This window comes from Cololabis saira, chromosome 12, assembly GCF_033807715.1.
Source record: "Cololabis saira isolate AMF1-May2022 chromosome 12, fColSai1.1, whole genome shotgun sequence".
Classification (NCBI taxonomy): Eukaryota; Metazoa; Chordata; class Actinopteri; order Beloniformes; family Belonidae; genus Cololabis; species Cololabis saira.
Genome location: NC_084598.1, coordinates 24,107,522 through 24,179,610, shown reverse-complemented (window position 1 = coordinate 24,179,610; position 72,089 = coordinate 24,107,522). Strand labels below are relative to the sequence as shown.

Here is a 72,089-nt window from a genome sequence, read left to right as displayed (position 1 = left end):
TTAATTCCACTATGCTCATCACCCCACCAAGCCACTTACTGAAAATACCGTCCTCTTATTACTGAGAACTCAAATGTGACATTTCCCACGTTGTGCACAATAAAGTTCCTTCAAACCTTTCATGATAACTGCATATCAAATATGTTTATCCATGCATTTATTTTGTGTACCCACTTTATCCTGTGTTGGGTCACCACCTTCTTCCAAAACTGCTTTAATGCCAAACTTTGACTCTACAAGTTACTCAAGCCGTTCGGGAGGGATGAAACTCAATTATTACGCAATGTATTCACTCCTTTCCTCCACCAAGGAGGTAATGCTTCTGTTTTGGTATGATCTTCATTGCAAATAGCAATAGAGAACTAAAATGGGAGGTGGGGTGTGGCTGATGCTCGATTTGAATCGGGATCCAGGATTTTCTTCATTCAGCCTTGACAGAGGAATTCAGGCTTGGGCAGTTGATCAGGGTTCTAGAGAGTTTACTGTTTACTGTGTCTGTCCAAAGTTTCCCCAAGATGTTATGCTGGGTCAAGATCTGTCGGCTGGGAAGACCAGTGAATATGATTAATTTCCATACTAATCAAACCATTCGGCGACCCATAGTGCCCTGGATGGAGGCTTTGTCAGCTTGGTAAAGGCTTTCCTGTCAGGACAGAATAATTTCATTGCAGGATAAACGTGGTCAGTCGGAACAGCTTTGTATTGATATGCAGTGACCCTGTCTTCTGATGGGAAGACTATATGGCCTATAGGCTATGCAGCATAGAGGAGCCACCAGATTTCCTCACTGTACAGGTCAAGCTCTTCAGTTGTTAGGTGGGCAGCATCATGACTCATCCGGGAGTCAGCATTCTGATTTCCTGATTAGTGAAATTCAATATTTTTGTTCTCTACCAACTCCTTTGGTCCCTGCTGTATGTCTAAACTAAACGCTCCACCAGGATTGCTGTTTAGACTGCTGTAATTCACTGTAAAGTTCTGTAAAGGGAGGGAGATTCCTCTCAGATCTTTTATGTTTCCAATGAAACCAGTTTTCACATTTCAATTTTATATCAACCACAGAGGAAAGCCGAGCAGAAAACTCCTGTGTGTTTTACTATAAAATGCACGGACACCGAGTTTGTCACACCTGAGTCAGTCATGAGCATGGAGATGACACCCAGCACTCATGATATCCATTATAGGAGTCGGTTATCCATTATGGAGAGGATGATACACACACCAGCTGGAAAGCTCTCCTAGTGCAATGATAAGGGGCAATAAATAAGACTTTTTCCCCCCATTTCTTTTTAAAATATTGAGTGGTGAAGGTATATAAATGGTGCATATAATGTCTTTGGACTGCAGTATAACCGTCCAGTGAGCGGTATGTGACAACGAATGTGTGATTGTATTTATAAGTGACAATATTTTCCCTTGAAAATAATAATAATAATAATAATAATAATAATAATAATAATAATAATAATAATAATAATAATAATAATAATAATAATAATAATGATGATGATGATGATGATGATACCTTTTTCTTGCCATTTTTTTCTTCTACTCTTCCTTCTCTATACCTTTTCCACTCAGCAACACTCATCTGAGCAACAGGACCCCAGGGTCATGTTTACAATCTGCTCAGCACAATAAGATACAGGCCTTATAATGCAACAGCCACTCATAATCCAAAATCCCTTCCGGAAAAACAACAGCCATAAAAATCTGGGATTATGTTGTTCCACGTTGCCAGTTTAGGGATAGGAATATCTTTCAGTCCTTCTACCAATCTCATTTTTTAATCCTCTCTCTTATTCTCAGTTTTTCTTTCCTTCTATTGTTGCTTTTCTAAATCTCATAAACAGCTTTAGTTCTTATCAGGATGGGATCAGATTTTTTTTTTCCTTTAAGTGGAGGAAAAAAGTTTTTTGGAGATGCATTTGTGCCATTTATGCTGAGCTGAAGTACAGTCAGGAGAGAGTTTGGAGTTCAGAGATACAGAGTGAGAGAGAGGAAGAGCCAAAATAACTATCATTTCCAAGGGCGTAGACACTGTTCTTAGACTTGCACTGAAAAGTATGATCAGATACTGTGTCCTTAGTCCATGCCTGAAGCCATCACCCCTTCTGCACTGTGGCTCAGTGTACAGTAAGCTGGATTAGAGCATCTGACACAAACACAAGCACAGATGCACGCCTTTGGCTTTGCATACTTGGGAAGCACAGCTGGATATCTTGCCCAAGTGAAATGGGATAAAACTTCTACTCCTCAATTCCTTGTTTGTATAAGTGTGTTTGGTTCTCTCATCCCCGGAAAGCCTTACAAGGGGGGAGACAATTGTTTTAGAAAACCCGTATGAGCGTGGTCTTCTAAACAACTGCCTGTCCATTCCATTCATACAGGTTTAAATTGCCTCATCGTCACACAACATCCCATCCATACAGATGTACGTCTATAGAGGCATCACTGTGCAGGGCATTGCAGCTGAAAGCGCAACGTCCGCTTGCATATGCTGCCTGTGGAACGACACTGCACCCATTCATCCCAGCTCTCCCTCACTCGTGCTCTCCCACCTGCTGCCTCTGTCCTCTAACCTCCTCATCTTTCCTGCATGACAACACCCACTAATGATTAATAATAATCTGTACTGACCATTGGCTGCAATTTAAAGGTAGTCTCCCTGAGCAGCAGTGAAGGGAATTTCCACTCACTCTTGTCTCTTTTCCCAGCAGAGTCTTTTACTCAACTGACTTCAGCTTACTAAGGAAAAAGACACCAGAGGGAGCCGAGATAAAAGACACTTTAGAGACGGGAGGAACAGTAAGCCCACATTCTCTGCTACTAATAGCACTATTTTGATGAAAAATCAAGCTTCAAGCGTGAGTAGGAGGAGGCAGATGAGGTCGGTGGTTATGTATTTCATATTGTAGAGACACAGGGTACTTTTTATTTGAATATGGCCTACTTTTAAAAAAAACATCCCAAACTTGTTTTTTGCTTTAAAAATAAATAAGTAAGTAAATACATAACTGAAGTAGATTTTAAATGACTATATGTGGGATTTGACCGCCCTCTAGTGGTCTGTTTTGTGCAAACATTTACAAAAGGTTGTTCAGAAGGGTTCTGGCGTTTTAATTAATGGCACCTTTTTTTTTATTCTATTCTCTTATTTTATTTAGTTAATTATTTTTATTTAAAACTTTATTTCACCAGGTAAAAGTTTGAGAACAAATTTTCATTTACAAACAGGACCTGGTCAAGAGGCACCATCAGTGGTACAAAGAACAGACAAAAAATCTAATACAAATCAATAACTTCACAAAAAAGTAACAGATCATTAAAAAGCATAATATAGTATATGAATGTGAGTACTATAAATGACAGAAACAACAGTCTGTAACAATCTGATGGATGTCTTGCTTAAAAGTGGAAAGAGCATCAGTAGTGTGAGTTTGAGAGTGAGTTTCAGTTTTTTCCTGCAGCAAAATGGAATGAGATTCATCCAAAAGTGGAGAAGGTCTCAGGGATGAGGAACTTCATGTAATTACTTCATCAGGTTTGATATGTTCTATTCGCCGGGTGAAGAAGAGATGACAAATGCGAGGGTGTTCTGCCCAGAATGGATTTATAGATAATGGCTGGCTGAGTGGTAGAGAGTCTCCATTTTTTTTCAAATATTACATTTTGTAAATTTTGTCACCATAATCCAGAATGGGGAGTGCAGTTGTTTTGACAAGAGTTTGTCTGGCAGCAAGTGTGAAGGAGGATTTATTGTGGAAGAGGAAGGTTAAACAAGCTTTTATTTTTGACTGTAAATTATTTCTATGCATGGAGAAAGATAAGGAGAAACCCAGCCAGATGCCGAGATATTTAAACGCGGAGACCAATTCCAGATTTGATCCATCTGCACGGATGATGTTGGGAGGGTTGGAGCCTTTGCTTCTACGAACAAAGACGGTGCATTTGGTTTTATTGGAGTTGAGGCGGTGGAGGTTATGAAAAGACTGTTTGACAGAGGTGAAGCTGAGCTGGAAAGTTGATGCTGTAGAGTGAGGAGAAGGGCAAAATGAATAAAGGATGGGTTCATAGGCACATACTGTAAGTGTATCTGAAAACCGCCTGCTGCTCTTGCCACGTCATTGATTTAAATAGAAAATAATGTTGGGCCAAGGATAAAACCTTGTGGCGCCCCTTTTGGAGATGGTAAGTGGGTCTGACAGGATGTTCTCCACTTTCACCTGCTGGACACGGTCAGAGAGATACAGGAGCTCACAAACCAACCGCAACAGGCGGCAGACAGACCCATGCTCTGAGACTCTGAGCTGTAAGCACAGAATTTAGAGCATTTACTTAAATAAATGTTCATGAACTCATTTATATGTATGAGACGAACACTATGAGAACACTGGCTTGTGAACCCTTGATGTGCTGGGGCAATGTGGGGTTCATTGTCCTGCCAGGGACAATGACCTGTTGAAGGGCAATTGAATCTACCCACTGTTACAGCACTTCATATCCAACAATATAAACACAAGATGTACTCATAAAAAAATCATTAAACCTGTTCTATCTATTCATTGCTTTTTCTATACACACGATGAAACAAATACGATTCAGCAGTGCTTAATGTTCATTGAGTTTCCTAAACATTCTTTTATAATTTCAAATTAGTTCAATTAATTCATTTCAATTTTATTAACATAAGGTCTATTATAATACAAATTGTCTATAGGCACTTTTTAGAGAGCCTGAACATGAGCCCTGAGTAAGTATTCAAGAAACAATGGCAGGTAAAAAACTCCCCTAGCAGGAGAAAACCCTTTAAGCCAAACAGTGGTAAGGAAAATCTTCCCTTTAGAGGGAAGACGTCTTGTCCTGCCTTATAAGGGGTCCCTCTCCTGCGGAAGACCAGACAGGTAGAGAACGAAAAGATGAAAGAATAAAACAACTGCTTTTAATCTTAGGTAATATGCGGGGCACCACTCGGTGGATCATGTGGGTGTCCCCCTGCAGCGCAGGTCTATAGCAGCACGTCTACAATGTTTAAAGGGGACCTATTATGAAAAATACCTTTTTTCTTGCTTTAACATATATAAAGTGGTCTCCCCTCAGCCTGCCAACTCAGAGAAGGAGGAAAGCAGCCAAATTCTGCAGTGTCTGTACAGCCGCCCGGATGATCCATCCAGTCTGATGTGGCTTCTACGAGCCGTTTAGATTCTGCTCACTTTCGTTACGTTACCAAATGCAAACCACGCCCACAACTATAAAACTGTGTCCTTCATAACTGCATGCGAGCGTCCGACTATCGCGTCACACTGCGTGACATCGGACACTCTCTGTCCATCTCCCTCCAGCCAGCTGCCACTTTATTGAGGTTTTTGTGGTGAAATGAGGAGGTGTCATACAGATAACTTGTCATTTCAACTAACTGGATCAGCCGTTCCTCATCTGTGACCATTTCCTACAGCGCTTTCAACCGGCTTTCAACGCGAGCGACAGGAAGAAAATAGAAGCAGGGCGTCCGACAAATGTTCAGCTCAAAACGGCGCGCGCATATTCAGGTTTTTGAAAACCCGAATATGACCCCTGGGTTACTCCTTTTAAAAACCGAATATTTGGTCATGTAAACGCCAAACTGGATATCCCCATCAAACGGAACATGAATTTGTTTTCTGCGCATGCTCTGTTCGCAAGGAATCTTGGTCTTTTGAGTCCAGGAAGTTCTTATCGATAGACTTTATTAATAGACTCAGGGTCCATTTAAAAAAGACAAACACACATACAAATTTAAAAAAGACAATCATGCCAGTGTTTCCACATTGCTGATTCATATCTCACAGCACTCAGTCCAGGATTGCTCAACAGCATTAAAACAGAGTTTTGTGTGTCATTCAGTCGACAAATGAATCTATACATTAGTTTTCTCAACAGAGCATGAAAAGTGTTTATATGCATTTGGCAGAATAACTCCCTCGCACTACACCACCTGGGTTTTCCCATCAAAATACGTAGGCAATCATTATAGGCAACCTGCAGTTTGCGGATGTTTGCCTTTTTTTAACTTAACCCACAAGGGGAAACACAGAGAAACGCAAGACCACGCCACACTTTTGGAGTGAGGAGGAGACTAATCACTTTATAAATTTAATGAAGGCTATGAACATTTTGGCATTTGTAGACAGTAGAAAGTACGGGGATAGCGAGATTTACAAGAAGGTGAGCGAAAAGTTGCGCAAAGCAGCATTTGTTTTGAATTTGGATACAGGAAGAAGAAGCGGAAATGACGGTTATTGCGTCATGATTTTCTCCGCGCGTCGCTGGTTTGATCGAGATATCCCGAATGATTAATTACCATGTAAACGGAATATCCCGAATGTTTCAGTAACCGGAATATTAGCAATAACCTGAATTTTGACTGCATGTAAACGTAGTCAGTGAGGACACGGTGTAACTCTGAACGCTGAATTTCCCATTTATTTAGCAAAAACAATCAAAAGCTTGTTTTTAAGAGATTCAAGGCCTGTTTAAAATAGGTATTAGATGCCATAATAGGTCCCCTTTAAGACGAGCAGCTGTAGTCTTGCCCTGCAGCTGCAGTTATGACTTTACACTAACTACAGGCTTTAATATAAAGAAATGTTCTAGGTTTGGTTTTAAAGATGGAGGTGGTGTCAGCCTCCTTAACCCAAACTGGAAGTTGGTTCCACAGTAATGGTGCCGGATAGCAGAAGGCCCGTTCTCCATGTCTACATTTGGATACTATAGGGACTACAAGTAAACTTGCAGTCTGAGAACGAAGAACTCTATTACAACTAAATCAGAGCTTGACTGTTCAGGACTTTATACACAAGTAAAAGAATTTTGAATTGGATTCTAAATTTAACGGGGAGCTGATGGAAGGAGGCGAACACTGAAGAGACGTGATTTTGCTTGCGGATTCCTGTCAGAACTCATGCAGCTGCATTTTGGATCAGCTGGAGGTTTTTCAGAGAATTACTTGAGCATCCTGCTAATAATACATTACAGCCATCTAGTCTAGAAGTCGCAAATGCGTGATAAATCTTTCAGCATCACCCTGGGAGAGGATGTTCCTAATCTAGGCAATATTACAAGGTTAAAAAAGGCTGTCTTACTAACCCGATTAATATGCTGTTTCAATGATAAATCCTGGTCGAATATAACTCCAAGCTTTTCACAGTTGCACTAGAGGCCAGTGTAAAATTGACTAATCAATTTCTAAGGATCAAAAACAATAACCTCCGTAAATCAATCTATAAGCAGCTCTCTTAAGGTTTTGGGGTGGTTTGCATTATGGCCAAACCTTTTAGACCCCGTCTCGTATCTAGCTATAAAGTGCTAGTGTTTCCCCATATTTGAGTTGAACGTTTTTGTTTTTTTGCTGAAATGAAAACATCTATTTCCTTAAAGATCATCTGAATACTTATTCAGACAAAGTTTTATTGTGTGAAGGTTTTTTAATTGAAGTTTAGTATATTTGTCTGTTGTGCTCTCACTGATGTGAAGCTCTTTAGGATTCTTTTTAATCTGTACAAATTACTTTTTGAATTATCTTTATTCATTCTTGCTTTTATTTTTATTTAACTGTCCCAAATTTAAAAATGAATCATGTAATCTGAGGCCTCTGTATTTTGGGATGCAGCTTGTGGGTTATTTTGCATTTTCACTGAGTGAAAAGCATTCGGAGCTTGGGTTGAACTTGCTGGACATCCACTCCTCTGAAGTTCAGTAACTGTCCTAAATGTTTTCTATTTGTGAATAATATTTCTCTTCATATAATTCAAATGTTTAGAAATGTCCCCAAAACTCTTTCCCGATTGGATACTGACAACTGCTTTTCTAAGCTGATGTCATTTCTCATTACCACTATGTTAACAAACACAAACTTTTGATTTTAACAAGGTGGCCAAACTTGATGGTGATTGAATAAATTCACATGATTACCAGTGCCTGCAACTAAATATGTAGTTGTTATCTCTTTTGCTGTTATCCTGTGTATATTGGCTGATAAACTCATCCAAAGATCTGACTTCTTCAGCTCTTCAAAGTCTGGCATCTGAAATAATTAACATACAATTATACTTTGTTTTGTTTGTTTTTTCTAATTATTTATTTATGAGCCTTTTAAAATAAATGAAAAATACATACTCTATATGATATTTTCAATGGATTATTATACTATTGAACAGGTCAGGTTTTCTCAGGTTTCATTCTCACAGTCTAAAGGTATATATACTGTATGTTTGGCTAACTGGTGCTTTTGGTTGACTCCAGGAGTGAATGTGAGCATGTGTGAGTCTTTGTCTATACAGTATGTGGCCCTGCAACAGACCGTCCCCGCTCCAGAGTACCCCTGCCTTTCAACTGGAGAGAGAAGACATAGGTTTGTACAGTATACTCCGTATTATGGCCTATGTTAACCTTTTGTCCCATAGCAAGGACCCCTGGAATCATTTATGGAGTGAAAATTCTTTAAATGTCATTAGCCAGGTTGCTTTTATGAATCCAATTATATTACACTGGACTACAATGGAATTGATGGATTATTAATAGATTGTCCCAAATTTGGATTTAATTGGAACATAATTTGATCGTAATTTGACTGATTATGACTATATGCATTTGTTTTTCACTTAACTTTTAAGCCTTCACTAGATAATTCCTTGAGAAAATTAGCTTTGAAGTTTTGCTTGTGTTGTTCTGTGAGTCGCTTTGGATAAAAGCATCTGCTAAATGACAGTAGTGGTATTAGTGGCATTATGTAAAAAATCTGACATGAACTCAACTGAAGACAAAAATTACAATGCTTTTCAAATGTAGATAATCTGAGAAAACCAGAAAAGTCCTCCATCATCATACATGTAATGCATGCTATATTTGTTTTTCATGTGAAACACTCCAAAGTGTAAACTTCCTCCCACTTTATTGGGTTTGGATGATGTTCAGTCAGAAATAATCCTGACAATAACTTCTTCTACCGGTCAGGGTTCTTTTAAGACCAGCTCCTATTTGCTATTTTAAAAATCAGTCTTGGATCATACAGATAACAAGCTGATATGATGCCGCTTTCTTCTTCATTTTTCTATCAAATATTTACTTGATATTTCTTGAAAGAGGGTTTCCCCTCTTTCAATTATTGATGTACTTAAATATTGAAAGCATATCATTCTGTCTCAACTTGCAATGATTGATTGACATTTTGTAGAATATTATACTATTTACTTCATGATTCATAAGTGATAAATTATTTGTGTGATTTATTTTTCTTAGAAGCTGTTAAGATCCTTCCTTCGAGTATGACTCAAACTTCTATGATCTGCCACCTCTTTTAACTTTAATTAATGACTAAGGCTTCACTAAACTTAAAATTAATAAGAAATTGCTTTTTCTCTTTTAATTCATTACACATATTTTGGTCAGTTTTTTAGATCGGTAATCTATTTTAAAAATTTGAGGTGTTTTCTGTTAGAGTGTGCAGCTTATATATAAAGACGTGTGGTTTCAGATCACCATGAGCTCATATTTGATGTGAAAACAGGCTCAAGTGTCGACAACATTATTTTAATGATAATTTGTCAGATGATTGTACAATGATATAATTTACTAATAAAGATGTTAATGTTAGCCGTTAGACTGTCACCAGTCTTGTTTTCCTCTCAGGTTCCTCGTCTAAACAGTCATACGTGACTCTAGCTTGTATGCAACACCACTAAGTGTCACTGTGTCTTCATGTTCCGGCAGTATTAAACTGTCAGGGTGAAATGAGCGCATTAAGTCCAACTCTACTCTGATAAGTAAACTTCCTCTGGGACGTAATGGGTGGCTCAGTGGTGCACAGCAGCCTCGAGCTTGTTCCCTTATGTTCTCTGTGTTCACTGATCCTTAGAAGGTCAATGTGGGGAAACAGATGAGAAATACTCAGTTTGGGTTTCACAAAGGTTTTATCAAAGGTTTTATTGATATTTTGTCCCAAAGGAGAATGCAGTCTAAGACCAAAAGTAAAGAGGAGCAAAGTGCGACGAAAACATAAATCTTTCTTTTTTCTCTCAAGTTGAATTCTTCTTGAACAAGCACCTTTTTTTTATTTTTCTTTTTTTTTCTTTTAGGAAAAGATTATCATTTTCTGAAATGGCAATGTTCACTCTATTTAGAAAACATAAAAAAACATAGAATTTGATGCCAGAGACACGCTTATAAAGAAATAAGAGAAAGACATGTTTACCGTTATGTTTCCTTTAATTACTCTTTTTAAGGCCACTAATTATTGCTAGGTTTATTTTTTAAGAGGAATTTGTGTCCGTTCTTGCTGAATACAAGAGTTTTGCTGTCATTGTGTGACTCTTCTCTTCATCATGGGCCATACATTTTCAACAGGAACCAGATCTGGGTTCTTGTCAAGTTTGCACAGTGTATCTACGGTAGCAGTTTGTTTCTCCAAATTTCCTTTATTTGTTTGCTATGTATCATCAGCTAGATTAAAAAACGAGATGTCAGGGTAAAAAAAACAAACCATTATGCATTAAATCATCTTGTTTTCATTTTTCAAGATCAAGCTTCCAGTTGAATTCAATAATGTACTTTTTTTTCTAACCCTTGCTGAAGTTCCGCTGCAGTTTAAAAATGTGTACATCAAATTAACTAGCAACAAACATAGCATGTCTCCTTTTTTTCTGGCATTGGGCAGTGCCAATGTTATAATGGAAGTATACAGTATTTGGGTATTAAAACAGAATCTGAAGAGGATTTATGCAACAAAAATTAACCTATACGGGTGAAACTTGTGATATCAACCTTACAATAACTAGTCTTTGTCTTGACATTATGACACTGAAAAAAAATCTCGTTTTGAATGAACCAAGCCTTGATATGTGAGGGTTTATGATGGACCACTGTGGTCTAATAATAGCTGTACTGTAAGTTAAATGTTCTTTTTACCCTGAAGCTGCTGCTGAGTTTCAACAGTGTACTGCAGTGTACTGCAGTGTACCGCGGGGACTGAACTTATGACCTCACTGAGAGAATGGCATGTTAAAAAGCTCAAATCCCTGTTGTTTATTTCCTGTTGCTCTGTGGGGATAAAACACAAACTCTTGGTACAAAGTCCATTGACGCACATAATGAGGCATGGAAAACAATAACAGTAATTAAAAATATAGAGAATAAAAGGAAGGTTTGTAAGATACAATATAACCACAAAACAACACATTTGAAACCAATGTAAAATAAATGATGTAATGCATCTTTAACTGCAGAGGGGGAGGAGCCTTTAAGCTGTTAAGTCTTTCGAGCCAATAGTGTGCAGGCGCGTGAATATGAAACTCTTAAAACGCTGTGCTGAGTTCAGGTACAGCTTGGAATTTGGACGGGGGTACAACCCATTACCTTTGAAATTTTAGTTTGTCAAATTTAATTGGTGGTGCAACAGTTGGAGTTGGATTAAGATCAGTATAATTGTAAAGCTGGAAAGACATACTTACTAACACCCAAGATATGTAGGAATATAAGAAAACATCGGGTATATGAAATAAAAACAGCTTAAATTCAGATAACACAGTAACATTAACAATATAATGAAGCTCCAATTTTTTTTTTTAAGTTTTCTGCTGTATTTGTGGATTTTGTGAAATGTATTGGTGTTTTTTTTATCTTGTGTTTACTGTGGTTTTCCACAGTTGATTTTAAAATTATTTTTGTGTAATGTTCCTTACGAGATGAATACTCCGAATAAGTTGGCAGGATCAAATCAGTAACATACAACTGCTGGAAAGAGCTGATATGAGACCACTCAGCAATGAGGTGAAGTTGCGAAGATGGAAGATGATTGGGCACATACTGCGGCAGGACCACAACAACGACTGCAACATAGCAATGACTTGGGCACCAGAAGGGAAGAGAAGACAGGAAAGACCAAAGACCACCTGGAGATGTACCGTCGAGAAGGAGAAAAGGGAAGGAGGATGGAAATCATGGCTGGAAGTGAGGACTGCAGCAGCCGACCGTCAGAAGTGGAGGAGCTCTGTTGAGGCCTTATGTGCCACAAGGCACGAAGTGGATAGGTTACAGGTAACAGGTTCCTTACGAGAGTGAGCTGAGTGAATCTGTTGGGGAACAAGGTCATCCATCGATGTTGATCTGCTGGCATCTCTGGCACTAATGCTGCTCCCCCAGGAGATCACAACACAGTAGGTTGCACTTGCTAAGACAGACTGCTTGAAGATCTTTGATCTGTGGGACGCCAGATCTGAAATAAGAAAAATTGCAGTTCCACCACTGACTGCTGGAGGCTTGCTCCAAAAGGGAGTCAGTTTCCATTGACTCCTCTGTTTTTCCAACTTTATAACAGAAATAAATGTTTATAGCCTGGTTCAAAATACCCTTTTGGTCTTTAATGTTCTTTAATGTCTAGCTCTGAGGTGGGTGATTGTTTTTGCACCATGTCAGATGAATTTATATAAATCAATTAAATGTATTTAAATGTATTTTAAGTTTTATTTATTTAAAAGGCATTGCCTTTTAATTGACAGTCAGCAACATCATGGTACAAATCTAAGTGAGGTAAGTATCACTTTGTGCAGCATTTTATTGTACTAAATAAAGTTTGATTTGATAATCAGCAGTTTGTATTAATCCAGCATCATCTAAACATAGCAGTAATTTTTTATTTCACCACCAAACAACATTTGAAATGGAATATTCTGCTGTGAATGATAGAGCTGAGTAGTTACTAGATGAAAAGCGTCACAAGCTACACGTAACATTTGAAAAATGCCATGAAAAAGCCATGAAATAAGTCAGACATTGTCAAAGGTGATTTTTAAACAGATGATGTCACATTTATGAAATCAGTTATTGCTGGTGAGCATGAAGTCTGAGGTGGTTTAAAATCTGTTTCTGACCCAAGATTAGACGAACTTGATTGGCTCTCCAAGATTTATGGACATATTAATGAGCTCCAACAGATGGCAACTAAACATACCTGCAAAGCAAATTTAAATTAGCCAGTGGTACATCTAGATTTCTTGGCTGGGGCAACACAGCGCAGTTGGCAGATAGATATTTTATTTCTGATGGTGATCCAATCTGGTGTGTTTGAGCAGGGGGACATCTAAAACATCTGTATTTCAGTATGCAGAGTAAACTATGGAACAGTATCAATGTGGAGATAAAACAATGCTCTAGTGTGACTACATTCAAGAAAAGATATAAAGAATACCTCTTTATGAGGTATAAGGATGATGAATTGCATCAACAATCTATATGGTCGGTATAGTATGTAGTAGTATGTATGTGTATGTGTGTACTATATGGTCGGTATAGTATGTAGCAGTATGTATGTGTATGTGTGTACTATATGGTCGGTATAGTATGTAGTATATGTATATGTATGTGTGTACTATATGGTCGGTATAGTATGTAGTATATGTATGTGTATGTGTGTACTATATGGTCGATATAGTATGTAGCAGTATGTATGTGTATGTGTGTACTATATGGTCGGTATAGTATGTAGTAGTATGTATATGTATGTGTGTACTATATGGTCGATATAGTATGTAGCAGTATGTATGTGTATGTGTGTACTATATGGTCGGTATAGTATGTAGTATATGTATGTGTATGTGTGTACTATATGGTCGGTATAGTATGTAGTAGTATGTATGTGTATGTGTGTACCGTTACGTAGGTATGCAGGTATGTGAGGATGTAAGTATGTTGTATATGTACAGTATATGTGTATGCATAGGTGTATGTATGCATGTGTATATGTGTGCATATTATGTACATGTGTATGTATGTGTGTACTTAGGTATGTATATATATGTATGTTATTGTGTATACAATACATATATGCACAGAAGGATGAGTGATATTATCAAATCAAATCAAATCAAATCAAACTTTATTTATAGAGCACTTTTCATACAAATAATGCAATACAAAGTGCTTAACATAAAACAAATAAACATAAAACGTATTAATGCCCCCCCTCCCCGCACACACACAGACAGACACAAGCACACCACAATTCACCCAAGTTACACACACAGACACACACGCAGACACACGGTGTAGACATGGCTAAGCACATGAGTGATATTATAGTAGATAGTAGATAATGTAGAATATATTTATTTACATAAGAATGAATACTGGAAGTACACCAATAGCAAAATATTTACATCAATGTTAAAATACAATATTTTCTCTTTTTGTTAAAGTTATTCCATATTTGGATAAGATTTTGTAAAAGTCAAGTGCTGACAATGATAATCTAAACAAGGGTTAGGATTACATAAATCTACGACTTCCTCCTAATCCTTTTGAACATGTTTTGGTTGCCTGTGAGGCTTGTTGATTTGCTTTTGTTTTTTATTTATAAATATTGCACTGTTTTCATTTGTTTTTATATATATAAGGAAAGAAAGAAAGAAAGAAAGAAAGAAAGAAAGAAAGAAAGAAAGAAAGAAAGAAAGAAAGAAAGAAAGAAAGAAAGAAAGAAAGAAAGAAAGAAAGAAAGAAAGAAAGAAAGAAAGAAAGAAAGAAAGAAAGACAAAAACAAAACAAACAGCCAGGGCAGTGTGCTCCGAGGAACAGTTTCCATGGGCAGGGGTGGAAAGTAACAAATTACATTTACTCACGTTACTGTAATTGAGTACTTTTTATGAGTAATTTGTGATTTTCTAAGTAGTTTTTGAAATATGTAATTTTTACTTTTAATCGAGTACATTTTGACCCAAGTATTTTACTTTGCTACATTTGAACCCCCTCACGTTACTGAGTACAAAATTTATGGTGAAAATCTTGTGGGCATTTTATTTTGGTTAATTGTGAATAGCAGGATCCTGCGGGCATTGGGCACTTTATTTTGTGTTTGAATACTTTGATTCTGGTTTTAGTGTTGTCGGTTGGACAATATGACTGAAAATAGTTTGCACTTTACAGTACAGGTTGTGACTGTCCTTTTTGTCCTGTTCTGCGGAAGTAAAAGGATAATGTTACTGAGCTCAGCTGAGCTTTTACAAGTGTTGATGTGTACTTTAATATGCCTCGAAGTTAATTAAAACAACTTGTGCTGGATTTGATTCGTGACTCATCCTTTTTTTGCATTAAATAACTGAAAGTAACTTTTACTCAAATTACATTTTAAATGAAGTACTTTTGTACTTTTACTTGAGTAAATTTTTAGATGAGTACCTTTACTTTACTTTGAGTAGGATTTAAGCAAAATAAAGATACTTTTACTCAATTACAATTTTTCAGTACTTTTTCCACCTCTGTCCATGGGAAACACTGGTGTAGGGATGGATGGATGTTTTCAGTAGGAGGAGGTGGTAGCTGTAGTTTCCGAGGGTCCCTGAAGGCAGCGCAGGGCGGCTCTTCAGTGACGGGTTGAGGCTGCTCGGCCATTCACGCTGATGAGCTTCACACCAGGACAACTTTGACAAGGAGACACGGTGTTTCCTCCTTCATTTATAACCACATTCTTCGGAGATAGAGGTAAGAACATGGAGTTCACGGTTCACGGAGTTATCTCAGCTACGTCTCCGGGTTCGTTTACGGAGTTATTAACGAGACTTTGCTGCTTCGACGTAAAAGTAGTCGGTCAAAGCCACTTCAGTGGACACATTAATGAGCCCACATTGTGGCAACAACAGCCCGTCGAGCTGAAAACTCTTACTTGTTTAGAAGTTTCCTAGCTTTTTTTTGTGTTTTCCAAGATATTTGGTTCAGGGAAAGACGGCGTTAAGTGGGGACACACCTGTTTGCCTCTTCAGCCTGGTGAAGACATGTACCGCATCAAGGCTGATTTATGGTACCGCGTTACACCGACGCAGAGCCTACGCCGTAAACTACGCCGTAGGCTACGGCGTACTCTACGGCGTAGGCTCTGCGTCGTTTGAACGCAGAACCATAAATCAGGCTTCAGTGTTCCCAGCACACGGACCTTAACCTTGTCTTTTTATCTACATAAAACTTTATTGCCTAATATAATTTACTCAGAGTCCATCTACTGAGACACAGAGCCAGAACTTTACTCTCCCGGAGAGGACTTCATCTTTGCTTTCTAGTTGGTAATCTGTTTGACCAGGATTCCTGTTTTTAACAGTATCAAATGTAATTATTTCACACGGGAATAACTGGAGGATGTACATATTTTTTCGCCAGCACCCGAGTGAGTGGTCGACCTTTTTTGTTTTTTTTTCTTCATTGAGTTATGGGGGTTAAATCAAAGGGTGTCGTCTTCGTCTTATGAAACATTTGCCTGTCCCGAGGAAATTCCTTTGACTTGGTTACCACACCCTTGTTGTGCTGCTCAGCTGCTGGAGTGAAGACCCTCGTATACTCATATACCTCACAACAAAACTACTGCACTCATCGTATTTGCTTTGAGCCAAAACTGTGAAGGCAAACTTCATCTGGACTGATCCCATGTTTTCGTCCAGGCTGGAGCACAGCAGATGAGCATAGTGTAGGACATGGATAAATATCCCTTATGATGCACATGGCTTGTCTTTAAAACCGCACATTGCACAGAATGAATGAATACTTTATTACAGACTCTAAAGGTTCCATATAAAATACATAAAAAATTACAGGTCACACATTAAAATACATGCAAACATCTGTTCCAATGTTTCCATAGTCCAGATGTGTACTTGTATCACTCCATTTGATGTTAGTGAGTGCAGTTATTAGACTATTTTCTGACTCATGGAGTCGACGCATAAAATTCCTCAGCAGAGCATGGAAGGTGGGGACATAATTAACAAATAAAGTGCTTGCACTTGTCCATCTTGGAAGCTTAAGGAGGATCCTGAACTAGAGCTGGGTATCGATTCAAATGTCAAGAATCGATTCGATTCCGATTCTTAAGATTCAGAATCGATTATCACCATTTGATTCGATCCGATTCAATATTGATTTGGGTTAGTGTTGCCTGGATTATATTACTGTAAAATAACTATTGAAATAATAATTTCACAATATTTATTGTGAAATAACTAAGAAATAAATAACTCAAATAGGCATTTCAATATCCATTTAAAGTGCAAAAAAAGAAAGAAATTGCAACAGCTCAAGCAGTAAACAAGTTATTTTAGCTTGTTTGATTTATTCTGTCACCAGACACAGCTGGACATGAAGCACCCAGCATTTTTCAGGTATTTCATGACAAACCGTGTCCGATAACAGAGAAACCAAACAAGCTATAGTAAATATAGATAATATGAACTTCATTGAACTAATATAACATTTTGAAATTTAAGCTGAAATGTTTAGCATTTTCTCTAAAGAAAAGTTAATTTAGTTCAAAACTACTGGGATTAAAGTTCACTAGGCAAAAATGTAATGATGAAAACATTTTTTTTTTTTTAAATGTAATAAAAAAAAATCGATCTTTAGACATAGAAATCGATTTTTAGGAATTAATATGAGAATCGATTTAGAATCAGAAAATCGATTTTTTCAACACAGGCCTATCCTGAACGCATCAATATGCTACCTGCAACTTGTTTAGCTCGGCGGTGGTGTAATTACACCAAAGGTGAGCTGTGTAAAGAGGTGTACAATAGGCTCTGACTAGATTTACGTTAACATCAGCTGTGCACATATGGAATCTACGGACAAGCATATTGGCCTGAGCATAGAGCTTACCGCACTGACGCTGGATGTCATCATCATCACATAGATCCTCATTTATGATGTACCGTACTCTCTTAACAACAGAGATATGCTTATTGGTGTAATTGCAATCAGTAATATTTATTAATAAAAAGTGCTAGATGACATAAGAAAAAAGAGTGAGATATAGATGCGATGGCACAGTGCGGCTTTGACTGCAAGTGACATAATCTAGATCTGCCCAGTGTGGAGTGGGCTGTGCTTGAGCAATTAAAGGTATTGGAATTAGCAGGATTAATAATATCTGGGACTGTTTATGCGTTGATAAGTAGAAAGGAAGCTCCCTGGACCCACAAAATCCCCCTTTGTTGCCTTTTTTACGAGTTGAACATTAGTTCCTTTTACATTTTTTGTTAGGTTTTTGTGAACATGTACACCACAATTAAAAGTCTACGTTAAATATATTTTTATTGTGGACAAGGTTTTAACTGAGCATTTTAACTGTAATGGGGAAAAAAAAGCAGTAATAACTTGAGCATAACTTTAGCAGTTCAGACACGTCCATACCAGACTGCACGCTCAATATGTTATGTTGAAATGCAGTTGGTTGGTTCCAAAAGTGACCTGAACTCCATTGTTAACTATTTGTAACTCTGTTTAACAGCAGTAATCAATATATTTATAGCCTGCTACAAAAAACTGTTTTGGTCTTCATAGCTAGATTTCACCTCCATGACAACTGTATGTGTGTGGATTTATTATGTCCCTCATCAAATAAAATTCTATCAAACCAGAAATGTATGCATAGTAAATACATTTTTCTATTTTTTTTTTTAAATTGACAGCTGAACTGCAGTCTTTGAACTTGACTTCTGAGCTTTAAATAAAGACCACATTTAAATGTTTTATTTTAAATGTGGCTTGCTGTAAGGGTTAACTGTACTAACAGATCACTGTGACTGGCTTTGGCTTGGTCTATGCACAAAGTTTAGGAATGCAACTGGCAGCAGCGAGCTACTGTAACCTGCTGGAAGCAGCTACTGTCAGCTGCTACCAAGGCTACCTGGAGGATGGTCTCTAACTTGCTGGCTACTCACTCTGGCAGCTGAGCCACTCTCCATTTTGGCCGGGACTCTTTCAGATCAATCACTCAGACCTTTAGCTGACGGTCAGCTTGCTACCTGTGCTGGGACAAAGCTCTGCCGGTGCTCGCAGGACCCCCGAGGTCTGGTTAGTTAGCTGAATGCAGCTTGTGGATGGTCCTGGTGGGGCTTAGTTGGAGCTTCAGCACTACTCGTTTCAAGTTTTGTTTCAGTAGTGACATTAGAGGGTTGAGTGGACGGGTTCATTACAAATTAGGGCTGGGCGATATATCGAGATTTTAATATATATCGATATATTTTCAAACACGATATGGTACGAGACAATATTGTTTATATCGATTTAAAAAAAATAATAATTTTTTTTACATTTTTTTTTTAAAAATGATTTTGATATAGCTTATTTTGTGACAAATTGACTTAAATGTTTTATTTGAGATTTGCACAAATGTTTTGTTATTTGCACAACTGTCAACCTCAGTGGAAAAGTCTGCCTGTTACTGTGTACATTGTATTAATTGCACAATGTATTTTAATTTAATTGTTATGCAGGAAAGGGATATTTGTTTTATTTTATTCAAGAAGCATTTTTATTCTATATATGCAGGCAGTTTATTTTTATTTCATTTGTTTTATACATTTTGATATTGTGCAGACCTCTGTTAATAAAGGAACCTGTGTGACATTTGGCACAAGACATTGTATTAAAACTGACTGTTTTTTTTTAAGGGTTTGCCTCAGAAAAAAATGAAGCAAACAGAGATGCTATGCTATAATGCTTTGGGGGAAACCCCACTTATGGCACAGAAAAAATATCGATATATATATATATCGAGTATCGCCATTGAGCTAGAAAATATCGAGATATCACTTTTGGTCCATATCGCCCAGCCCTATTACAAATGAAAGTTTTACACTTTTTATTTTGGAAGCTTAGCATGAGCTTAACCAAGCTAGATCAGCTTGTTTATTATTATTATTATTATTATTATTATTATTATTATTTTTTTTTGTTTAAAGTAACAAGCAATGGTGTTTCACTACAGGATAATTGTTTCCTGCCTTTTTACATGTGTTTCTTTTCTTCTTGCTGTGTTGAGCACAGACACCAGAGCTGCTTGGTAGGCTAGCGTGAAAGCCCCCAGAAAAGACTGTTCTGGGTCAGAAGTTGCATGTATGGTTTTATTTCATTTTGGCATTGCAATTCAGTTGTTCCTCTTTGCTTACCATATACCTTTTTTGAGCATTTTACTTTTCACAGAGTGTACATAGTATTAGTTGTAGTACAGATGAACTTGTGAAGTACTTAAGTATTTCATGTTAAAACCTACAAGCAAAGATGTACAAAGTTGTGCATGGACAGAACACTGATTGTACATAAGGTTTTTCTTATTTTTCTTTCCCTTTTTGTGCTCGACTTGGTCGATGGAGTGATGCAGGATTGTTCATTGTTAAGCTATTTATCTGCAAAGGTGTTCAGCAACAATGCTCCACGGTGTCCTGACTCATATTTGCGTGGGTTGCATTTCATCAGCAGTGATTTTCTAGGGAAGCCAGTGTTCTTTTGAGAGCTAATGTGACTGCAGCTTGTTTTAAAGTCGTACATGAAAAAATTACATTTGAGTTCCCAAAGGGATGCTACATATTAGAAAGCAGTAATCCTTCCAAGGAAGTTCAAACTCTCAAAACTGACTTGTATGTGTGTCTCTACAAAATATACAAACCAGTTTGTCCTTGTCTAAACATTTCCAAAGCCATTTGAAATAGTTGGTTCTGTAGTCATTTGTCTGAGACCGACACAAACATCCCCATGGAAAATTGTGTCAGCAGGCTGTGGGGTGTATCACACACAGCACAAGGGAGACAAGAAAATCCTCTGGATAGAAGAGTTTCCTGTTTGCATCTAAGGGCTTGCAGTTTCAGGAAGCTTTAAAATGATTATTTAAACTGTTTCTTCTGAGTTACATTAACAGTCTAACCCCATATGGATGTGCTACAGTAGTTTGTATCGCTGTGGATCTACTTCCCTATCCGAAAAGTGTCTGAACTCATTTAGTTCTTAATTTAAACTGTTTTATTATCATGCCTAGCATCTCTCCTCACTCATTTCATCAGCCAAGGAAATAGCAATAGAGGTTGTTTTTTCTTCCTCTTGAAGCTTTTTCTTTTTTGCTGCTGCAGTGGTTAAAATAAATGGCAAATCTCAACAGAAGATAAAATCACCTGTAGCTAAATGGGCATGGCGTAATGGTTACAACAAGATGTGTTTCTTCTTACTGGCTGTTCTTTATGGTTTCCCTTTCTTGGAAAAAATGGGTTGTAACCGTTATTTTAATGTGTCCTTAGAAATCTTTGGTTTCCACACATTTAGCAGACAGATATTCTTAACCATATTGTAGCTCGTTCAGATGTAGTACTTTATTTGAGAACATATTCAAAAGCTGTTTTTCTTTTTACTGTAAATGAAAGGGTTAGATTTAAAAACCTTGTTTTTGGAGGTATAGTGACTCCATCAAGGCTGGTCACAGGCATCAGCTTCTTGTGTTATTATGAGATCCGAAAAGAGGAATGCAACACCCCAAGGATATGCAACATTAGCTCCATCATGGTGACATCACACTGCAGAGCAAGAATGAGGAGACTGGGGGAGGATGGGTGGAAAACGGGAGCTCCCAGAGCAAGCGGTTGTGAACATATTGCTATCATTTCAGCTGCTTCCCCTGATGCAGTTGAGCCATATGTGAATGGGTCAGAAACAGATTTAAAGCCACCTCAGACTACATGCTCACCAGCAATTACTGATTTCACAAATGGTACGTCATATGCTTAAAAATCACCTTTGACGATGTCTATCCTTTATTTTATGGCTTTTTGAATGGAAAATGTTAGTTGACGTGCAGTTTATGGCGCTTTTCCACTAGTGTGCGGCTGTACTCATCTCAACTCAACCCAACTTGGCCTAGTTTCTTTTCCATTACAATCCAGTACTCGCAGCAGAAGTACATGTATGCAGGGTTGAAGCGAAGCTGCTGTGACATACTTGATTGTTTGACACAAACGAAGAAGAAGAAAACACTAAAGATGTTGAATGTGGAGTAGATGGTATATGTGGTGCTTGGTCTGTGGCTTGTATTTAATATCAAGTTTAAAAAATGAAAGTGAGAGAAGGCTTTAAGTGGTGAGGCCTTTTAGATTAGGTGCTGCTGGTAGCCGTGAGCCGCTTTGCACGGAGAAAGCTCCTGGTAGATCTTTTCATTCCTTATCGTTCCTTGTCGTCCCCCCCACCTCCGACCACCTCGGTGTCTGCTGTCTACATCTGTTTGTGTTGTCATCCCTGTAGTGCACCAGTTAGCCATTGTGTCTGAGTCTCTCCTTTTCTCTGTTTTTCAGTCTCTCTGTCTGTTTTCTCTGTTCCTGCTCATCCCAGCTGGCCTGTGGCAGTAGGGTCCCCCCTTTATGAGCCAGGTCCTGCTCAAGGTTTCTTCTCTCCAAAAGAGGATTTTTTTTTTCTTGCCATTGTTTGGCTTGACATTTTTCTCCCACTAGGGGAGTTTTTTTACCTGCCTTTGTTTGTTTATGTAATAACTGCTCGGGGGTGATGTTTTGGGTCTCTGTAAAGCACCTAGAGACAACTTCTGTTGTAATAGACGCTATATAAATAAAATTGAATTAAATTTGAAATCGCCCCATCTAGATCCCTTTGAATTCTCCTCAGCCAACAGGTTTTGAAAGTCTGCACCTTAGAGTTGGACCACAGTTGGAAGAGTTGGAACAGATTTCTGTGCTGCCGTTGCTTGTCAAATAAAATAAACGTCAAACTGAGTCAGGATGTGGAGATCAGTTGAAGAGCGACTCTGACGGCAGACATCTGACTAGCCCAACCCCCTGACCAATCGGTGCCATGTAGTGTGATGGATGTCGGATACAGCCCGACTCAGTCGCTTAGAACCTCGGTAGAGTAGTTACAGAAAGTATCTTCTCGCCACGGCTAGATGCCTGGTGGAAAAGCGCCAAATCGAGGTGAGTCGAACCGAGTAGGTACTAGTGGAAAAGCGCCATTAGTCTCTTCAGGGCAGACGAGTAGGAGATGGAAAACGGCTCTAATTCATGGGGCTGTTGTGGGGACGCCCTTCAATAAAAATTAGCTGTGGTTTGTCTAAAACATTGCAAAATTTTGTCTCTTGCTCTGAGAAGTACATAGACAAAGTGGCTAAATTGTCAGGAGTAAGAAATTGTGCCTGTGAACCTCACCAGTGCAGAAGGTTACAATTACCCCAGCTGTCACTCTGACCTTTTGCACCACTGTTCATTAGTATTTTTATTATTAGAGACATTTAAAAATGTTTTTGCTTGAATATACATATATGACATAATGGCAGTCAGAGCCTTGCTGCTTCTGTAAGCAACTTTGTTATTGGTGTATAAATAGAATTTCAGTCCAAAAAAAGGCATCATAAAATATCTTGCTCAACCTTTAAAGCATCATCACCCTGCTGAGTGTCACTTGTGCTGTGAAGCTAAGGAATGGGGCTTTTCTTCTAGTACCTATTCATCTCAGCCCCACTCGACTCTACTCTGTTTTTAAAGGTATTGTGACATCGTTTTTAACATGCTTTTAACACTATTAAAAGTCTTGGCCAACATCCCTCAAATGTGTCTAAAAGAGTGTAACAAGAAAAACTTCACTCTAGTACTCCATTCCTGGCTTTTTATTACAGTGTTTTTTTGCGCCGTGAAAAACGGGTCCTTTTTCCCCTTTCCTGTCAATCATTGCGCCGCTCCTCCTCCAAACCTCCTCCAACCAACCGCTACACACTTCTGCCGTCTTCACACACACGCGCGCACACCAAACCACAAACACCGACACACAGCCCAGACAGGGCGACTACAGCCAGGGGATGAACTCCAACCGGGACCAGAGGACCGGGACCGCAGCCCCCCGCGAGCAATACGCTCACAGCGGCGTCGGAGAGTTAAGCCGGGAGGCGAAGCATGCACGGAAAAGGAGCAGGGCGAAGCAGCAAACAATCATAAAAATAAAGGCATGCAAGCAGCAGTGTCTCCTTATCTTAAGTCCAGTCAGTGGCCGCGGGTCTTCTTAGCAGTTTTCCTCCGGTGATTAGAACAGAAGAGGCTCTAAACAGCTCCGTGTTAAGCCTGATTTATGGTTCCGCGTTAAATAGACGCAGAGCCTACGCCGTAGGGTTCAGCGTACGTAGCGCGTCGCCGCGTAACCCTACGCCGTAGGCCTGCGTCGGTGTAAAGCGGAACCATAAATCAGCCTTTATGGTGCGCTGGAGAGGAGAGGAGGCAGGGAACTGGGTGGAGGGGGCGGTGATTTAGCGGGCCCTGACGTCACGGCCCGCCACCAAACCAGGTGCGCCGTTTTTGCACAGTTATGCGGAAAATCCCAGAAAGCACACAATACACTGAATGTTAAAAGTTCGTTGTTTTTTGGGTGTAATTGATGTCAAGACACCCAACAAAACACAAAAAATCAAGAAAAATGTGTTTTTCATGTCACAATACCTTTAAGGATTTTCCACTTGGTGATAGTGCCGATTAGTATCTTTGTTTATTCGCACCTACTTGTCCGGGTTTCAACTGAGCTGAGTCGGGCTGAAAATATATCACTAGTCTGCAGGCCACTGATTGGCCAGAGATTAATGTCTCTCAACTCCTTCACACTTGCCATATTTAAAAGACTGCAACAGCAACCGCCATATTTACTTTACAACTAAACTTTGGTACACTGAAAATTGGCAAGCAAACCTACTCTGTGCAACAATGACGTCCACGCGTTTCTGTGCCTCGTGGTCAATAACCACATCTAGACAGAGATTGACGGGGCAACGCGGAGGAAGAACCAAGCCCCACCCACATTGTGGTGGGACTGAACTGTAACGAAAAACGACGGAGGGCGAGTTGAGTCGAGGCGAGACAAATCGAGTCACACTGTATAATGGAAAAGGGGCTTTAGAGTAATAGGCTAAAAATAGTTTAATGGAGCAAACAGAAAGCAGGCATTGTGATCCGTCTCTGGTTGATTTTTCATCCTGCCATCACTTTCCTTTTTTCCTGGTTGATGTATGGTATTGCTTTTACATCTTTTTAAATAAGTAGTTTTGGTGTAATTGTAAATACAGGGTCAAAAACGAGCCACAAAATTAGCATAGGCAGATGTTTGGTGAATGAAACTGAGATGGTTATGACAATAATCAGACAATAATAACAATCATGTGTATCAAGGTGTGCTGAAGCAGGGAAACTTCTAAAACATGGAGGACAGAACCAGGATTTCACACTCCTGGACTAAAGGGTTTTTAATATAGCCCCAGCATTAATAATACACATAGACAACATATGGCATCAAATGGTGAATCCCCTGGGGCAGGGTCCAAAATTGATAAACCTTTTTACTCATTAGCCAAGTGGACTAGATAGTTTAAAATAAAAATCTATCGACCAAGAATATTTTTTACCAGCCAAAATAAGAAGTTGCCTTTTTGTGTACATTCATTTCCATACCATTTCATTGAGAAGGTATTATGTTGAATATTATAAACTTAATGAAGAGTCCAGAAAAAAGTTTGATAATTATTTTTAATATATTGATGTGTGTGTGCGCGCACGCAGCATTGCAAACTAAGCGATTTTGTTGCTGTATTTTGTTGCAGTGTGAAAGCACGTATCGATTTTAAATTGTTTCTCAGCGAGATGCTGCTGTGTCTGCGGGCCCCTTTCCCATACTCTACCAAAGTGCTCTCACGGCAGCTCCGTGCTCCCCCAGCACCCCCTCCCAGTTAGATCACAACCAAAGATTTGCATATGGAGGACCAAAACTGACATAATTAAAAATAAAAGCAGAAATGTAAATATTTTGTTTCTTTTTCCTTGTACATGCATTTTCGTTGAAAAGAAAAATCCTTTTCCTTATGAGACTTTCTGGGAGTTTGTTCCAGACATGTGGAGCATTGAAGCTGAACGCAGCTTCTCTAGTTCTGGTCCTGACTCTGGGAACTAATGTACACGCAGGGTAGGGGATCATGGGTGGAATTTCTTGATGACAAGAGAAGAATCTCCTCATCCCCTCAGCTGTGGATGTCGTAAATCAGCATATTATAGAACCGTAATCTGCAACTGGCTACTAAAATGACAGGCCGCAATTTTGCAAGACACAAAACTTGAATCAACAAACTGAAGAGCCTTCAATGCCCTCAACGAATACAACAGCAAGACTGGCCAGGAAACGGCTGGTCATATTTGTGCAACATGATTTGGGCAAAGTCACTATGCAAATCCCATTGTTGTTTAGCATGAATCCGCCAGCCCCTCTGTCTCCTGCACCATCCAACTCTTCTGATGTTGGTGAAGCCAGTGAGGCCAACTAAACAGTGGGTCATGTTGCGTACCACTCCATAACGCCTCCCGACTCACTTCCTTCCCCTCAACTTGGCTTCAGGTGACGGTTAGGAGGAAAAACTCCCCCTCGCGTTTACATTGCCCAGTGTCCGTTAAACACAGGTTTTTCAAGCAATAGTGGGCTATAATCTGAAAATGCCTAATGGTAGAAACGTTTACCCGTGTCAGTTTCAGACCCTGCCCGGAGGGAAAATAAATTACAAAAGCAAAGAAACCTCTTGTGAAACATGTTCCACCCCATAACACAGACCAGCAGTGGTCTGTGATCAGCCATTTTATATCTATTATATATTTTAGTCATTCTGAGTAGGGCTGGGGATCGATTCAAACGCCAAGAATCTATTCGATTCCGATTCTTGAGATTCAGAATCGACTATCACGATTTGATTTGATCCGATATCGATTTGGGTTAGTGTTAACGTTTTTTTCTAGCTGTTTCCTGAATTACATGACTGTGCAGTTATGCATCACATTAATACTAGCATTATATGGTAGGAATATGGCTGGTTGTCTGTGCGGGCGAACACACGCTCAAACAGCAAGTATTTTCCAGCATTAACAGTCATAGGGAAGCTGCTCTGCCTTGTACCTGGGAATAAAACGGTCGTTCTGTAGCTTCTGCTGGTTTCTCAGGCGGCCGCTTCGACTTGTTTGTTTTGTTCATGAGGGCACTGGGGGCGGGAGGGGACAGAGAAGCGCAAATTGCCCCCAGCTTTTATTGACCCTTCTTGGAGCATTTTCTCCAAAGAAAAGTTCATTTAGTCGACAAAAAAAACCTTTTTTTGCTAATGTTTAAGCCTTTTGGGAGTTTTCAAAACCAGCACTTTAACGCTACCGCTACTCTTCGACGCCATGTTCATTGTTCGATAGTTTCACACCGGGCGCATGTATGAATTAAATTACATGACAACTGGGATTAAAGTTCACCGGGCGAAAATGTAATGATGAAAAAAACGATGTTTAGACATAGGAATCAAATTATTTATTTATTTATATATTTTTTTTCAGTTAATTAATCAATCAATTAATATGAGAATCTGTTTAGAATCGGAAAATCGATTGTTTTTTGTTTGTTTTTTTTCCTCCCCAGCACAGGCCTAATTCTGAGTGTGAACTTTCTCTCCATAATGTGATAAATAACTGAAATTCACTTGTTATGTCCATGAAATGAGTAAACAATTGCAATGTTTACAATCAGGATAACATTCGTGAAAACACTGGGAGCAGTCACAGCTCCAATGACATCAATGATTAAGCATGTGTATATTTTTGGTAAATGTTCTCTTTGACTAATTGGTGCCATATTTCATTTCCCCAAACATTTTAAACGGGTGAGGAAAAGAAAGTTTGAGGGTTTGGTGTCTGATTAAGAAAAGAAAACAGTGAAGGGATTTTGGAAGTAAGTGATTCCTCATGGTGCTTTTCTTCCCACTGTTTTTTTTTTTTCTTTTTTTTAAATGATACACAAACTGACTGGGTTGTGTGTGACTTATTGTCATGGAAGAAAGTTTGCCTTGACTCATGAGTGTTTGGTTTACAGATCAGGGTATAATGGCAGAGGTGCTTGTCATTTTTCAAGAAAAAAAATATCTGGGGAGATTCTTTTAGTATGTTGTCAGATTTAGGTTTGTTGAGCAGTTGTTTGTTTTTTAAATCTGGATTTTATTTAGGTACTTTAGGAAATAGTAACCCTCTTTACCAGTGCCAAACTCTTGATGGTCTCCAGACAAACCACTCATTCTGACAAATTTGCTTTATACTCTCACACCCAGATGAGGCCAGTTTCTCACCATCTCCCATGTTTCAGTCTCAAACGTAATGGAAAGAGTCTGATTGAAATTACACATTCTCTGAAAGTTCAGTTTTGTCCTAAGTACTTAGCATATTGTGATTTGTAAATATTTTATTTAGCATTGCAACAGTATAGAGTGAGCGGAGGTGGTGGTATAAATATTTATATCAGTAAGAGTTTTGTAATGAAGGGTCCAGAGAAGAGAAACACATCATTGTTTAAGGCAGAGAGGTTTTAATATCACCCCACACAAGAGTGAAACTATGAAATTCAAATGTGGCAGTGACGATGAGATTTATCTGTAGATTACTACTGAATCAGATGCTGTTTTTAAACACAAGGCAGCTTTGGTGATGATAACCACAGTATATAATATTAATTAAACATCAAAAAAAATTAAACAAAAAAACATCCACTTCTCACCACACAGCAGCTGCAGGTTTCCGTACACCCACATAATACTGCTCTGTTTAAGAAGAAATCAGTGGTATTTTTTTTACAATATATCAAGACAAGATTAGACATTTTATTTTCTTTAAAGTGGCTCTTAGAGTTAATCACTATGTGCCAATTCTAGCTGTGGCTGTTCCTGGTTGTGGTCATCAGCATGTGTACTGTCATCACAATCTCATCACTGATACAGGGGTCAAAGACGTATAAGGCCTTTGAGTAGCCCATTTTTAAAATACTTAAAATAAAGATATTTTTGGCCATTTTCCAAACATTTGAAATGTAGTGTACACATACATGTATGTGAAAACTTCAAACAAAGGTATTTTAGTGTTTTTAAACCTTTAAACCATCATTTGGGGCGACCATTTATCTCAAAATTAATAGATTTCCATAACAAAATTTATATTTTAATAAGTATCAGTAATTAAATTAACTGTTCAAGAAAGATAGACACATTTTTCCTTTCATTTTTTGAAAACCATTTTTAAATACATTCTATCCATAATGGCAGTGTCACCCTCTTACTTACTCTAAAATTCATAAAACTGATTTAAAATGTGTACAAGGTGTATCCACTTATGCATGCTATACCAATAATTTATATTTGAACCAAAACTGATAGACATTCAATTTTGAATTTGATACAGAATTGCCATTTGTTGGTTACCCCACATGACAGGTGGTCACCCCACATGATGCTTTCAAGTTTAATCAAATATAACAGGCTAACAGTTAGCTATATGATCTAAGCTAGCTACTTCTCACCACATATCACTAACAAATTTACCTTCAAAATATAGATTTGCAAATAAAACGAATTATTTACAGTTTTAGGGTGGTCACCCCACATGATATCAAAATGTGACGTATGACTGCAGCAGTTAGAAAGATGATTTATTTGTAAAGGAGAGAGAGACTACTGACCTGCAGGTTGTCTCTCTGGGACCCTCATGGAGTAACTGGCTGATGCACCATCCTCTTTGAGATGATTGTCAATATAAAAGTCCCTCAATTGTATTTTTTTCATGGTCACCCCAGATGATAATTCAGACATTGAACATATTCGGACAAGATTAGTTTGTGTATTATGATTGAAATGTGTGTACAAATGTTCCATAACTCCGTCAATAAATCTAAAACAAGTTTGAAAGTATGCCCAATAGGGCAAGCATTATTTTTAAATTGTTTTAATGTGATTTAAAACCAGTTGTCCAAACAGAAGTCAAGGCCGGACGGTCACCCTCACACTTCAGATGGCAGAAAATGACCAATAACCAACATGTTTAAATAAAATAAGAGTGGGCACATGTAGAAGGAACGTATTAGACATACATGTTATATTTTTTATTCATTTTTATGTTTATTATTAGGTAAAAAGTTCCATCGGACAGAAAAAGTAAGCGTCACGTCTTTGACCCACAGTTATAGCAATTGTGTGGATGTCGGATAGTTGTGCTCTTTATAGCTTATCTTTGCTTTTAGTCTAAACATCTCTTCAGATCTCATTGCTTAACTTTGTTTGACCCCTTTGAGTAGGTCCCTTCTGTAAACGTAGATCTTGTTTATTCGCTTACTTGTGATTGACTTGGACTGGAACAATCTTGCATGATAAACTGCCTTCAAGACCTAGTGTGACAATGGTTGATGGTGGGTGATTTTGATGCGTCTTCATCATGTTGGTAATCAGATTTTTTCTCGCCCGCTAAACAAGAAAGCTAGGTTCTTTGATACAACACACTGAAAGGATTTCCATTGGCTTGCACGAGTTGATTATGTGGCTGATGTCGCATCGGGGCCTGTAAACTTTAACTTTTTACTATTTCTTATTGGAGCAGAATTTCAGCCACACTTGACGTCACTCATTCAAGTCGAGGTACAGCAATGCTGTTGAGGCTGCCAAAGCATACGTGTGAGCTTTTACCCCGTTGTACCTCTAAAGGCTGAATTATACTTCTGCGTCAAAACGACGCCGTGTCTACGGCGTGTGGTTTTTGGACACGCAGAGGACACGCCGTCACATGCGCCGTCAGTGACGTGCACCTCCCGAAAATTGTAACTACGCGTCGAGGAGACGCCGTCCACACGCAGACCGAGAGGGCTGTGATTGGTTCGTTTGAAAGCGAAGCATTTCCGGTTTCCGGTTTGAATCAGTAGTGAACTTCCAGGGCTTTTTTCTTCGTTTATATGTGATTTTTTTTGTTTTTGTTTTTTGCACAATAGTTGTCCTTATTTCTTTGATTTACTGTGACCGGAAAAAGTCGGATAAACCATTCAGAAAAAGATCGCTAACTAGTGGCCGCGGGGGGTACTGCACCGCGACCAAACGGAGAGACGGAGAAGTCTGAACGATTCGTGACGGCACCACGGGTGCGCCGTGTGCTCTGCGTGTGTGTGACGCAGAAGTATACCCGCACCTTAATAAAGAAGCCTGGATTATGTGTTTAATACAGCAAATTATTCTAACAACCTACCAAATTGGGGAAAAGGAGCCCATGCTTATGCTTGGAATGATAACTGCTTTTTTGCTGCTTTTTATAAGATATGAAGTTATGCAAAACAGGATCATAAGACACGTATGAACATGCAGTCTAAAGTGCCGTTTAAGAGGCTGGTGTAGGTATGCTCATGCATACCACAGCTCACTGGTTAGAATATGTTTTTAATGCTATATTTGGTGTCTTATTACTCTTATTTATTCCGTGGAACTGTTTTGTTAATTAAGTTATGTCAATGCCTCCCATATTTAGCTATTTACATTCAAATTATTTATTAGTCCATTTGAGCTTCCTTTTAAATTTTCCCATGTTGATAGAGAACTACTTACCTCTAGCTAATAATCGGGGCGCACTTAATTATTGATACAGTGTCGTCATAAAAAGCATGACACTATCATCACTGAACCAACATGCAGCAGCTGCTATACATTATTTCAATGAGCATTTCATTCATTTTTATACATTTTCCTTTTTTAGAAATGATCATTTACTTAGTATTTTGACAGTGCAGCTATATTTATTTTAAGGATGTAAAAATTATATCCTGCTCCCCTTCACGTTTTTGTATGTCTGCTCCCAATAAGTCCTCAAATTATGGTGTCCTCAAAGAGACATTGGTCAGCTTGATGTCATTAAGTACAACTGTCCAGTTTTTATCTAGTGTAACTATTTTTGTTGGCAAAAGTGCAGAAATAACTCAAGACTTGAGAAAATGTTTGTTTCTGATACACTTTTTATTTTTTTTACATTAGTTTATGACAAGCATTCCTGTGGATGGAGATGAATATAGTGCATTTCCTTATTTACCACAGTCCAGTAACCTAGAGTACTTGGATTTCTAGTAATAAAAGAGAAAACCCTGTAACCTGCTGCCTTTTTTTTTTTGTCTTTTTTGTCTCATTTAATAGCCCTTTTTATGGTTGGCAGTATACACCCAATGATTGACCCTTGATTTAAGAGGTAAAAAATCCTTTAAATTCAGCATATTAAATTCATCCTGGTCTGAAACAATGACATAATTAACATTCATTTATATAAAGTAACCATTATCCCTACTAATGCCATGTCCTATCCACTGTCACTATCAGAACACTAAATCTTCAGGACTAAGAACATTTTTTCTGCAGCCTTCTGTTGCATCAGTGTAGGTACTTGGGTATCAGTCACCATTGTTGATTTGTTTTTAAATGTGTTTGTGTGTAGCTTCCCTTCTGGCAATGACAGTATGATTTATGGAGTAGCAGCAACCTGCTATCACAGAAAACTTGTTTTTTTTCCCTCCAGAGACTGACAACACACTGGCCTGATTTAATATGTGAGGGTAAGAAGATAACTAAACGATTGCCTTTTTATTTGTGTGGTGAAAATTGTCTGTGGTTGCAGTGAGAAAAGGAGAACAACTGAGGCACACATATTGGATATGAAAATATAAGCCTTTATATTTTATTCTCGTTGTGTTTTATGTTTCATTTCTCAAATTAATGTAAAAACCAAGTCTTGAGGGCTAGTTGCTATTTTTTTTTTTTGCAATTTCTCCTAAATAATTGAGTAAATTAAGTTTGGATGCACAGATTGCAATTTTCCTACCAGATTTTCTTTCAGATTCAGATTTTCATTTCTTAGGGCCAAGCCAAGCTGCTGTGTCCCAGCACCCTAAACCCTTCTGATTCCCCTTCTGTCTTGCACTCTTCTACCTTGCCAGCGATCAGAAATTGTGCTGTTTTTGAGCACAGAAAGGAGCATTTACACTAATCAGATGAACGGGACACGCAGAATCAGTTTTGCTCGGGCACGGTCCAGATTATCCAGTGTCAATTATCAACATGGAAAGGTTGAATGCTCTATCAGCTTGATTTTTAACCGCTGAGCCTTTTTAGCTTCATGATATTGAGCGTGTTCAGCTCGGTGTTTGTTTGTGACCCCCAATATTTTAATTGTTCAATTTAATAATACTTTCCCGTACGGGAAATTAATTGTTTTTCTGCAGAAGTTATTTTTACCGCACAGGTTGTACAAATTGCTTTCTTTACTGTTCAGGACTCACAATTGAAAACATCATGATTTGGAAGTATCCAAGGCTAAGACAGCATGAGTTAAGCCTGCATTAATGTACGCCGTAGGCGACGCGGGAGGCTCTCCGTAGCCTACGCCGTAGCCTGACGTGCACCTCCCAAAAATTTTAACGACGCGGACCCAACGCAGACCGAGAGGGCTGTGATTGGTTTGCTTGGTAGCAACGCATTTCCGGTTCCGGGTCGTGAACGTTCAGCGCTCTTTTCTTCGTGCGTGTGTGATTTATTTATTTATTTATTTATTTATTTATTTATTTATTTATTTATTTTTCACTGTGACCGGAAAGCCGGAAGCTAAATAAAGTATCAACTAGCGCTCTGGGGGGGTATTGCACCGCGGAGACATGGAGTGACGGAGAAGTCCGAAGGGTTCGCGGCAGCGTCACGGCAACGGCGTAGGCTCTGCGTTGGTTTAATGCAGAACCTTAATTCAGCCTTTAGGGGAAGCAAGAAGACACAGCATAATGAGAAGTTCCCTGTCGTTTTTTTTTTTTTAATCCACAGGTCTTTAACAGGTTACCTTAGTCTTAAATTATCCATTATTTGCTCATTAAACAGGCAGCATTTATAAAGTGGACCTTTTGGGAGTAATGCTTTTACTCATCGTCATTTATCATTTGGTTGTTTCCAGGTAGGGAAGTGCTGATTATGCACTGTACAGTATATGTTGCCAGAGCGGAAGATCTCCTATGAGGAAAGAAAAAAGCGGGGGTGCTAGAAATGCCAGTCAAAAGAAAGGCTTCCTGAGTTTGCTGGTCCGTGCTACAACATACAGCAGAAACGTACAACCCCCTCAATAGGAGAGGGACGGGAGTCATGAAGTCTTCATGCTGTGTAGAGACGTAACATACACTTTTCCTCCCGTTTTCCTTCTGGGCCTGGGTGGATACCTAGTACTTATTGGCTGAATTAGTATTTAAAAGTGTGCTGACAAATGTTTTTGACGCAAGCCGATGAAACATATGGATTAAAGTGCGTTGGTGCAGTTGTCACATTTGATATGTCAGAGCATTAAAAGTGTAAAATCCACAGTTCAGCTCTGCTAAATGCTATCATACAATGTTAGGTGGCATTTCTGTAAATTTTGCCCAGCTGCTTTTGTATAAGTGAATAGTGTTGAATGTGATCATGCAGAATTGATCATAATCATGTCAAATCATGACTTGATGATTGTTAATTATAACAGGTTTATTTGGTTGGTGAGGAACAATCTGTGGTAATGGAGGGAAAATAACTTTTTGAGTAAGAAATTGATCTTTTTATCACATCTGGCAAGCCCTAAAAAAATCTCACACTAGAGTCTGTTGGTTTTTTTACCATTTCACAAAAAAAAATATTTTCAGTTCTCCAAGTAGTTCCTATTGTTGCTTGATGCTGAGCAGAAAAAAATTACTTTAATCAGAAATTGTTGCCGCCTTCAAACAAAAACAATGATCAGTATGTGATTTAAGCTGCCGTTAAGCTGGCGGAGACTGGGGGGCACTGCACCGACAGATTTTTGCCAATAGTTCTTTGAAAGTTCATCATTGCGTTTTTAGGATCCATTTATGAGTTATGATCTAGAAACGCTATGTTGTGATCAATGAAGGTGGAGGTTTTGATCTTTGTGTTCACCCAGGTTGTGCAAGGATTTGTAGAAGCTGATGCTCCTGGCAGGCAGCCAGGGCATCGTTTCCTACAGCCTTTTCTCCATTATTACCAGCCTTTGGGGGATAACTATTGATCTGTGTGGCCAGCTCTCTCTGGCAAGCCACATTTCCCTTACATTCACACACCTTTCTTTGATACAAGGGAAAGATGAATGAAGAAAAATGGATCACTCATCCAAAGAGATGTAGAAATGATGCATAAAGATTAGGGATGTCCCGATCCGATCACATTGTTTCAGACTTGATCGAAATCGGACGTTGCATCCCGATCAGGGATCGAATGTATATTCTCATTATTTCGACCAACGCATCAAACAGATGATGGAAATATGCTAAACAACTGGTGTATCAACAAGTAACGGGTCCACGTAATTTTGCGCGACAACGCTGCTAATATGAAGAAAGCTATGGGTGAGGTGGGGGTGCAGAGTGTGAACTGTCGCGTAAAGTGAGCTCAATAAAATTTGTTTTTGGTGATCTGTGCATGCGCACAGCAGCGTTACAGCTGAGGTAAATAAATAAAAGTTAAGTTACAATGGTGACTGAAAACCGACTGAAGCTGGCGTTTGTGTCGACTTCCTCAGCTGAACGTGCCGCGCATTCTTGCCGACTTCGCGTGCACGAGTGTGATGGACACCCTGCTACCGTGAGGAAGATTGTAGGTCACTTCAAACACAAACATTTTATTATTTAAACCAGAAAAGGACAGAAGTAAGAGTACAGTCTAAAAAGCACATTAGTGGCCTTACTTTATGACACTGTTGCTCTTTTATGCGCTTATCCGTGCCTTGTAAACAAATAAATTGAAAAACAAGTCAAATAACAAGCAAGTTGAGCTGCTGTTTTTATTTAATTCAAATTCATGTTTAAATTTGCACAATTTCTCTACTAGTTAATAGTTGCACTATTACTTGATTCTTCAAGCTACCTCAAAGAGAACTGCTATGTTTAAGTGTTAAATGATAAAACAAGGTGAATAAAGTAAAAATAGTGGACAATAGTGGTTTATTTCGATCATTTTTGTTCATTTTTTTTAATGTGTTACGAAAGTATCGGATCGAGACTCTGTATCGACAGAAAATTAAATGACTCGGAATCAGATCGGAGCCAAAAAAACCTGATCGGGATAGACATAATAAAGATCCAAACTGTTCTGTTATATGCTGACTGAAGCGCATCAGCATCTGGAGGCTGAAGTGTCCCCGAGCCTCCAGGCCTCCTCCGGGTCGCTTCTGTCCCATCAGGACTTTCACCTCGCTCACACAGGACACAACCCAGGAAAGGGAAGAGGGTGCGGCTCTAAAACTGACTTGGGTCACTTCTTTTTTTCCCCCCTTTGCTCTCACTCCATTTATGGTTTCATTCCTCCACCTCCCTCCCTTGTTTAATGTCTCAAGCTTTAACATCACGGTGTGTTTTGTTTTCTAGATGGCTGCCATCAGGAAGAAGTTGGTGATAGTTGGAGATGGTGCGTGTGGGAAAACCTGTCTTCTTATTGTCTTCAGTAAGGATCAGTTCCCAGAGGTCTACGTCCCCACAGTGTTTGAGAACTACATCGCAGACATTGAGGTTGATGGCAAACAGGTACGCTGTTTTCAAACTTTGATTTGTTTTGATTTTTGCATTGATGACAAACAAATAACAGCAATAAAGTCTAGACATTAAATCAGCACAGTGAATACTCATACACACTTTTATAACATGGATGACGCGTTTCTTCACTGCACTCACTCAAGTTATTAAACCTTAATGACTACAGGGTTTCCGCTGGGTTTTAAAAAGTATTAAAAAGTGATAAATGAAAATTGCCAAATTTAAGGCCATTAAAAGTGTTAAATTCACTGTCAGAGGTATTATTTTTTTAAAATTGGTAATATTTGTTACCTTTTACATTTTAATCAGTCTATTTTATTGTCATTCACAAAGTGAAATAAATGTGAAACATCTGGTCAACATCAATGAGTCTATAAATCTGTTCTGTATAGTGTTCTATAGTTCAAAATCTGTATTAATGTTAAAAGGTCCGTGATTAACACTTAATGTTGTGACAGTTTTTTTTTTTAAATCTGAAGGTAGTGAAAAAGGTATTAAATTGGTATTAAATTTAACATAAGGATTGCTGTATAAACCCTGGACTAGGAGTTCATAAAGGTAATAAGAGTATCCTTTTCTTTTCTTTTTTTAAACGTTTCAGTCACAGGGGATGTTCTACTGTAGAATGAGTACTGTTAGGATTTAGATTGCAGGAGGGACTGGAGTATATCATTCACCTCTGAGAAATAATCTTCTCAGATCAGGCAGTTTTATGTCATTCCTGACCCTGGTGGTTACAAAACCACGTGCCATTGCAATTTTTCAGAATACATGTATATTGTTAGTCAACGCTTAGGTCATATTATTGTTATAAAGAAATAGACCTCCAGCCAACAACAGGAAGTGGATCCATGCCACCTTCCTGAGCATACATCATGACTAATATCCCATTTCCTCTTCCTGCTTCCTGTGCTGTAAAGTCAGAGATCAGAGTTTTGATGATCAGCCTGATTTCAAATTATTGTGGCTCCATATATTTCATATCTGTTTTAAGGTGAATGTCTCATTACTGTAAAGAAACCAGGCTTCTTGAGGCCGAGTCTTGAGTGACACCTGGTGGTGACTTCATCTAAAGCGACATATAATCAGTCATTGAGAGCATGTGACATGCTTGCTGTGTGTATGAAAAATGCCCCGCCTGTATGCTATATGACAGTGTTGTCTAACTACGCTTTACAAAGTAAGTAATCTGTGAGCCAGAAAGAGAGACTTGGCAGGAAGGCGATTGAGGCAAGGATATGAGAAGTAGAAAACTATGTATAACTTAGTTGCTCTTCCTAGGAATGATTCATACAAATTGTATCTACTTTTTAGCAGCAGTAGGAACAGTTTTCCAAAAGGGGCTGTAAAGGTGGCGAGGCGACAGTATATAACATGGTTGGATACAGTTCAAGTTTTTACAGGCTTGTACTTTAGTCATGTGTTTTGCATGAAGTGACACAGTGACACTGTATTAAGACTACATGTGCTCTGGCTAAGCTGTTGCAAATGATTTTTCCCAGGCATTTGCTTTATCTAGAGCAGGTCAGATACTGTGGGACTGCCACCAGTTTGATTAACAGCCTAAAGCCTGTGGGAACCTCCTCCATCGCTGAAGAGCTGCTTTCTAGGGCTCGCAGCAGAACCATTTTACTTATTGCCTGCTCTCGCCAAACAGTCTGCTGCTTTTGTCTCTGTCTTACTCTCTCTTCATCATGATGTCAGTGAAGATTAAACACCCAATGATTTTCTTAATAATGCTCAATTTATGCTCTGAACCTGCAGCTTCATTGATCACTCATTTTTCCTTGTATCTGCTTTAGGTGGAGTTGGCACTGTGGGATACTGCAGGCCAGGAAGACTATGACAGACTGCGGCCTCTTTCTTACCCTGACACTGATGTTATCCTCATGTGCTTCTCTATAGACAGCCCTGACAGTTTAGGTGAGGCTGGAAACATTGTTCAGAGAATGTGGCTAATATGTTAGCAGCATTGTTGTGCAGGTTGTTTCTTGGAGCTCGAGTTAATCCCACCATCACAATGTTAATTCTCCAAACCCTAAGTGAGGTTAAGATTAGTAGCCTCCAAGAAACTATGGAATATCTTCCCCCAAATACTGACCAATTATTGCATTATTTTATAAAACTTTACAAAGCTAAGCATTCCTAAATATGAAGGCCCCTGATTGGTTAACTTATACAGGACTGTCTCAGAAAATTAGAATATTGTGATTTTCTGTAATGCAATTACAAAAACTAAAATGTCATATATTCTGCATTCATTACAAATCAACTGAAATATTACAAGCCTTTTATTATTTTAATATTGCTGATCATGGCTTACAGTTTGAGAAAACTCAAATATCCTATCTCAAAAATTTTGAATATTCTGGGAATCTTAATCTTAAACTGTAAGCCATAATCAGCAATATTAAAATAATAAAAAGCTTGCAATATTTCAGTTGATTTGTAATGAATCCAGAATGTATGACATTTTTGTTTTTTTTTAATTGCATTACAGAAAATAAAGAACTTTATCACAATATTCTAATTTTCTGAGACAGTCCTGTAGTTGAGGGGATGGGTTGACGTGTACTGTACTGGGCTCTGCTCTGATTTTACTTTCATTAATATATTTTCAGAGAATATTCCAGAGAAATGGACACCTGAAGTAAAGCACTTCTGTCCCAACGTCCCAATCATCCTTGTGGGCAACAAGAAGGACCTTAGAAATGACGAACACACACGCAGGGAGTTGGCCAAAATGAAACAGGTGTTTCCATGTCAACCCTTATTACTATAAATAAAAATAACCCTAATGTACACCAACTTCACAGATAAAGGTTTATGGACTTCCAGAGAAATGTTTTAACCCTATCTGTTTTCTAAAATCCACCAGGAGCCAGTGAAGTCTGAGGAGGGCAGAGACATGGCCAATCGCATCAGTGCCTTTGGTTACCTGGAGTGTTCGGCCAAGACAAAGGACGGCGTTCGGGATGTGTTTGAGATGGCCACCAGAGCGGCCCTGCAGGTCCGCAAGCGCAAGAAGAGGAGCGGCTGCCAACTGCTGTGAGGGGGCAGTGTGTGACGGCCAATCAGCACCGGAGGGAGGACTCTCCCACAAACACAGAACAAACTTAGAAAAGGCATAAATCAATGGCTTCCATTGAGTGTACTTACTTCACTGATGCAGGCACATATGAAAGACTGATGCACCAGAATAAAAGCAAAACAAATCAGCTTTTTTTTGTTTTTTTGTAAGCAGTTTCCACTGCAACTCACTCAGCAAATGCTAACTTCCTGTTTGTCTTTTTTGGCACCGGCACACCAATCTGTTTGTGTGAGGGGTTGTTCCCTTCCTTCTCTATATATGAATGTATGTTTGTATTTATATGTTGATATACTTTACCAATGCCATGCATCTGTCTCTGTGTCATGATTGTGTTTACAGAGAGGGCTCTTGTGGTCTACAAGCTCGCTCAACATTTCTCTTTTCAGCCATGACTGGCACTTTTAGATTCGCTCCATTCCTGCTCCTTATGAACCTGCATGTACCACTTGGTCTCCATTTGTACACCAGCTTCTCTTTTGATCCTTCTGTATGTTGTACCAATATTAATTTTATACACTAAAAGTTGTATTTCACCAGGTGCTGTCGGCAAGACTCTGTTCCAACGGTTGTTTTTCTGCAAAGTTCAAAAGTCTGAGCCTCTTCACACTTTTATCCACTACATAAAACAGAAGCAGCAGTGACAACTTGTTAGGAGGGTTTGGGCTATACTTCTGTTTCTCTTGTTCATGGAGACAGCTTCAACAAGCACTGCAGACAGTGGTACATTGTTGTGGACAATACTGGCAGTTGGATTCACACTGGCTCAGACATCACTGCTCTCACTCAGCCCAGCCTTCTGTCTGGTCACTGGTGGTTTAGTTCCAGTATATGGTCATTTCACATGACTGAGGTCTGCCTCAAGCCTAACAACCACATTGTAAACTCAAACCTCTTTATAGAAGTGCCATCTCCTCACCTCAGCTTCACCAGCTGTTTAACCCTTGCCAGGTGCTAAGGGAATAGGCAAGGCCGGTGAGGAACTGAGGACCTTCGCTCTTAGTTCCTTGCAAGGCTTAACAGAGGGTTTGTGTCTGGGAAGAACAATCGTGCATTTTGGCTGAGTAAATATTTCTCAAATGTGTTGGATGTGCACATGTTCTGCCAGAATGACACTTCCGCCAAACAGCTGGTGCAAGTGCTGCAGAGATGAGTGGGTCCAGTTGGATAATCCATCGTGGTGGAAATCCCTCGTCATTTCATAAGATGCCTCTTTGCTTCTTGTTCTAAAACAGATCATAAAGGCATGGGATCTCCTTCCCTTAGCATTACCCCTGAACAGCCTGCATGTTGATTTGCCCCCCTCCTCAAATAATGTGACCATCAAAAAATACAATTAATTTTAGAGAATAAAGTATTGACAATTTAGCATGTACAAATGTAGTATTAATATACTACACTGTCTTCACTAGTTTTTTTTTTTTCTTTGCTGCAGTATAACAGTTTGTAATTTTGGTTTAATACATTTAAATAAAGTAAATATCAGGGTGTTATTTTTTTGTCCCACCTTTTGGTTATAATTTACAAAAACTGTGTGGAGTTCAAATGAAATGACATGCCAGACTGGAAGACCTGAAAGGTTTGCTTTATTGCACTTTAATATTTAAATATTTTTTTTCATGAAAGACATTACAAACATTTTAACAGTGACTCAAAATATCTAGTTTGAGGACATACAGTTCATACATAATTTACTCTTTATTCAAATTCCTAACAAATTGTCTTTCTAAATTCTGAAAGTGACGAGCCTGAGAGAATAGTTGAGGGTCGAGGGTATTTTTTTTCAGTATTTAATATTTTAGTCACCACATGCACGTGCCTGGATAAAAGTGATTGCAGTGGTGTAAGTGCTATGTTTAGGTTAACTTTGGTGGGTTTTTGTCTTGTGAATGCTGGACGTGTGTCATTCTTTTTAGTCAGAAAAGTGAAAATCAACTCTTTTTTTTTTAATCTGGTAAAAAAATATATCCATCTAATGTCAATGAATCCCTTCAAGTTCCAGTGTTGGATGTCCAGGCTTGCCTGGTGCTCACAGGTCGTTCCTCCACTCTGGGTCCAGGTGCTGTTGAACAAGACTCTCAGCAGTCTCAACTAGTGAGGAAAGATACAGGAAGAAAGTAGGGTCATTCGAGAACGTAGTCAATAACACTTTAAACGTGTAGCAGAAACACGTTGGTTACTTGTGGCCTCGATGTCGATGTAGAGAGCAGCGAGTCTCGCCACCACTTGGTCTTCGTCCTCTGGTTGACTGAAGCCAGCGTAGCCTCCCTCGTCTCTGCAGTACTGGATGAAACTGCAAATATATAAAGATGAAAATAACATTTAGAAATGGATCTCTCTTCCAGTTTTCTAGCTGGGTGTTCATTTGACACGTACCGGGACCAGGTAGGATCCGAGCCCAACACACTGGGATTTCCCACCACAATCAGCAGGGCTTTGGCTCGAGTCACAGCTACATTGAATCGCTGGGGCAACAAAAGATCATATTAGGATATGCAAACATACAGGGTGCGAGTGTGTCTTATTTTTTTTTACCTTCTCATTCTTGACAAAGCCCAGGCTGAATTTCTTGTCGTACTCTGCGTACTGAGAGCTGCTCCGGACTGTGGACACCAAGATCACTTTTCTCTCCTGACCTTGGAACTCCTCCACCGAACCAACCTGACATAAACACAATCTCACATTAAAAACACTAAAACCCATTCGATTTCAATGCAAAATGTTTAAACTTACCTTGAGATGTTCCATGTTCATCACTTTTAACTCTTTCCCGACCTTCTCCAGGGCCTTGCGGATTTTTTGCACCTATGCAGCAGAAAGACATAAAAGACATGGCTTAAACTTAGGTAATATGCAACAATAAACTGAATTGCTGAATGTGAAGTTAGATGGGAAGCAATTCTAACCTGCTTCCTGTAGGGGGCGATGATGCCTATTTCTCGGGGTGCAATTTTGGCCAGGCCCTTCTTGCCTTGCGTCTCCAACAGTTTTTTTACATACTCCATCAGCTTTTCAATCTCTGCTACGTTGAAAAACGAAGGGCTAGTGCTCTCACGCTCATCAACTCCAGCCACCCCGTGCATAATCACTGGGAAGTTCTGAAACACATGCAGGAAGCAACACCTGTCATGTTTCATCCAAACAAAATACCTCATTCACCTGAGGCTGTATTTACATATAAACAGCATGACGTAGATATGCAGCTACACACAAAGCAAGACATAGTGCTGCTAAATGTATTTAACTTAATAGAACTGTGCGATATGATCAAGACGGGCTGAGATGAGCTTTTCTCATTAATGACGACAGATTAAGTCTTTATAGACATAAAAGGCCTGGATTCCTGGTTTTAAACAGACTAAACTAAGATTATTGTCTCCACATATAAGGTCTTTGTTAGCTAAGTTCCATTATATCTCAAAAGCCTCATAGATTCCAAGCTTAAGTGTGATTTCTAGAGTTTCCAAAAGCTGAATGCAGTTTTGAGCCTTGAGTTGTCAGACTCCAACTCTCTAACTCCCAACTTGTGTTCCACATCCAAACACCTTCTCTGCAATAAAGGTTTATTTATCTAGATTAATATTTACAGTCTTCTGTTTGGAGCACATAAAAGACAGGAAAGAGGAAAAGCACCACCCAGATTATAATTAAAAATCCAAAAGCTGCTAGCAGATGCACCAAAAAAGATTAATTAACACAAATTACAAAATTTGAAAAACTATTCAAAGAGTATATTACAGTCCTGGGAAACATTTTCCGTTTCAAAGACAACGCATCTCCACGCTGCAACAGATGTAAAACTAAGACAGGGAACCTACATTTGACCTGGGCGTGTCCACAGCTTAAACAGTGGTGGAAGGATATAGAACATACTGTACACACTGCTATAGACTACTCAAATCTTCAGTTCAACTCAGTACACTCAGCTGATTTCTTTGGGTTGGCCATGTCGGCCGCAAAAAGGTGTATTCTGTCGAAATGGATAGCCCCAATTACTCTCATTGGGTTAATTAACTTTATTACTGTAAAAGATCATGTATAGTGTAAGAGTTAACCCACAGAGATTCTTACAAAAATGGCAAGCTTAGATTAACTTCCTAGAAACATAATGGGGTAAAGCTGTACTGTTCCACCACCTTTTTTTGTTTGTTTATCCTATTGTTTTACTTATGAAGATGTGTGTGCAGGTACACATATGTTTTTGCAAGTACATGCAAATCTAGGCATGAGTCTATATGTGTGTGAACACAGGTATATCAGGACTTTTATGTATATTTATCTGCTTCAGATTGTTGCTATATGTTGCTGTATTTTGGTTCAGTTTCGTTCTCCGTGTTGTCTCGTAAAGTGAAAAATTCAACGGTGAGAAAAAAAAATTATCCAAAAGCCAGGGGGTGTGATGGTATGAGATTACACCTGTGCCCTTGGCAAAGATCACTTACATTTGCAGTAGACTGTATTGAGATTTTAGAGAATCAACCCCATTGTGTATACCTGCTTGGGAAGGTATTCCCAACTGCAGTAGGAGTTCCGTGCATATTCATCTGCAGAAGCCAGCAGCTCGCCATCATAGAAGAGCTCGTTGGGAATCTTCAGAATGGCAGGATGAGACCTAAGAAAAAGCATTAGTAGTGTGTATTATTAAAAAGGTATGATAGGCTCCCAGTGAACGAGCCTGCTGCCTTCCTTCCAGCACACCTGTAGTTGTGCAGCAGTTTGGTGACGAAGCAGTTATTGAAAACACCGTCGCTCTTCTGGTACAGAGGGAAATCAGTCATCAAGCGCTCCAAGAGGGACACTCCTGCAGACGGCACAGCTGTTTAACACTCAGGCAAAGATACTGAATCCACACTACTGCCTAAACTAAAATGTGCAAACTTGGCACAAGTAGAGGAGTGAATATGACCTCACCCATCCCGTATTTCAAGGCAAATGGAGATCTCAGAATCGGTCCGAGCTGCTTCGGATCTCCAGCCAGAACAAGCTGACCAGACTCTGCTTCAAGCAATCCTATGTACCATTTAAAAAAAAAAAAAAAAAAAGAAGCATTGATTGCATAAAGGAATGAAATGCTATTAAAGAACACAATGACGTTTGTTTTCCCTACCTGCAATTGGGACTAAACACTCAGTCTCCACAGCGTGTCCGGCCTCGTCCACAAACACGTGAGTGAAGTGTCCAGCAGGAATTCCTCCAGTGACAAGCCTGAAGAAATCAACTGTATATTATCAATTTAACTTCCTACAAGCTCCTGCTTGCCGTTGAATGGTTATAGTTTGGATAATGGGGTGTGTCAGGGGACATATGACGTATTACACAAAAAAAAAAGTGTCATGCAGATGAGCAAAAAGCAGTGTGAGTGAGGTATCGACTACCTTCCAGCTGTTAACAAGGTGGTGACCATGACCTTATATTCCATCAGCTTCTCTTTTTCAGGGAACATGTAACAGTCCCCTACCAGGTTAGAGCATGCCTGTGAAGCATCACAATGTGCACAAAGACCTTAGAAAAATACTTAAATATTAATGGCAGCAAAACTGTAAAGCTGTATGATGCAGCAAAAGCGAGTGAAAGGTCCTGATCGACTACTGTGATGCACCACAACGTCCACTAACGTAATTAAACCATGAGCACATTACATGAGTAAGGGAATGAATATGCAAGTAGTAATGAAATGAAAGCCTAGCAACCATCCCTGACCTTTATGTTATCAGGGACAAGGTTTGGGTCCCGGCTGGTGGCGTACATGCGGTACACTTTATGCTCATCCACGTGTTGGATGATCTTGCTGCAAAGCAGGTCGGCAGCGCTGTTGGAGGGAGCGCAGGCCAGAATGCAGCAGGAGGCCTGAGTCTTTTCAATCTGCTTGATGGCCTCCACAACAGTCACAGTTTTACCTCAAAAGAACAGAAAACATCACAATTACAATGGCTGATTAAACTTAAAATATTTTTTTTGTTTTTGGATTTTGTTCAGATTTGATCAGAGTCCCTTATTGCATCGTTCTACTGGCTGTGTATAGGAGTGTCGGAAAACATTGAAATGAACAAATCCCTGAGAGTCTTACAGGAGAAGTCAGAGACAAAACATCTTCCAGCGTTTTAGTTGCGTCTGTTTACAGGGTGTACCGTCACAACAATCACGCTGATGGCTGGGATGCAACTCCGCCTCGTAACCAAACCGAACAAATTATTTAGTAAAAAGGTCTGTGTAGTTGCTGCTGTTTATCAGTGTCAAAAGAAGACACCAGTCCCAAACTTCCTACCGTTAGTCAAAATAACTCAGATGTGCATAAACTGAGAAAATGCGATGCTCTCGTGCAGCTGTGGGAGCTTACTGGAGGAATGTCAAAACAACTGAACCGTAGAGAAATGTTACACAGGGACCGGAGAGGAGGCTAATCAGACAGCAGAAATTAATACACATTTTCATTTCATCATCAGAATGCATGCTTTTTACTTTTTTTATTTCTATTTCTATTTTTGAAATTTGCAGTGGCGACCAAAACAACCATCCCAGGTTGTGGCATCATTCTGATGCATGACCACGAGCAGGTGGAGCTAAAAAGCACTGTAGATTCTTTAATTACACTCATACTTGCTATTTGATTGCACAAGTGAGTTCACATTGGTAAGCAATGCCTTCTAATTCGTCTCTGGAGGTGGCGAGATGCTCATTTGTGGGTTTTCAGTTAAAAAGAGGAAGATGGCACAACAACAGCACCAGTTTAAACTTGTAATAAGAAGCATATAGACTGAATACTGTTCAGTTTATGGTGTTTGGTGTGATTTAAATCACAGCAGCAGCCTGGCAGAAAAGAGGCTCACGCTGCAGCTTGTAGTACCTGTTCCGGGTGGACCGAACACGAGGTAAGGGGCGGGTCTGGACGAGCCAGCAACGATGTGCTGGACTGCTTGATACTGCTCCGAGTTTCCCTCCAGCTGCCTGTCGAACAGACTTTCGGGAAAAAGAAAGAAGAGCAGGGAGGGGTGATGTTAAGAAGTGAATCACAAGCAGGGAGGCTATCCGGCCTAGGCGGCTTTAAAGCAAGCAGCATTTCCTGTTGTTTAGGGAAGTACGGGACTTCAGTCATTTAAAAATATTTATTATTAAAGTCTTAAAAACAAAGCAGATGGCATTCCTTTTTGATTCAGATCTGCCTCCCAGCTAGGGTTGCCACCTTTCAGAAATAGAAATAAGGGACGCCCCGATTTCAGCAGCACAGGAGCCAAAAAAAAAGCCCCAAAACTTCTAAACTGAATAAAAATGTGTTTATTTTATATGAAAAAACAAAATGCTTTGATTTAAAGTTTAAAGTGCTTTAATAGCATTGAACTTGCATGACTGTACAGACAACCAACCATACCAGTAACTGAAATAGCCTCCTATGCTACTGTATGTCCACATCAGCCCAGATGTAATATAGCCTACAGGTGAAGAATATGGTGTAAAAGTTAATTTATTTCAATAATTCAACTAGAATATGGTGTAAAAGTTAATTAATTTCAATAATTCAACTAGAATATGGTGTAAAGGTTAATTTATTTCAATAATTCAACTAGAATATGGTGTAAAAGTTAACTTATTTCAATAATTCAACTGGAATGTGGTGTAAAAGTTAACTTATTTCAATAATTCAACTAGAATATGGTGTAAAAGTTAATTTATTTCAATAATTCAACTAGAATATGGTGTAAAAGTTAATTTATTTCAATAATTCAACTAGAATATGGTGTAAAAGTTAATGAAAATACGGTACAAATCGTGTCCCGTATTAGTTCAATACGGGACGCAACATTTTTTTCTCAAATAAAGGACAATTCCGTATTTTACGGGACGGGTGGCAACCCTACTCCCAGCATGAGTTTAATGAAACTAAATCAACTTCACATTCGTGGTACTTGTCTACCTGAGTTTGGGAAGCTGAGGTTGCTGGCATGGAGATGGGGGCGGGGCAGGAAACAACACATTTTTCAACGCGTGTGCAGCTGCCAGCTCTGCTGCTCGGTGCTGGACACGCACCGTCAGACGGTTGATGGTGAACTCAAGGCTGAACTTTATTCCCTCTATAAAGCTGAAATCATTTCCTTTTGTATAGCGATTCAAAAACCTGCAACAACATTAAGACAGATTAAATACTGGGTACCAAATGTTTCGTTTGTTCAACAGGAAACCGTATTTCTCTCCACCGAGTACAGTCGTCTTACTCGGAAGCGAAACCCAGTCTGACGCTGTCCAGCTGCACACTGTGGACGTAGCCGCGGTACTTCACGTCCGGTTCTCCCCGGGGATACATCAGCAGCGCATCTCCTCGAAGCACAGAGGGCCGGTTCTCGGACACGCCAGGCACCTGCATGCGAACAGAGGATAAAAAAGGGGGAATTATTTTTTTGAGTCTGTAAATATGACAGGAAACACCTTACAACTGTAATGTGAGGAAGAATAAATAATGTTTGTTAGACACCATTACCACAACTACTTTGAAGCATTATGGGTTTTACTTTATTAGACAGAAATAAAACTCCTTTTTCACACATTTTCCGTTTGGAAGCTCAAAATTCAAAGCTGGCTCTTCCTCCCAGTGCAGCGACCAGAAGACCTGGCGCTGGAGGAAACCCGGAAGTGAAAACCCATCTGCATGCCAATCAGGAAACAGAAACGTGTTTACATAATCATTTTATAACCCTTACATGAAACACATCCACACCTCTGCCAGGTTTTATTTGCAAGTCATCTTTCCGCAAACGAGGTTGTGCAAGGTTCTGCCGGCACAGACCGCAAGTGGGCGAGAGGGAGGTAACAGTTTCATACCAGACTTCATATCTGCACGCTGCCATTAATTGATTTCTATTCACCCATTGTTGCAAGGCCCAAAATGTCCCAAACAAAGCAAACTTAAGAAGAAGTAAAGGAACTAGCAGCAGTTTCTTTGCACTAACACGCATTACTTTAATATGAGCAAACAAGCTGGCAATACGTTGGAGTAACATCTTGAACAGTCTTGGCTGTACATAGATGTGTTTGATATTCTAATGAACCTGAACACTTTTCAGAGTCACAAGTAACATTGTGGCTGTCAAGAACTGCTCTGTCCTCTCACAGATATATTAGATGACTTTCATCACAGACCTTTGGAAGCATTGTTGTGCAACTCTAATCTTTGACAGTGTGACAGTAAGTCAAATCAGCAAATCAGTCTTTGTTATGTCTGTGCGCCAGTGGGGAAAAAAAAAAAAAAAAAAAAAGACAAACTTCCCCTTTCCCAGGGATTCAATATAAGAGAAACAATAAATATTTAGAGTTGTACTTTGTCTGTTTTATTGAATCACTTTGCAAGCAGGACCAGCAATGCTTATCATCACTGTTTTACATAAAGCCTGTAAGCATAATTCCAAGCATAAAACCTTCATCACACTCCTTACAGTATATCAACACTGTCACTTTTTCACTTCATCACAGATTTAAAACTTTGCTTTTGTATAGAAAAAAGCAACTCGTCCTCAAAAGGCGTATTTTAAAAATGGTAGAAATTTGCTTTTGAGTTTTACGTTTACAGTGAAATGCTCTTTTAAAGCGATCATCTGCCCCAGCAGCTCCAAACCGTCTCCAGTTTTTTTGAACGTTTGAGGTTCTCATCCCAAACTGATCCAGACGTCACCGGAGCTGCACCTGAAACAGGTCAGTGTGCAGGTGCAGCTCCTAGACGGGCCTAAAACTCTCCCTGGACTCAGAGGATATCATCTAGGAGCTCATACCTGGAACACTATACCCATACAACTAAGGAACATCACATCTCTTCATTCATTCTCTAAAAACACAAAACAGCGGTTACTGGATAATCAAACATGCTGTCATAATCTGGTATTGGGGTCAGGTTATTGTTTTTACTACCCGTTTGTGTTTATGTGCTTTTGTGTGAGCTAATGTGTTTGTGTGCTATAGTTCTTCATTTATGTTGTTTGTCATTATTCGGAGTTATGTCATGGTTTTTACTAATTGTTTGTACTCTGTGCTCTAGTGTTTTAGTGTGTTCTCTTTCAATGTTTTTTATATATACCATCAACCTGCCAGGGACTGCAGATGTAAATTAGCCTGTATGGCTAAATGTGGCACATTTACATGATGGACTCAAGTGCTCATGTTAATTAATGTGTGTTGTCCCTTTTAAATAAAAAAATCTCCTCCCCCTCATTAATAAATCTGAAGCCAAGCTCTCTCTGTGTCTAGTAGAAAGACTAGTTAATGTTTCTTAACCACTTCCTGGAGACTATTTTTTTCCCCTGACAAGCGCTGCCCGGCGTGGGTGCGATGCGCGCTGGTGCACTCTTCTCTCTCTGCTGCACCTCAACTCCAGGGGAAGGTGCAGTACATACCACATCCTATTTGAAAGACCTTTAATTGTATGCACAGCTGTATTTAAGTCACCGTTGCACCACACTAGAACGTAATACACCACCCCCAAAGAGCAAAGGAAAAAACATCTTTAGAGCGGCTTTATTTGTCAAAAATGACTTGTCTGGGGAAAAGTTGCACGTTTACCTCCAGAACGAGAACTTTCTTGTTGCTCGGGTCTCGTCGCAGGACGGCGTATTCTTTGTCAGCGTTAGGGATGTTGTATCTCCTGATGTCCACTTCCATCTGAAGTTCCTCCAAATACAGCAGCAGGTGGAACTTCTCTGCGTAGGTCTCCCACCGCAAGGGGCTCTCCAGGATCATCCTTCTAAAGAGACAAGAGGACACTAGTCTCCTTCTCACTCATTTAACGATGAAACTAGTGATTTTACCTTTGATCAGAAGAGAAACCAGGCTGCTTCAGCGATTTGATGAGCTGGTTCATGTACGCTGGTATTTTGTAATGTTTCAACGGCTTCGCGTTTTCCAGGCGCATCACTGACAACCTAATGAGGGAGATGACACGGGAAAAGTTAAGCTTGTTGCTATGAAACACACGCAGTACGCACACTTCATCTATTAGACTTTCTGTGTTTTTTATGTAACAGCGCTGCATATACAGTATAATAGTACCCATCAGGTCGCTCTCCATCCACAATATTGCACTCGGGGTCGGCGGTCCAGGCAGCGAGGGAGCGAGGTTTGTAAGGAGATACAGGTGCCAGCTCTTTGCCCAAGGATGTCACGCACCGAGCCTCGATGGAGCGCACGATGTAGAAGGAGGAGGACTGCAAGTTCTCTTTGAACTCGAACGCCAGTGTTGCTGGATAGAAACCCACCTCAGTGCACTGGAAGTCAACCTGGATTTCGTAGCTCTCACCTAAGAACAGAACAAAATGTTTTTAAAGTCGCTCATCAGTTCAAACATAAGTGACCTCGCTTGGGATATTTTGCGTTACCTGCATTTAGTGGCAGAGGTTTCTGCTTGGTCACGCGGTGCTCATCCTGCAGTCTTAAGCATTTGAGCCAATGCAGTGGAGTGTAGTAAGTGAAATACACAAGTTGCGTTCCGGTGTTTTTCACACTCAGTTTAATTGCATACTGTTGATAAGAAATTAAAAATATATATACATTGGGCTTTGGATTGGGAGAATTTTGAAAGGTATCCATCAGAGATGACGTGAAAATGTGTGGCATAAATACCTCGAATGTGTTTTCGACACACAGGGTATATATTCCGTTGCTAAACGGAATGTCGGAAGTGATGCTGACGCCGTGTTTATCAGAGATGAACTGATTCCTGGGGGTGGAAAAGGGGCAAAGGTCAGAAACTTGCAGTATCAGACGAAGCAGAGTGTTCATAAAATTAGAGTCGAGCTTTAGTTGTTTTTTTTTCTGCACAAAGAAATAACACAGATGGTGGGAAGGGACATCTGCTTGCAGGTGATGGAGTTTAAATGGAGTGCATCAGGTAGTTTCTCCTCAACAGCATTACAAATTCTCTTTCCTGTCTTATGTGTTTGCAAGAGACTTAAATATGTTTATTATTTATAGTCCGAAGAGCAACAGCACATTCCAGCGTTCTTTTAATCAAATAGACATTAAACGGTTTGACTGAAGTTGCCATATAATTTAAAATGATTGGTAAATTGGTACTAAATTGGAGTTGAATAGAAACATGAGTACAGCAAAGCAATCAGAGGAGGAGTCCCATTACCGTTCAGCTTTGAGTTTGTTCATCAAAAGACTGGCCAGCTTTCTCCGGGCTCTAACTCCCGTCTCTGCGTCGTCTGCAGCGCTGACGGCCTGTAAGGTCTCAGGGCTCGCTGCTCCATTCTGGTCGGGCTGCGGCCGCTGGTTCCTGGGTGAGTGCCACTGGTCCAGATACAGACCTCTGACCTGTGCAGAATCATGTCACATTGGTTTTTGAATCGTACAATATATATATATATATATATATATATATATATATATATATATATATATATATATATATATATATATATATATATATATATATATATATATATATATATATATATATATATATATATATATCCTATTTTAAGAATGTGATTTTTAATTGAAATGGCAGAAGTTAGCATATTGGTTTCAACTATTTTAGAATGATTTTATAATCTAGCCTCACAAATGCACCTAACCATGAGATCAAGCTTATCTACTGCTTGACCTTGTTAAAACAGCCGTGTTTTGTTTTGTTTTCTGTGCTAGAAAATCTAAGGAATCTGCAGAGCTCACAATAAAAAAAAAGGTTGTCTGTTGTCAGTATTTAGCCACAACTTACCAGTGTGTTCATGAAGACAACAGTGTTTCTTCTGCTATTTTCTTGCTTTCTTTATGTTTTATATACTATTCGTTTGACATATTTTGGACTTTGTGTATATACTCTCAACTCAAGGCCTGTTTCTCTCCGTGACATGAGCCACGACACTGGAGCCGGAGCGCCGCTGGTAAAAGCACAGGTAATATCGTCTAGCAGTGTCAGAGCGTCACCACAGTCCAAACATGCAGCAAACACGTGTGGGAGATTGGGAAGGAGTGAGGGCCGGGCATCAGAAAGTGAGAAAAACTTTCAGTTGTGATATAATGAACTTTCCAACCAATGTCAATCCATTAAAGGAGAAGCACAGATTGTATGAAAAAATGAATTAAACTTAAAATAATAATGTCAGGCTTTGAGTGACACTACCAAAATGAAAAAAAAGTAAATACAATTTCATACAGCTCAATCGTTAAAAAATTCAAGGACACTTCACAACCTGCAGCATTCAACTGAAATTCCACCTACCACAACATGCTGCAGAACAAGATACAGGTAACAGCTTGCTTAGTCTGGGACATTCACATTTCTAATTATGTGTACATGGGCGTGATACGACTGCAGCACAGGGTTCAAACGACGGAAAATCGGCGTGCACGAAAATCCATAGATGCTTGGAATTACTGACCAGAGAAAAAGTTGCATGACACAGGGCACATTTATCAAGTTTTCTTCTTGAAGACATAAAGGGGGCCCTGTAGAGAGTTACAGTGTCTTTAAATTAAGGGGTTCTGCAGAGTAAACCAGTATCAGCACTTTTTTTCTGCATGTTGTACAAAATTTAATCTAAAAATAATTGTCATCAAAGAAACATAGTTTTCCCAAAATTGGTTTTAAGAGTCAGAGTCTGTTTTTTTCTAAAGAGACTGTTGGGCAAATGCCATCCTAGAGGTTCCAGTGCAGCAGTTTACAAACAACTTGGTGATGATACAATGGGTGTGTCCGTCTTTTATTTACAGTCCATGAACAGAATCCTGACTGCTGTTTGATATGGAAGCTGCTGAATCACATATCAAGAACAGTTTTTTCTCTCCTTTGTGGTCTCAACAAAAGTTATATTTCCCAAAATAGAGCAGCAGAGGAAGTTAAGGTGGGCCTAGTTTGACTCAGCAATCCAAAAATACTAGAGAAACAAATGTGTGAGGTTTATTTATGTTTTCAGGGAAAAATAAGTACCCGATATGCCACTGTCGTGATCAGAGGTCATGGGTTATCAATCAATTACTTTACTTGTCCCCAAGGGGGCGAATAGTTTTGCTACAGGAGAAGCACACAATGGTAAATATACATAAACTATACATAATAAGTTACAATAGTTTACGCATCATAATATAGACCTAGGCTTAAGAGGGAATGCTTTTTCACGCACTACCTTTTCCTTCCAGCATTTAAAAGAACAATAGCGGAGGGTACAAGGGAGTGTTATGCAGAGTCTGAAGACGTTATGATATCCAGAAGGTGTTTCCTCTTCTAGATCAGAGTTTTTGTTTATGACAGCATGTGATCTTGACAGTGATTCTGAGTCACACAGGCTTCTTTTCAAAACCAGTTTCCCCACTACACTGCAAAAACTCAAAATCTTAACAAGAATATTTGTCTTATTTCTAGTTAAAATGTCTCATTTTAAGTCAAATATCTCATTACACTTAAAACAAGACTCATCACTGGAAAAAACAACAATTTTCACCTGTTTCAAGTAGATTTTCACTTAAAATAAGTAGAAAAATCTGCCAGTGGAACAAGATTGATTGCAATTGAGAAGATAAATCTTGTCCCACTGGCAGATTTTTTCTACTTATTTCAAGTGAGAATTTACTTGAAACAGGTGAAAATTGTCAAATAACAAGTTATTTTTCTGGTAATTACTCTTGTTTTAAGTGTAATGAGATTTTCTGACTAAAAATTAGACATTTTAACTAGAAATAAGATCATCCTCTCAGTATCTGCACCTTTTAAGGGTCACTGGGGTAGCCTACCCTTTCAATGAAGAAAGAAAACCCACAATGGTCATTGACAAAAACCAGAAAGTGATAAAAGTGGGGTGTAGAAGTGAGTACCTTGGAGTTGAAGAGGACTTTACCTCCCCGCACTTGCACTTTGCTGTACTGTCTCAATCCATACAAAACTGAACTAAAATTTGGATCTCTGGTCCCGTTGTTCCTACAACAGAAACACCACCATTTACTTTAGGATATAAAGTTTAACATTAAAAATTATAATAATAATAATAACCATAATACACACACAGGCATCACAGGAAGGACATCTCACCTGGTTCTGAACTCCAAGTTGTAAATGTCTTTTAGTTGACTTTTGTTTTGGATCGATGTCCGATCAGTCTCGTTCAAAAACTCAAAGAAATCCAGACCAACGTTGGATCTGTCTTTTAAAGTCAGCTTAACCATGATCGATAGTCACTTGAATGCAAAAGTTGTCCAAACGCTTCCGAGTTTAGTCAAAATAACGCGTGTGACGCTCATCAACAAACATATAATGGCGAGATGACCGATCGTTTTCTACATCTGCACCGTTTACGTGGGCGGGCTTTGCTGGCCTCTAATGACTTTAGAGCCGCCGTCGGCTGATCTGGAGGATTTAAACAGACACGCCCACCAATCCGTGCTAACTAACTAACTTAAACTAAATTTATCTGGATGAAACTGAGGGCAAATAGCAGTGGTTATGTTTCGTTGGACTGGAATTCTTTATCGGAATGAATTGGGATGAGTCAGACAACAGCACGTCAGCAGGAAAACTTTGTTTCCCAAAATGAAACTCACGTCACAATCAGTTACTCTTATTATTTTTGATAATAAGAAAAATAATGATCACATCACTATTATCATTGTTTGTTGTTATTATTCTTATTGTTATTACAATTATGATTATTATTGTACAATAATGAGACACGTGTTGAGATCAGCCTAGCTGCTTCTGAGTTTTTTGGTCATATAGAGCAAACACAAGGCACCGCGGTTGAATTGGTTTGATATTGGATATTGGATATTATGAATTCAACACCCATAAAACTTGTGATACATACCACTGATTTTGGTCATATTGCTTGTGATGTGTTCATGGTCATCTAGACCATATATCACTGGAGAGTAATTATTATAAAATCATATTATGGGCTGATTTAATGAGGTTTAATGAATTTCACACCCATAAAAGAATCAGTGTTGTTATGTATCACAAGTTTTATGGGTGTTGAATTCATTAAACCACATTAAATCAGCCCATATATATGATTTTTAAATCAGCCCATATATATGATTTTTTATATGATTTTTTAATAATTACTGTTTTGTGATATATAGTCTAGATGACCATGAACACATCACAAGTGGTTTGACCAAAATCAGTGGTATGTATCACAAGTTTTATGGGTGTTGAATGTCGAATATCCAATATCCAATATCAAACCAATTCAACCACGGTACACAAGATATACGTTTTATAAGTTTTATTTAAGCAAGATCACCTGGCGTTATAGTTATACATAATGCATTGTGGAGATCCAGCCTGCAGAACTCTGTCTGCCTCCAAAGGGATCTGGTCTGCGTAGGGGCCCCAGACTGTATTTAAACCTGCACCTTATCAGTTCAGACCCAGGCTGTTCCCTCTCCAAGGCCATCTTGTAGCCTGGCATTATTGCAATGTTTTCATAAGACAGCAGAGTTTAATAAGTCATATGAGGACATACGTGATGATATATGAAATATACATCCAACAATGTGTTGATATATGAAATATACATCCAACAATGTCCAGCAGTCAGCTTTATGAACTCTTCAGTAGTTTATGAAACTCAATCCTATGTTATAGCGTTATCTCTTCTGTGACAGCCACTCCAAATTAAACATGTTATTCTATCAAATCCTTGTCTCAAAAATTTAAATCCTATTTTTCACATCTTTATGGGCATCATGAAACATTGACTTTCCTCTTTTTACTTACTAGCGAGACTAGCAAGATTCCATTCTCCCAGTCTTATACAGGTACTATCTTCTCTTGTTATCTTGCATTTGGTTTCCATTTCCTCTCACTCCCAGGAGCTTTAGAAACTCTAGCTGATCTTGTGGATTCTGTTTCTCTTTCATAGTCCACCAAGCTGTTAATACAATGGATGAAGCATTAGTCACATGACCCAATGGTGTCTGAAGAGTGGTTTTGAAGCCCATTTTTCTTCTTTAAATTAAAAAAAAATACTCAGAGGTACCAGCAACAATAAGCCTAATATAGTCTATAGAGCCAGTTTTGTCATCGGTGTATGAAGCTCTTGTTTTAATATATATATTTATTTTTATACAGTGCACGGTTTGGAATGGTGATGTGGAAATATTGACTTGATTTCAAAAAAAGCGCAAAGAATCCCTTACCCTACTTTTAATGCACAGAGGCAGAAAGTGACAGCATACTGATTGAAGACAAAAAAAGACAAACAGAAAAGTTATCCCTCCATTTTTTATACCTGCTTTATCCTTTGCAGGGTCACGGGGGTCTGCTGGAGCCCAGGGGGCACCTGCTGCAAATCTGAAACACAAGAAAAACATACAGTACAACGGGCACAAAAACCTTTGGAATCTGAAAGACAGGGAAAAAGACAGTTTTTCTTCTTATGGGAAACAGCCAATTGGAACCAGCCCTCTATATCTGAATCAAAGTTAGCGTTGTCAGTAGGTTGGCGCTTGAGAAAAAGCAAGCACTAATGTGTATAGTGAAGCAATCAGCCCAGCATCAGTTAAATGCAACAATAACTTTAGATTTTGCAGTTGAGTCAACATGTCAAACGGGATATTCTGCTGTACTAGGTCTGCTGGCAGCTCATTTCGGCAGGAATCCATGAAGGAACTGGTAGCCACAGCTAACTTTGACACACTGCGGTTACATGCACATCTAAATCAAGCTATTGGCAACAATCTAGCTAAAGATTTAAGTGGAGTTTCTGAGAAATCCAAGTATACATGTGCGAGAAGAATATCGATTATTGCTTGAGGTGTGTTTGACTCTGCAATGCTAGGTGGCGCCACACGCACTTTTGCGTTGGCGTTCTTCCGGTTAGTTCTTTTTTATTCGTCTTCTTCTTCTCCTACTGTGATGATATTCTGTCTTTCGCGGGTCATCACTTCTGGAGGGGGGAGTCCTGGGGCAGTCAGTAGCTCGGCTAAGCGTGGGTTGCGTATAAATGCTAGAATAACTCAAATTAGGAACGCATTGTCTGGCACTAAAAGCTCGATCTCAAGAGCTTCAGTTCAGTTCGACTACAGTCCGGCTAAGGTGTATACGTGGCTTTTAAAAATTTGATATCGGTTGGATTAATTAATCATATAATTAATCAATTCAACTTTCTGTTAGTGCATGTAAACATAGTGACTGACATACGGTGGGCGTGTTCCCATCGGCATCCTGCACAACATGAATGTGAAGAAAAATGGGCTTCAAAACCGCTCTTCAGAAACTAATCGATCACGTGACTTAATGCTTCGTCAATTGATTTTTTGCAGTCTATGCTTTTTCACCAAACATCTAAGTTCCAGGTTGGGAGGTGGTGGTTGAAGGCGAGGACCCTGGCGGTCTGATCCTCAGCAATAGATATGTACAGTAGATAGATATAGATATATCGGCCTGTTGGGAATGTCTGGCAGACTCACCAGGTAGAAAGAGCTTCAACTCCCATCTCTGGTGGACCTTCAGCTTCATCCTGAGAGATGTAGGGACACTGAGTCTGAGTGAACCGTGTTCCGCACCTCCATTGTCAAGGCAGCGGACCGGAGCTGTGGCCGTATTAAAGTGGTCAGCCAGCACGTCGGTGCCTGTCATGGCCCAGCGTGGATTAACACCAGCGGTGGTCCTCTGTAATCTTCCTGCAAGTACCATCCTGGAGCACCTGCCCATTGGCTCAGTCAGTGTAGATATTATGTGCTTTGTCTCCAGAGGCGGAGGGGCTCTTTGAGGTGTTGACAAAGCATAGGGTACAGGCCTTGGGCCAGCTCTATACTAGGACAGTTTCAGCTTAGCTCTTTGAACACAGCTGAACACAGCTCCATGGCCTACTGTTGGTCTAGGCCCAAAAGTGGCTGTGCCAGTCCTGCTACAACATAAATGTGTTTCTCTGTAGATCGCCCTTTTGGACTTCTTTTGCCTTGAAAGCATCCTGTGACGTCCAGCAAATGATGATGATGATGATGATGGTGATGATGATGATGGTGATGACGATGATGATCTGGTCCGTTTTTTAATAACAATAATTCCATAATAGTCATAAAAAAAAACCATACATGTTGCGTATGAATAAATCATGTGTCTACATTTGAGAATGATTTTTAAAATTAAATATTGGTTTTGGTAAAAAATTGAGAAAATCCTGTTCAAGGAAAAAATAATTGACCTAAAATGGGACAATACACAAATTGTTTAGTTTCATGTGTGTTTGTATTTGTATGTTTGTGCTAAAAACAGGTTAACATTCAAGTTTGATCTGACAGTTACAACATACATAATGGGACCTGTTCAGTGGAACAACCTGGAGGGTTTGAATAAAGGATCTTTCACCACTTGGCTCCACAAGGAGGCTCTTTATATGTCTATGTATGTGGATACTTAAATTCAGTAAAATACAAATTGAACTACATTCTGCATCTCCACCTTGTATTTCTCTGCTCTTGCCAACCTTTCCAAATATTTGTATTTGGTTTATTGTATCTAGTATCTAGCAATTGCAAATATCATAAACTGATGGAACTTGCTTTCCTTCTTTGATAATAAAAAAAGGCGTTAAATTGTCACTCGAATGTGTGAAAGTGAAACTAACCTACTTTTTTCATTCATTCTTTGGCCACTAGGGGGAAACACAGACTAATTTATTACTCAGACTTAAAAAGCTGACCTGCTGATGCTGACCGATTGTCAAGGCAGTCCAATATTTACAGTAACTTTCTGATAAATGTAGGAGCGTCTACAATAAAGATTTAGTATTTGTTATATATGTTATATATGTCAAGAGTTTTATAGACTTCAAAAGAGCTCTTTCAATTCGCACTTTTTTTGTGTCTGTGATTTTAAGCAGCCATTTAAGCAGCTGCATTGTAACTTTATGGAGCATTATTTATGATGACATCTAAGTTAGCTCTATAGTAATATATTTATCTTATTATACAGTATTTGTCAAATTTTTTGAACGGCTAATCATCAAGTGCCAGAAAGATAAGAGGAGATGCAGTAATTGTTATTACACAAATTTGAGATCGATCAACAATTATAAGTTTTGATTGAATTACTGTGCGTGTGGGTCCGAGAGTAGGAGGAGTCTGCTGAAGTCTGTAGAGAAGTCTGGAAGTGGCCGAGTGAGGATTGGAAGGATATGGAGCTGGGTTTGTTTGGCACAAAATCTTCTGTACAGCCAGAGGTGTTTGTTTATTCTCATTAGTGTTTGTGCAATGCATGGATCTGTTTGTGATTTTGTGTGTGTATTTCTGTCAGCCTCTCATCAGTCTGCTTGACCATGTGTGTTTGCAGCTAAATTCTCTCAGACCACATGCTGACTCAGCCGTCCAGATTGTCTTGCTCTGTCATCTCTGTGTTCTCTCAGTCCTGCTGTGACTCAGTCACCGTCGAACTGTCCTGGCAGCCGTGACCTTACATGAGCCTGACGCCCAGACGACAAAGCTTTGCATGCGTATGTGTGTGTTTTACGAGAGAAACACGACCACTGATAGCAGGATGCATGTGTAAATGTTTATCAAATGACATGTCGATGCCTTGTGAATTTGTGTGCATGTGTGTCAATGACCCGTGGAGACAGCAGGGCCAAGAAATGACTTAAACGGCCGCAGCTGCATTACCATGGTAACAGGGTGTTTAAATGGAGGGACATTATGGGCTAGAGCACAGGGTAATGACCGCTTTGGCTGTCGGAATGCCTTGATCTTATCACCATGGAAAGAGGGGATGCTCCCACTTTCTGATGGTCTAATAGCCTCAGCTCTAATAGACAGGCAGCCTGGGCCACTGAGGTCACCAGGAAACACAGACCCCCTTCCCAACCACACACACACACACACGCACGCACACACACACACACACACACACACACACACACACACACACACACACACACACACACACACACACACACACACACACACACACACACACACACACACGCGCGCGCGGGCACGCACAAGCGCACACGCACACACACAGAGTGCCTTGAAGCAGTAATTCTCGTTACTTAACAACAAATAGGCTGCATCTTGCAGGTATATTGCGATGGAATCAAAAGAAGATGAGATTGATGAAAGCTCGTGTGCAGAGGAACGGCCCATCGTGTCACACACTCTCATACTCACAAACTACACCCTCCTGAAATTCTCTTGCCATTGCAGTGTATACATGGACTAATCCTATAAGTCCATTTAAATACCATAACAGTAACCTTGTAATCTGTTTGTTTGAAATTTGTGATGAATCTACAAATTTTAACAGCCCAAACTCAAGCTTTATCCACACCTATTTGTGAATGTTAAGGGTGGAGTTATTTCTCAACACAACTGTTGAGATGCTGTCCTGCGTGTGTGTGTGTGTGTGTGTGTGTGTGTGTGTGTGTGTGTGTGTGTGTGTGTGTGTGTGTGTGTGTGTGTGTGTGTGTGTGTGTGTGTGTGTGTGTGTGTGTGTGCGTGTGTGCGTGTGAATGTTTCTCTTTATCTCATTCAATGACTGAGTGGAGGTTGGTTGCAAGGCCATCTGTCCCTCTCAAACACCTAATCTGTCTCTGCCACTGTTAGTGCAGCCACGCACACGCACACTCACTTGATGATGTAATGGCATGATCTCCTCAGTTACGTTACTTTTGTACCAACATCTCTGCTCTAAATGGTAGTCTTTGGCGTATAAACCACAGCAAAAACTAGCTGAAGTGAGTTTCCGTTGAATTCCTCCTCCTTTTATTAAAGTCTCTAATTCTCGCTCTATCATGACAGGACACCAGACAGTCCCTCTGTACTGAAGTGCCCCATTGAGTTTGCTGAAGTGGACTTATCTCCTACCATCCCCTCTTGCATCTCGCTCATTCCTGAATCCAGACAGGGCTGAGAGCCAATCTCATCCTGCCCGCCTCACACCAAAGAGGCTGGCCTCTTCCAGGCTCAGTCCCACACTCAGACCCCTCTCAACCAAACGTTGACCCTACAGGTGGCAGAATGCTGCAGAATGCTCAAGGTGATGAACGTGCATGTGGGGACTGTTCGGATGATGGTCATGATGCTGAAGATGTCAACAGATGCTCCTCCGGAAGATCCTGCTGTTTCTAAGTTGGCACTAGAAACAGAAGAGAGATCTACGATATATAAACTCTGCTTGCTGCTATAGCAACTGGTCTTTGAGAAAGAAAGCGCATGCAACATAAAGAAAGCATTAACACGTACCCCAGAGGGTTGCCACTGCTGTTATTTGTCAGCCAATCTGAGAAAGCATGTCTTTCTTATGTTTATATTCCCAAAACACAGAGAGCGTACGCGTTATACCATTTTTAAAAAGTAAATGACTAATACACTACCAAGCCCTGCCAACTGTAACCTCACAAACAACAACAAGAAAATAGCATATCAGCTAGTCACTGATTTTCATGTCGTTCAGACTCTGCAGCTCAGTCCATCCTAATGGAGAAAAATGAAGTTCATGTTCTAGCGTCCCATTTTCAGCGTTCCCCGCCCCCCACTATGAATGACTTATAATGACGGTGTCGCCTACAAGTATTTTAGATCTATTTTCAGGGCTCCGAGCAGGTTTTTTCCACTGGTGACTCTAGTGCTCCCAACTGAAAACATTAGAGGCACCAGTTTAGATAAAGATTCAGTGCAACAGTGATATTTTTTGTGTCTCACCTCTATCGTCTCATCAACACAACTCAAATCAGAAGGAAATGCTGGATCAGAAAATGAAGGAAAAATATACATTTACTTTGACTTTAATTTAATTTCAGACAAAATATTTGCATGATTGTTCACGTTAATTAAATTTATTAAAACTCATCAATTTCTTTGTGTTAAGCTTGCAACATATTCCACAAAAGTTGCGACTGCAAAAGTTTTATCAATTTAATCACTTTGTGTGTTATTTTAACACTTCCCTCCTGTGCGGACATTCTGTGGGTGGAGCAGGTGATTCTCATTCGGAAAATAGTGGAATAGCTTCTCCATGTTTAGGATGAGGTGTTTCCTGAAGTGACAGTTTAAGTATCTTGGGGTTTTGTTCAAGAGTGAGGCAACAATTTAGAAGGAGACTGACAGGCGGATCTCTGATCTGCTAAACAAAAGCAGAATAGGTCAATTTATGATGTAACTCTTGTCTGTGCTCACTACCACAGTGACCAATGAAATGATTTTCCTACACAGAGTGGCTGGACTCTCTTTGACAACAAGGGTGAGAAACTTCACCATTCAGAAGGGACTCAGAGTAGAGGAGGCAATTGAGGTGGTTCGGGCATTTGGTTAAGATGCCTCCTGCAAGGCCTCCCTTTAGGAAGGTGTTTTTGGCATGTCCAAATGGGAAGAGGCCCTAGGGAAGACCATGGACACAATGGAGGGAGTTCCTCTCTAGGCTGGCTTAGGAATACCTTCCCTGGAAGAGCGAGAGGAGGTAGTTGGCGACTGAGAGGCTTCTGTGCTAGAGGTGCTTCCCCTGCAAACCTGCAGACAAGTGTAAATGGATGGATGGATGGATGGATGGATGGATGGATGGATGGATGGATGGATGGATGGATGGATGGATGGATGGATGGATGGATGGATGGATGGATGGATGGATGGATGGATGGATGGATGGATGGATGGATGGATGGATGGATGGATGGATGGATGGATGGATGGATGGATGGATGGATGGATGGATGGATGGATGGATAGATGGAATAAAGATCAATTATCTTGGAAAAGGTGTTCCTTAAAGGGGACCTATTATGGCATCTAATACTTATTTTAAACACGCCTTGAATGTCTTAAAAACAAGTTTTTGATTGTTTTTGCTAAATAAATTAGAAATTCAGCCTCTGAGAAATGTCTTTAGCATCCTAGTCTCTAACCTCATTATCTATGCAGGATTCTGAGTGGGCGGGGCTATGATAATGAGGCACTGTGCTGATTGGCTGCCTGAATAACGCAATACACCACTATGAATAAATGGCGGAAGCTCCGGCCGGCAGAGTTAGTTGTTGTTGTTCGGGCCAGAGTTAGTTGTGGGCGTGGTTTCACTCATCGGAGGCCAACCTCTGTAAATCGCTCCTGTCGTTACGTAACGAAAGGGAGCAGAATCTGAACGGCTCGTAGAAGCCACATCACACTGGATGGCTCATCCGGGCGGCTGTACTGTGTCTGAATTTTGTTTTGTTGTTGATAACAGTTTGGATGTTTTTTCTTTCATTTGTATCTTGTTGAATATTTCCTTCAGAAAAGATGGGAAATACTAATTACTCTGACCAGAATACAAGTTTTCAATGTGTAGACCCTCTGAGTACAGATGAGTCAATATCATTTCTGAACAAAGGTAAAAAGCAACACTGAAGGAACTGCAGGAACTTCTGGCACGCACAGGTCACACCATCTCTTGTATATTCTGTATTCATGGATGTAGAGTACTATGGCAAGATTGTGGCTTTTTCTTACTAAAAAGAATATGCAAGTGCATCTGAATATGCCAAAAATATTCATTCAGTCACTCCAGACCATATGGGAATCTGTGCAATGGTCCTGCATTGACCTTGACCTTGCAGAGGATAAAACGGTTATAGAAAATTGATGGATGGATTGAGGTTTGATGCAAAACCAAGACAGAGCTTCTTAAAAAGAACAGTATGTCAGCAGTGAAGCAATGGTGGGGGTAGCATCATGTTTTGGTGCTGTGAAGTACTTTAAAGTCATTGTAATCATGGATGACGGTAATCAGTCATAATGTCTACAACTACAGGTGGATTAAAAACCTCTACGTGCAGGATAATCGTCAACATGCAAAATGAAGGGGGATTTCACATTCCAGCTCAACAATGAACCAAAGCACAATTCAACAATAAATCAACAAAATATGACTTCAGAAAAAGTAAAAAGAAAATCAAAGTTTCGGAGCGACCAAGTCAGAGCCCAAACCTCAAACCCATCAATAACGTATGAAGAAGAGTGGGATAAAATACTGAAGTCTAGATGTGTGAAGTTAATAGAGAATTATTCATAAAGACGTCATGCTTTAATTAAGGCAAAAGGTGTTTTCACAAAGTTGGGAGAGTGTGTTCGGGATTCGTGCAATCAAATATAAATGTTGTTGTTATTTGTATCTTTATATTTTAAACATAGATCCTGAGGGTATGTGTAAGGGTATCTACCCACTGTACATACTGTTTAGTTCTGTATCTTGTTATGGGCACAAATTTGTTTTCAGAATCTGCGAGCAGCATCTGTACGGCATAACGATTTCCACAGAATCCTCATTTGTTGTAGCAACTTGCACAACGTAGGCTCCACTCAAGTGATATACAAAGATTGTTTTGAAACAAACAAACAAAAAATGAGGACATTTTTGCAGGTTACACTTGTCCCAATCTTTCCATAACTGATTGCAAAATGTGACTGACTTGTGATTGTAGTCTCTCTCCTCTGACAGGGATACAAAATAATATTTCTAAAGTACCTCAGTGCATTTAATATCTTAAACATATAAACTGAGTGCAATACTGAAGGCTTTGTAAAGTTACATTTCCTGCAATTGTAACTTGAAGAGTGTTGACATCATTGAATGTTTCATGTCAACCTTTAAAAGTTACAAGTGCCACACTTTCTTAAGTTGCTTTTCATGTAGTGAAATGTTTGTCATACACTTAACGCAAACGCCAGATGGAGGATGTGAGGATTTAAACATTAACTTGTACAGGTCATTCAAATCTTATTGCTCACTCATTCTCTGACAGCATTTTTCCCCTTTTCTCTGTGTATGCTCTTCTTTCAAATATTTTATTCACTACTATCTAGCTCCACTCGTCACATCCATAAGTGTAAATTACAAATGAGAGCTCAAATAACCAGATTATGTTTTCTTGCTGGGCAGCAGTGTGGGAGGTCCTTGCCCACAGGACAAAACAGATATAGATGTTTGAAGTAATGGAACTGTCCACTTTCACGATGAACACACACATACTATATACAAACACTAAAACCTACACACCAGATTAAAGAAACAAGATAAAATAACTAGATTTGATGGTGAATGCAATTTAATCTCATTGTTTAATCTGTGGAGAAGCTCAGACATGAAACCGACAACCGGCAGAGCCTGCAGAAAATTACTCATCCCATTCATGGAATAGCCTGACACTAAAAAGCCACAAAAAGTCATTTTATCTTGGTACCTTGAAGTAGGATAGACTAACTGATCTGTCACAGTTGCAGCCTACGGCAAGTTTAATAATTTTTATAAAATGGTTGTGGTTTTCTTGTCCACCTCTGAGCATAGTTCCTAAAGTTACTCTCTCATTTTGTGCAACCAAAACAAACAAAACTATAATGTAATTGTTAATCAGCTTTAGACTAATTTCTGAAACTAATAAGATCTAATTTATGTGACTTCTTCTCCACAGGAAAGAGCATTATTTTCAGCATCATTCTTTTAAATTTACCTTCATGTTTCATTAGATATTATTTTAGAATTGTGTTGAGTTGATTGATACTAAAAGTAGCAATGTTTTTTTAAGAAACTCTGGTACCTTCTACTACCCCTCGTGTCCTCTCTAAGTCGACCTAAAAGGACTGGCAAGTGTTTTCTGCGGTTCAAGTGCAAGGTGGTAATACTGTCACATTCCCTACATCAATCCAAGACACAAACCTCATCCAAAATCACCTTTCATTACAACGTGAGGCTCTGTCCGATTACATGTTCCCCTTACTGTTGTTGTGTGCAGTTTGGCTCTCTGTGTGGTAAACAGCTGTTGGTGTGCGCTCTAGTGTCTGATAAACACATTAGACTCTTGTTTATGCTCATGTAAACTATCCCAGTTCAAACACTTGATAGATGCAGGGCTCCAAGCCAATAATGAGGATGCAAGCATCATTATAGCAGAACAAAATCATGTCGTCCACCCCCAAGGTCAGATTCAAACTTTAGGTAGTTTTATATAATGACTCATTCTCTGAGATGTGAGCATGGGCCCTGCAACGGTGGTCAGTTGGTGTCTTCTCCAAGACTCGACATGCCACGTTTGATTGATCCGGATAGGGCCCGTGACATATGGCAACTTGAAGCTGGTGTTCAGCAAAACCAAGTTGCAGCATTGTTTGGAATGAGCCCTAGTACCATCTCCAAACTGAAGGCCAAGTTTCGTTTAATGGGGGATGTCAGAGACAGGCTGCAAAGTGGGCATCCTGAGACGACAGCCCAAGAAGACTATTTCCTCACCCTGTCAGCACTTAGGTACCACAGCCTGTCTTCTACAGTTTTGCAGTCAAGGTTTGCAGGACAATATTTCCGACGGCTCTCTGCCCAGACAATCTGGAACCGACTGCGTGCAGTCAATCTCCGGTGTCATAAGGCTGTCAGGAGGCTCGCCATGACTGCCCTTCACCGTCAGGCCTGTTTGCACTGGTGTTGGCAACATGTGCACTGGAACCTGGACATGTGGAAGAACGTTATCTTCAGTGATGAGTCCAGATTGTGCCTATGGCAGTTGGATCGTAGGGTCAAAGTGTGAAGCAGGTGCGAAGAACGTTACGCTAATTGTTGCATCGATGAGTAACATCTTTTGGTGGAGGCAGTGTGGTGGTGTGGGGCGGTATCTCTCTCCCTGAAAAAACAAGGGTCGCCATCATTGGAGGAAATCTTAATGCAGACAGATATAGAGAAGAGATTCTGCAACCAGTGGCAATCCCATATCGCCACAATCTGGGACCAAACTCTATCTTCCAAGTTGACAACCCTGGCCCCACAGAGTGAGGTTTATCACAGATTACCTCCAGAATCTGGGAGTGGTGCTGGCAGTCCTGACTTCAACCCCATTGAACATTTGTGGGATCAGCTTGAGCGTGCGGTTCGTGCCAGAGTGACCAACACAACAATGTTGGGTGACTTGTGACAAATGCTGGTTGAAGAATGTGGTGCCATCCCACAGCAGTGTGTGACCAGATTGGTGACCAGCATGAGGAGGAGTGTATGGTTCTTCCACGTACTACTGAGGCTCATGTTTGTTAAATGGATGAATAGTTAAATTGCCAATATGTGTTATTTCTTAAAACTTCAATCATCCAATCCACCAAACAGGAGGCAAAGTTGTTTGGCATTGGCAGAGAAGATTTAGCAAAGTTTTCAGGGCCGCAACCCAAAAATGCATGTTCCTTACAAATGTGGCGCCAATCAAAAGTGAGATAAACAGGCATTATAACAACAAAGAAGTCATCTACCTAACACAGATGTCCTTGAGCTTATACACAAACACACACACACACACACACACACACACACACACACACACACACACACACACACACACACACACACACACACACACCTATCACCTATTATTTACTGCTATCACGTACGTAATTTACTGCTATCACGCAGTAAATTTTAGCACATATTTCAGCGGAAAACTTCACCAACCACAATTGGTTATTATGTGGATATAAAAGTATATAAAATTTACACACACACACGCACGCACGCACGCACGCACGCACGCACGCACGCACGCACGCACGCACGCACGCACGCACGCACGCACGCAGGCACGCACGCACGCACGCACGCACGCACACACGCACGCACACACACACGCACACACACACATATATATATATATATATTCACTTTCAGCTTCTTGCCAGTGTCCATTCATTCACATTTTTTCATGGCATCTACTGTATTGTTAGGGGTAAACTTTTATGAGCTACTTTGAGTCTTTGCATGCATATGTCTGTTTGAAAAAAGTTCAGTGAGTAAATATACAAGTCTCCACATAGCAGTTCCGTGAGACCAGGCAATATATACCGTGGAGTGATTTATACTTTTATAGCAATTATGCCTGATCTAGAACGTATACCAGAGCTGGTGCTGCTGCCTTTTCCCTGTATGCTCTGCCCGAGAGGGGTGATTCTCTAAAACTCACCGCCAGTAGATGTCTATAGTAGCTGAAGTTATTATGGACAAAAGATAGTATTACCAAAACAAGGTGTGTCCCCAGTTTTCTCTCTGACTGGGTTGTTAACATACTGGGATACCAGGAGAATCCGGTGGCTTTCCCCTAAGTTTTTGTCTGCTGTGATTGTTCTGCGTTACTCCCTGTTTGCATGACTGTGTCATCTGTTCTATGTTATTACTGGGTCTTGGACCTGTTACACTGAATTTCCCAACAGTGCAGGAGGTCAAATCTCTTTGAACTAAATCCAGCTATTAACAGTGACAGTAAAAGCCCCAACATGGAAGAAAATTCTAGATAAATGAGATCCGGCCCCATATTTTGGTCTTTCGGCATTAGTATTAAATCTACATGGAGCTTCTGTGAAGGAATTGTTATATTTGATAGAATTATTTCTGAACAGAGCATTGGGGCTGGGGGGCACAGCAGAAACAGCTCACTCTCTGAATAAGGATAGATGAGGCATGGATCAGTTTTTCTTCTGTTGTTTTTGTTACCCCAATACTTTATTGTAAAGCTGAAATGATATTGTTCCTGTGGCAGCTCTGTGTAAATGTTTTGCATGCAGTATTCCTCCATTTCATACTGTGTGTTCGCTCTGTTTACCAGTGTTTACTGAGTGACTGAAGCTACTGTACTGTGTCCTTACTCTCGATCTGCTGGCTCATTGCTGATGGAACACGAAGCCAGGCCGGAGAAACATACTGTAGAAATGCTGCTGGACTTGGACGCTGACGTCAAGGAAATAAACGCAGAGTTCAAAGATAATCCCTGCTTTCTATAATTCTATGTCTGGCCCGATTTAAGTGCAGAGAGGATTATACAATATATTCCAGGAAGAAATGAACACTGGAGAAAGCTGCACCTCAAAACACAAACAAAACAGCCTCCCACATTCCACATGGAGTGTGTTTGTTTATGTGGTAAGTTTGGGATTCGTCGTACGACTGAACTTGTGTGTATCTTCAGTGGTTTGTGTTTTCAAAGGTGAGGAGTCTGGGAGACTGGGAGTGGTGTATTGGCTCCAGTGATGTGATAAACACATCCACTCCACTTGAAGCAAACAACAAACTCACACTTGTGAACACGTTTGAGTACAGGTAAACGTTCCAGTAGATGCCATCACTTTCAATTTGTTTCTCACATAACAGGTTATGGTCTGCTGCGTTTTAGACCCCGTCCACACGTAGCCGGGTATCTGCGGATATCTGCTAAACCGGAGATATTTCCTACGTTTGGACCTGTCATCCACACGAAAACGCAAATAAACGAAGGTTTAAAAAAACTCCGGGCAAAGTGAAGATTTTTGAAAACTCCGTTTATGTAGATGCGTGTAGACACACACAACCGGAGTTTTGCGTTTTCGAACGTCACATTATGCGCCAAAACAACAACAAATCTGCTCTGACGTGCGACTTTTGTTCACTACAGAACTACAGATGATCCAGCATCTGTTCTCCAAGCTATTTATTAAATAAATGGTCTCTGCTCTTGACCACCGTTTACACCGACACCGACACAGAGGCTACGCCGTAAGGTACGCGGCGACGCACACCCTACGGTGTAGGGCCCGCGGAGCCGCCACGGAGGAGCCGCGGAGCCCGCGGAGGTGCAGCTTCCCCAGGAGCCGCAGATTATCTACAGGTTAGAATGCTTATGAATGTGGTCGAAAACGCAGATCTTCGGTTATGTGTGGAAGGGTTTTTTTTTTAAAACGATGTAATGTGGATGCAAATTTTTTTATAAACGGAGGGGGGAAATATTCGTTTTTAAAAATACCCGGCTACGTGTGGACGGGGTCTTAGCCTTCAGATCAGTGCTCCCAGATCCAGCCTGTTTTCGAGGTGTCCCTGCTATAACACACCTGATTTAGATGAACTTGTCATTAGCAGATGTCTGCAGACCTTGAAGACAAGCTGATGGTGAAGTGTTCATTAGAATCAGGAATGTTAGAGCAGGAGAGCAACTAAAACATGGGGGAAAGCGGGTCCGGAGGACCTAGATTCAGGAGCATTACTGCAGATCCTGTAAAATTACATCAGATAATATTTTTCGCCTGCAGAGGTTAAAAGAACAGGAAATCAAATCACAGTGGGTTACCAAACCTGAATAAGAGTCACAAGAAAGAATTGGGTTATGGTTTGATTGTGTGCACTCCGGGATGGCTCAGCACTATCTATCATTGTCAGTCAGGTAGCCATAGTATCACCGTTAGTGTCAGCATCAGTGCGTGTCAGCTGGTATCACTCACTGGTATCTGTGTCTGTGGGGCCTACACGGTTTGACCCTGACCCTGTATCTCTCCTGTTTCCCACACCTCTGGCTTGCGTGTGTATTGTCAGCCCAAACCCCCAGATTCCCTGGTATGTTGGTGGAATTTCGACTATTTTTCCAGGTCACTGTTGTTTGTGCCTCGCGAGGTGTGTCTGTAAATTTCCACACAGGCCGGGAGATAAACACACTTGCACTGTCAGATGCATATACAAACCTTGTCCCATGGCAGCCCACACCTTGTACGAAGAATCCCCTGCAACTAACCACTGAAATGCATGTCCGTAGGGTTTTCTTGGACCCGAAAGTTCGGTCGGAGGTCTCCATTGCTGTGGCTCATCAGAATAGCACTCCAACTAAGGTGAGGGTTGGCACAGCGGACAACAAGCTTTCAACGTGCGGTGTGAGGAAAGCATTTCGTTAAGTGTCTGCTCACACAAATGGGATTTTCCATCTTGACTGGGATCATTCTTAAGTATAGCACTGGATAGAGAGGCAGACTGTTCCTCCTTCACTTTCTCTTATATGTGCCACACATGACATCCTGAGAAATTGGGGTGGTGGGTGTGCTTCAATGACAACTGTTAGAATAACATCCATCACAGCAACACCATTAGAGGGAGTTGTTCCCTGTAGGAGTTTCCACTATCTTGATTTCTGATGCACGCTATTGACTTGTTGATCCTGATAATGATAATATGCCAAATATCCCGGTTACTTAGTGTTTGGGAGGTGTAAGATGAAGGTATTTTTGTGGGTTAGCAGGATATCCCACTCCCACTTCATAACTCATAATAATTCATAACTATAATACCAGACAATTTGAGGATCTCCATTCTTCATTCAGTCGTACCAATAGCAGTCAGTTCTCCATCAAAGACAGAGGTGCCTCACTCTGGAACTCTCATATACTTATCGCAAAATCTTCACTCTCTATTAATAGTTTTAAACAGAGATTGAAAACCAGCCTTATTGATCAAGCGTCTAGAAGTGCTTCCACTTAATGTGGACTCACTTCTGCACGTGCACACCGAGAAATTGTCTGTTTATATCCATCTTTTTGGAACGCTGTTTTTTTTGTTTTTTGTTTTTTGTTCTTGCTATTATTTCAATACAATGTATTTTTTTGGTGAGAACTTTGAATAAGCCCATTTAGGGCTTCCTTTCTCACCTGCACATATTTTCATGCTTTTATGTTCATTTAAACTTTTGTACCGTTTTTTTATGTTGTGCAAATAAACAAATCAAATCAAATCAAATCACTTCAGCACCTCCAACTCAAATGGTCTTCCCATCCCTGAAAGGCAGAGAAATTAAACTACAAAGCCAACACTCACTGCCAGCCTGCTGGTTGAGTGCGGCACAACTTATATCACAGATAAATTATGAATACCAAATTGGCGCTGGGTCAGGTCACATTGGCTTTCAACACATGGAAAATGATGACGGTGAACCTGCATGTGGTTGTATTAGTAGTAGAGCAATAATAGAAGCACCAGAAATGTTTTGCAAGAACAGAGTGGAAGAAGAAGATGAGATAATACTGCAGCAACAAGTGTAGTTTGAAATATCTTCTCAGCAACATGCTAGACCAAGGGACTGATTGGCCAACCACTAGCCTGTTAGAC

At 39.8% G+C, this 72,089-nt stretch overlaps 2 protein-coding genes across 3 annotated transcripts; one reads left to right on the top strand and one right to left on the bottom strand.

The window, feature by feature from the left end:
- Nucleotides 1-15,381: 15,381 nt before the first annotated feature.
- On the top strand, nt 15,382-39,602 carry LOC133457154 (rho-related GTP-binding protein RhoA-D). 2 transcript variants are annotated; one of them, XM_061736081.1, is made up of 5 exons: nt 15,382-15,504; nt 36,040-36,195; nt 38,007-38,127; nt 38,826-38,956; nt 39,083-39,602. In XM_061736081.1, the coding sequence occupies exons 2-5, from the start codon at nt 36,040-36,042 to the stop codon at nt 39,254-39,256; spliced, it is 582 nt and encodes a 193-aa protein (XP_061592065.1). In that variant the 5' UTR covers nt 15,382-15,504; the 3' UTR covers nt 39,257-39,602. The 2 variants fall into 2 exon arrangements, with proteins under 2 accessions (XP_061592065.1, XP_061592064.1); XM_061736080.1 differs by lacking the exon at nt 15,382-15,504 and adding an exon at nt 22,170-22,193.
- Nucleotides 39,603-40,870: 1,268 nt separating this feature from the next.
- LOC133456473 (putative helicase mov-10-B.1) lies at nt 40,871-54,505 on the bottom strand. The gene is made up of 23 exons (XM_061734953.1): nt 54,297-54,505; nt 54,083-54,185; nt 51,402-51,583; nt 50,888-50,984; nt 50,644-50,785; nt 50,318-50,564; nt 50,077-50,190; nt 49,832-50,012; nt 47,500-47,642; nt 47,202-47,402; nt 46,137-46,249; nt 44,993-45,189; nt 44,668-44,765; nt 44,400-44,497; nt 44,204-44,302; nt 43,991-44,093; nt 43,787-43,904; nt 42,199-42,390; nt 42,026-42,097; nt 41,828-41,953; nt 41,669-41,757; nt 41,473-41,585; nt 40,871-41,383 (listed from the first exon to the last, which is right to left on the bottom strand). Exons 1-23 carry the CDS (start codon nt 54,428-54,430, stop codon nt 41,322-41,324), a joined length of 3,024 nt encoding a protein of 1,007 aa, XP_061590937.1. The 5' UTR covers nt 54,431-54,505; the 3' UTR covers nt 40,871-41,321.
- Between the last annotated feature and the right edge of the window lie 17,584 nt (nt 54,506-72,089).

What these genes read in the sequence shown, in the direction of transcription:
- LOC133457154 (XM_061736080.1), top strand. An exon ending in AGACAGCCCTGACAGTTTAG is followed by an intron (nt 38,128 to 38,825) that starts GTGAGGCTGGAA and finishes ATATATTTTCAG; the next exon opens with AGAATATTCCAGAGAAATGG. An exon ending in AGTTGGCCAAAATGAAACAG is followed by an intron (nt 38,957 to 39,082) that starts GTGTTTCCATGT and finishes AAAATCCACCAG; the next exon opens with GAGCCAGTGAAGTCTGAGGA.
- LOC133456473 (XM_061734953.1), bottom strand. Translation starts at nt 54,430, where the DNA reads ATGGTTAAGCTGACTTTAAAAGACAGATCCAACGTTGGTCTGGATTTC. An exon ending in AAGTCCTCTTCAACTCCAAG is followed by an intron (nt 51,584 to 54,082) that starts GTACTCACTTCT and finishes GATTCTGCACAG; the next exon opens with GTCAGAGGTCTGTATCTGGA. An exon ending in CCTCAGCTTCCCAAACTCAG is followed by an intron (nt 46,250 to 47,201) that starts GTAGACAAGTAC and finishes TTTTCCCGAAAG; the next exon opens with TCTGTTCGACAGGCAGCTGG.